The sequence below is a fragment of the Anopheles marshallii genome, chromosome 2, assembly GCF_943734725.1.
Source record: "Anopheles marshallii chromosome 2, idAnoMarsDA_429_01, whole genome shotgun sequence".
Lineage (NCBI taxonomy): Eukaryota > Metazoa > Arthropoda > Insecta > Diptera > Culicidae > Anopheles > Anopheles marshallii.
Window position 1 is genome coordinate 81,418,105 of NC_071326.1, and position 63,056 is coordinate 81,481,160.

Here is a 63,056-nt window from a genome sequence, read left to right on the forward strand (position 1 = left end):
TTATCTTATCTTGCCTAAAAGGATTATTTTTCATTCCATCCTCCATAATAGATGATTTAAGTTGATGATGTACCTAAGGTGATATGTGGATTCTTCCAATTTACGAATTATTACCATACCCTAGCGCGTATCTCAAATTTACTGTCGTTGTAGTTATTAGCTTTTGATCCAAAGCTACAAATTATTTAGTTGCTAAAGAGTCTCCAAGCCGCAGAAAGGGCAAAGACTTGCACGATTCTTATTTAGCATGCAGTTCTCCATAAGATATTTCGCGCGTATTGGTAGGGACTCAGATCTTCACACGACAGGACCGGTCCAAAATCCCAACCGGACCAATCCTCTAATCCAATCTACGCAGGACTGACTATCCAGCTATGGGTAAATGAAGTCAAAGAGGGCCAAAAATGGCAAACCTTGACCTCTTGAGGTTGTTGTGCCGAATAAGAACAGTTAACTACTAACTAATAGTTAAAATAGTACCTATCAAAGTCCTCGTATACGGATGGTGGATATAGACCATCAGCTTAATAAAGATGGATCTGGTAGCATCTGAAGGATCTAAAAGTGTTCCTGCTAAATGCCAACTTCTGTCCTATTCACCATATGTATGAATATTTAATAATCTTAAAAAATAAATTATTAATTATTAAATTATTAAATAATATTTTAAACAAATTTTTAAACATCGCAAGAACAACATCAAGTGGTCCTATATCATTTTAGTCAACTAACACTGTTCTCCATTGTCATTTTGAACTAATCGTTATCTACATTACTCAAAAGAGTTTATCATATATTTAGATCGCCATCACCCTAATTTCATATGGTTGTAATATTGCACATCAAAACCCATCTGTTGCACGCTTGATCGAAAAGGCAAGTAATCATACGATGCTGAAGTTTTTCGTCGCTTCCTTCGCTCTGCAGATTAAAACCATCCTATCAACTACACCGCACACGGTAACTTAATACTTCATGCTGTTTTTTCTCTTGACGAAATAAAAAAAAGATTCCTCTACGCAAAGCCTAATACCGGCAACCATTCGGCGGATGGGCGAGGTCGCTAAAACATCTGTGTGATCATCATTGGCGATCGGTCGCGAGAGCCTTTTTTGCATGCAAGACCGAATCGGGTTTCACGCGCCGGGAGCCCTAAAGCGTGCTCAACATGGTGCCGCCCGTGGTCGGGAACGAAGAAACAGAAACTTAAACTATTACCCAAGGGCTTTTCCAGCCGGAACACGGTTCAGCACACCGCCCGTTGATACGTTCGCTCGTGATAGTTCTGTGGCCCTTCCCTGCTTTCCGCACAAGATGAGCTCATTTTTCTTGCGTTCATGAGTTGGGCAGAAGTTAGTTTCGGAACGAATTCGGAATAGATCTTCGCCAAACCACATTCCACCGTGTGTCCGTTTTCCATGCTGGAATGTGTTTCCCCTTGCATGTGGCCCTTTTTTTATCCCTATCGCGACCAAGACCACGCAAAGCTGTCGACCACCTTCGAGTAGGAAGCCCCGCAGACTCACGCGAACTTCGCAAAGGGTGAAGCAGCAACGCGAAGTTTCAAGTTGTAATTTAGATACAAATCTTGATATCGCGAAAATGTACGGGAAGTACGAACTAAAAGGGAGCCGGAAAAGAGAAATAGTAATCCCAAAGCTCCTGCACCCAAACCCGGGATGCACTCGTCCACGGTCCACGGAACGGGGTCGCATTTCGAGCTGGACGCCCTTGCGAAAAACTCGCGACAAACGTTGAACCACTCTGTTCTGTGGCGCTATTATATTTCCTCATTTCCCTATCCACGTGGGTTCCAAAGCATTGAAATGTCAGCTGGACGCACCCATGCACTCACGCTTTATCTGCATCTTGCGCCGTGGTCCAGCAACTGGTAGCGCACCGCGTACGTGCCGCAGATAGAGATGTTGTGCATCTTCGGAAGGTTTGCCGCCATCGCGCCAATCACCAGCAGTGGATTTGGGCGAAAGGAAGCAACGCTTCCATTTCGGTGCATTCGACACGACTTCAAAGCAAAGAATGCACGCTGGTGTACTGCTCTATTTAACCATATCAACGGGCCATTACCGCTGCGCGCACAAACGGTGAGATGTCATTCCGTGCTCATGAACGTTTTAAATGAATCACCGGAGGGCATGCATGTTTGCTTGGATGGCTCGGCTAGATTTTCCGGATCGCTGTCTAGCAAGATGCCGGTATCGCATATATTTTAATCTAGAAATCTTTCGAGAATTGTATTTGAATTTATGATTACCGTCGGTGTCGGGCGGGTGAAACAATACGATGCATAAGCAATTCCACAGTCATCAACAAACTTTATGGCACCTTGTCAGGACAAGACATAGTCTCGATTGAAAAACAGGATGTAAATATGAAATTAAAAACCCATATAAAAACTTTGTTTCTGATAAAAAATCAACAATGATTTCCCAAATTATTATAGTAAAAATGTGATAGTAATTTCTATTTTTCATTGGAGCAGATAGTTCGATTTATTCGTTCAAAAAATTCCTTTCCGTTCCTTTTTCTTTTCCATTACTTCCTTTTTATGACATTTTCTTATTTTACGCTCTTCAACGTTCATTGTCGCTCATTTTTCGTTTTTTTCTGTTTGTTTTCGTATCTTATTGTGGTTCTTTTCATTCATTTTCTTTCCTGTTCGTTCCTATACAATACCTTACTTTTTTTGTTTTGTTGTTTTGTTTTTTTTTGTTTCATTTCTTTCTTTTTTTATCCTTTCCACTATTATTCGTTTTATTCTCGATGATTGAATAAATAGTTTCAATTTAAGTGCCTTTGACACTATTCAAAACTCTTAACAAAAAAGTTTAAGTAGCTTGTGTAGAAACTTTTATTGTTAAAAAGTTAGCGATTTTTTGTTTATTCTATGATAACGGCATGTGCTGTATTATTAACACTAATTTGTATAATTTGTACAAGACGTAACCTATAATTTGTAATCTTAATTTGCTTTATCCTGGGCAGAATCGATTAAAATACACGTATAGTCACATTGGTATCCGTTTAACGGAAAGTATGTCATCTTCTGCTTAAATTATGAATATTGAAATATAACTTCAACTTTCAATTCAATTTAAAGACTTTTGCTAAGATATCCCTTCGGAAAAATCATAAAGACAAGAATTTTCCACTTCACTTTCAATCCGTATAGCCCATTTTGTCAAGATCTGTATCCTTATGGATGCACACGCAAAGCTTACCGAATACCGAATGGCGCCGCCATCGCACTTTGTTCATTCGCTCGTAATCTCTCGTTCGCTTTTCCCGCCCCATTCGGGCAATATTCTCGCTAGATGCTTCTGCAGTTGCCCTTCGTTAAGCCGCTGGAAACACATACTGTTTCAATAAATCAGCTACCCCAGTGGCGAGTTTCTGCGCGGAAACAGAAAACATCACGCGACACATACGGCCCGGCCACCGAGGGGGGTCGAAGTTTTGCGCGCAGTCGGTTAGCGCGCGTCCTCAAAACATGGTCAGTAGTCGGTACATGACGGTACATACACGGTACCCGACCGAAGGACGGTGAACGTGTACTTTTGCGCATCCGACATGCAAAGCGTGCAAAGTACGTATCGAGCTAATCGGTATGTTGAGCTGATAAACTGGCCAACCTTTAAACTATTTCAGCTGGTGGTCTGGGTGAAGATAAAGGGGCGAACATATGGTACTAGTCACAAAAGGAGGGAGATTACTTTAAAATAAATATGCAGTCCTACATATAAAAAAAACTATTAAAAAAAAGTTACTAAAAATCTAAAATTTATCAGTGTTTAGTGGTAAAGATTGAACAAATAAATAGTAAACTTTCATAATGAGTTTATTTATAATTTTAATTAAAATGAAAACAACCATTCCTGAGCCTCAGAGTGCGCATTAAACGAATGATTTCAAGCTCCAAAAGTTAACTTATGTTTACGCATCCTCCGCCATTAAACGTTTGCGACAGCCATATTATTCGCACTATTCCAACCCGGCGCGGTAAGTAATACCCTGCAGTGATTAAACTTTATTGGCAGTGTAATGATGTCGCGACGCGATCCCCGGCATGCGGCGGGATTCTTCGGCGATTCCTTCCCCGAAAACAAATAGCCACCATTTAAGATGCTATAAAGCAGATGAATCTATGTCGGGTTTAAATTCTACTGCTAGTAAAGACCCAAGCCACCCCGCCCAATGTTCACGGTGTGTCTGTAGGGCAGGGCAGCACCTTGTTACGCTGGAAGTTGATGTTATCGACCGGTTTGACGCTTGATATGCGACGGAACGTTACGAAAGCACGCTCGCAAAACTTTACGACTTTCGTCGCATAGTTCCAGCTGAGTGGAACGATTTTTTTATGCTCCAATAAACAATACTATCGGGCGTGCAAGTGTTCCCGAGTTCCGCAACTATTATTAACCCTTTTTCGTACTTTATTTCGGGGGGCAACTAATTAGAAGATCTGCTCTGGTCGGGCTAAATGTAACGACTCTGTCGCAGTGATTTGCTGACGATTTCCGTAAAACTGCACTTAACGAGCTAACAGCTGAAGCTCGTGGAAAACTGTGCAAGAAGCAAGGGTGTTACTTATTAACTAGCGATCGTGAAGCGATGGAATCGATTTGTAATCCCATCCAGTTGGAGATGGTGCTGACAGACAGTGACTAATCGTGAAGTTACGAGTTTCATCCAGCGAGACGCAAACGTAGCGTGTGATTCGTCGAAGACGGAGGACAGAGTCGGGCGTCGAAATCAATTAAGTCTCTATTAATTCCAGCTACTTACGCTTCAAAGATTAGGTGTGCTTTGTAGTGATTTAATTCTTCATAAAGTTAGCGTGGCGTGATTACTACCTTAAAATGAGTTTTTTTTCCTATTTTAAATGTATTCCTGGGTGTTATACAATGAGGTAAGATATAGTTTTTCAAGCATAAATATACTACAAAAAACTGTACAAATATTAAACAAAAGTCTGAAATCAAAAGAGCATCATAAACGAAAATGAAAGTAAAATTGACTTAAACCAATACATAAAAACATTATTTTACACGTACAAATGAGCCACTATACAGATGTTTAAAGCTAAAAACACTAAGAAAAACTTCGCAGTAATTAGTCTTTTAGTCTTTCAGCACACCATTACTCAACCAAAGTGACTGCAAGCAAATGCATTCCAATTTGTTGCATCTTTATGCTATCCCAACACAAACTAAGGAAGGAAGCCAAAAACGAATGGCAGTAAAAACAAGACCACAATATTTATTACATCTACACACATAAAAACGCTAACACGTCGTCGAGCTAACCCGTTTATCGGGAAATCAAGTGGACCACTGGGGCTACGGTTCGGTCGGTCAGAAATGTTCCGAACGTTCGCAAGATGTCCAGTCCATTTTTTTGTGTAGGGTGTCTCCAACCACGTCCCCGAGCCGCTGGTGTGCGCGGTGATGATTTACGGTGTCTCACTAATCTCCGATCACCTGCACAGAGGTAATTATTACCGATCAGATTTTGTTGTCGTTAATTTTTATCGCTTGCTTTCACTCACTCGAAAAAAGCCCTTTTTTACGCCCTCGCTCGCGTGTACGGTTTTGTAACAATTTAGCTCATCGTCCAATTAAAAATGAGTGTCCTTTCTGTTTTTAAAACAAATCATTCAGGGGACACAAGTGTTGCTTGGAATGTATTAAAGTAAAGTGGCATTCGAGCATACAACCGCGCGACATTATATGCGAGCATTTTAATGCGGATTGATGGGAAGAATTTCTAACACTCACTAACATAAGGTCTAAAAGAATATAACATTTGGGCTACAATCGAACAAACAATCAATTAAAACTCCCATTCTTCAATTTGAAACATAAATGAGGGCTTATCATAATATAAGAAAGATTTATGATTATAATATTTACTTAACCATCCCCAAAGATTTGTAGGTTACAGCAGATGTCTTGTAAATTTCTTCGTTTTGCTAAGGATAATAACAAAGGTAAGGAATAGGTTTATGTTGAATAATCTTCTCTATCTCTGTATTTAAACATGTTTCTAAGGCCTTTAATAAAATTCACTACCGAAGCTGTCATAAGTAAAAGGGGGAAAATTCTCTTAGACACATCCATGATTGAGGATAGACTTGGTTGCCTTTGATCGAGTTCTTTATGGCTGTTTTCTGTAAGCCTGGCTTTCACAAGGGTTAGAGATGATGGATTTGATAAGACAGTTTATTGATATTGTATGGCCCTGTTGGAGAGGCTAAACACAGAGAATGGAAGTTAGTTTTACAAAGAAATGACAGTACGTTCGACCAACTACAAATCCAAATGGTTTGGTGTTTAGTGCTGACGCCACGGGTAATAAATATCTAATTTATCTCTGGGAACCCATTTTTAGAGCTCCTTTACATCTGGCAGTAATTGGGTTTGTTGATTAAACCATCATGAGTGTTTAAATGATTAAATGTTTAAATTACTTGGACTGCTGCAGGAGTTTTGTAAAACGCTCACTTTGAAGCTCCATCGTCTGCCGATCCTTGATCTCACTCTTTTTGGCGGACGCATCAACGCCAACACTCCATCTCAAGTTGGGCCTACCACACCTCCTCTGTTCATGTGGGCGACCCAAAACAACTTTATGCTGGGCAGTCCGGTGTTATTCTCATGACGTGATTACCACACTCAAGACTGGCGAATCTAATCTGCCGTACGAAAGTCAGTTTATCGTATTTCATCTTCCTCTCGAGCTTCGGCTTAGATACTTTCATTAGTTTTGAAAAAAGTCCATGTCTAAGAGGCGTATGTGAGTACTGGAACTATATAAGTTCTATATAGTCAGCAAACTGAGGCAGCCAATAAACTGCCACGTATCTCAACATCAATGTTGTTGTCGGTACTGACCTTTGATTTAAGATATGTGAAATTTTGGACGACTTCGACAGCGAGGAACTGTTAGAAGGTCCTCTGACGGTGCCTCTTTTAGTAAAATTCTAACATTAAACATATAGTGTTATTGCACTAAACTTAAAAAAACACCTAAATTTTGTTATAAATCAAATTCAATATCAGATGTTGTTTTGTTTTAATCTTTCGTTCATTATTAAATAAAAGAAACGAATCAATTTCAAAACCACAGCTCCAACTTGAATCCGAGTGCAGCCATTTGTATGCTAAATGTCATTAATAAAAGTAATAAAATGCCTTATTTCAACAGCGACAAAACCTTTCAGCGTTTTAGTCCCCCGTCGTCAAATACTAATTTTACGAACTGTGTTGTGCAACATCAAAAGGATTTGCCAACACACACGCACACATCGAGCAGTGCAGGGAAATGGGATTCGCAAACAAATTCCTGCAATACTCCATTTCATCGCATTAATCGGATTAGACGAGATAAGCCATCGAAGCGTTGATGGAATTCGAAAAGCGCCGGGCCAGCTGATGAACCTGTGTGTTGCGTGTTTGCATTCGGAGGAAAATGTCAGTGTAAGTGAAATCGATTGAAGTGCCAGCTAATGGGGGAGCAGAAACGAATTGGACTCAGAACCGTTGCCACGGGTTCGGATATTGTGGTTTGGATAATTAAATTCGGTGGTTCCATTCGCCGGAGTCAACAGGTGTGCACGACGCACCACGATGGATTGCATTCGGCGCAACGTACCCGTTCAATATCTTCCCATACCCTTAAGGTACGGCAGAAAGATACGAACCCTTGACGCAATGGCACTGTAATTTTGCTCTCCCACCACGTACAATATGCGTTCGGCAAATGGTGTAATACGATTTTCGCGACCAAAATCGCGTAGAGACAGGGAACGTCTACACTAAGTCGTTACCAGCCGGCGTCTAATTTAAAGTGCAATAAACTGCTGCGTAAACAGGCCTCCTCCTCCCCCAGCGAAACGCATTTCGTCCCGATGTATTTTAATTAAAAATCGAAACAAAACGAACCGAACGGACCCACGGGCAATGCTTTAATTATTATGATCCGATGGTCTAGGGTCCCCATTTTGCGGCAGCATCCTGCGTACGCATCGCTCTCTGGTGCGTTTGTGTGTTTTTTGCTGTTGCTACCAACCATTGTACCATTGTGTGGAAAGCAGTTCGCTCGCTGGAGTCTCGGAGTTTTCTCCCAGAATGCCGGGAAACTTCATCCACCATCGACATGCGCAACCCGAGTACAGTGCATCCGAACGTGTACGTACAGACACACGGCACGGGAAGGGTAGAATACGCTGCAGTGGATGCAATCCGTGGATACAATTACAATATGCCTGCCGGGTAATGATCATTAAAATCGAAATAGAATGCAATTAAATACACCGTGGCTCGTGATAATGGCACATTTGCACACGAGCGTGTAGAAAATGGCGTTAAGAGCCGTTGCTTTAGGGTGGTGGTGGTGGTATGCATTTTTTGTTTTGTGAATGTTGCTTTGCGGATGCATGTTGGGCGTTGAACGAAATTGTTTAAAACATTTATTGGGAAGAGATATCAGTCTTTGCCATTATATGTTTTATATTTTCCATTTGTTTCAATGAGGCAAAAATAGAATGTTTTGTAATTTTTTTTACGATTCTATCCTAATATCAATTTTAATATTTTACCAAGCGAAATAGATTAATTTGTAGAATAACTTAAGTAAGTGGCAAAATGAGACGATTCCATTCGTAGTTATTGTGAAATATATTTATGACCCATGGACGACTATGAAGGAATCGATAGACGGCCATTGGAATTGAGAAGACTTAGAAAAAACATTCTACCATTCTTTAGTTTGATATTGTTACGATTTTTTCGGCTTTGATTATTATGTTCCCAAATAGTTGAAAGTAATTCTGGGTGTTCGAAATTTATTATTGTTTGATTTGCGAAGTCGAAACAATCCAGTGAGACAGCGCGTTGTTAATTTACCCATACGAGCAGTTTGCTTCGTCAGGCTTTATTATTAGCTCGTGTGTCATCAAATAAAAAAGAGTGTTTTTATGCATTTAAAATGCTTTCAAAACGTTCAACAACATTTACACTACCCGTGGTGTATGCGCGGTGAAAGATTTTGCCTTAATTTACCGTTTAATTGAGCGGTAAATAAAGGGAAAATCAGCATCCCTTAAAGACCCAATGTAAACATGTCAAAATAGCTCGATAGGTTAAATTAAGGATTGCAAAAATTACCCCTTAATTTACCTTTAAATTACCCGGGAAATTAGGGGAGATTTAAGGGTAGTTTAACGAAATTTGTCTCACTGGGATGCCCGAGCGTAGAAATGAGCCACAATATTCCCCTCGGATGGTGGCGCCCTCTTCCGTTAAACGATATAAGTTTGGTTCCTGTTACAGATTGCCCTTTACTTTACGCTGCTTAGTGATCATGGACAGGTATAATCATACAAGTATCGAACAAGACCAATGATATTCGTATATCATATCGCCATCTTAAATTGGGGTTCCTACGTCACTTCTGTCCTTGTGGATGACCTAAGATAAATTTACAGATTGAGTCGTTTGGTGTCATCTTAAAGACATAACCAGTAAATATTTAACAGCTTCTGATTTAGTAGACAACAAGTTGACAACTGCATCAGAAACGTTTTGTAATGTTCTAGTGGAATTAAAATCCCTACCTTCAGAACGGATGATTTAGCTAGGAAAAAATCTGAGTCGCTACTGCAAACAAAGTTTTAGAATTATGATAATAGTTTCCTAGGCCGATAAACGCCTTATAACAATAATCACTTAATAACTACGAGATACTTAACAACTGCAACTAATATTAATCAACGCTATTTAAATGTGTTCTATGTACACAAGGAATAAGCTCCGATATGATTCATCATCAGCATTTTATCCAACGCCCTAGCATTCATACATCTATCCACACAGTAAAGACAAAAAATAAATTAGTTAAATATAAGTAAATCAGTCGGTAAAAATAGCTCTCGTTGAAATTCTGTCTCAATTACTGTGAACAGGCTAATCCAACGGTCTGCAAAACACGTAACAACTATCCTATTCCATCGTGGGTAATGTCCAGAAACCACAATGTCCCCCGGTCATCCGTTTGATGCCATTGTCTGGTATCGCGTTTGCACCATTTTGCCGGAAACAACATCCACAAATCCACAATGGACCATAAATGTTGATTAAAATTGAATGCTACTCGCCGCCCTGCACATTCCTTGCGCTTGGAGCTATTTTTGCGTCAGGAATGCATTTGCCGTAGCTTTACACGTGAAATTTACGTTCAGCGCTGGTTTTAAGCGGTTTATTGAAGTTGATTTTGTTCACCGCATCGTGTTTGAAATTAGTTCATAATTTGCGTTTCTGTTGTAGTACAATTCGTAAAACGGGCAAATTCTCGGCATTCTACCGAACTCATAACGCATCATGTGGTGGACAGAAAGGAATACCAAACATGCACGGGTAAAATTGCTGAACATAACCAGGCCTAGTGGGACGAGCAAATTGAGCCAATCTCCCCGGAACCGATGCCGAGTCAGCATTCCCCGCATCGAATCTCCGGAAACTCGGGCCGCCAGCTAAAGCTATCACGCATAGCGCTTCCAGAAACCCATCGTGGCTGTGTGCTGCCAAAGGAAATCAGTTTCATCGGTGCTGACGGTGTTTGGCCCTCTCGCTGTGTCCCTTTGATATGGCGCTTCCATGACGCGCGTCCTGACACCTCCGGGAATTCGGGTTGCGCACAACAGCGCCGAAGTAATTGCCGCCGAGAATTTCTCGCCATCATCGTCGGAAATTGGATGCAAACGTGGCTCGAATAGGCAATGCCATTCCATCCTTACGGCCCCTTGCACACGGGAACACTAATTGAAGAAGATGATTGCTGCCGATCCTCCCGGAGTCGGACTCGGTCTGACATACAAAATCACACACACACCCACACTGGAATCATCGGAGTGATGGGGGTGCTCAATGGCTACTTTGATTGAGTTCCAAGGAGGAGGTGGAAAGGACTTGCTGCTGTTATATGCAAATATTAAATGCAGAAAGCTTGTTTCACAGTTCTGCCACTTTCTCGTGCCGCAATCGAACGACAAACTATTTCACTGCACTAAGGGTGCACATGGCGTACGCTTTCGTTAGAAACAGTCTCCAACATTAAACGCAGCAACTGATATCACAATGCACTTTCACGCTGGTGCAACGTTCATAAACTTTTGTCCAACAACTTGCGCACGTTGTTGGTTTGTTTGCTATCCTTGCCGTCACCTTTGAAATGCGAATAGTGTTACGGGGTATTCTTTATTCTAGAACTTGAAAGCATCTCTAAGGATTTGTTGTTTCAGCGCTTAATTTTACCAAAAATGAAACTTATGCAAGAGAAAGTAAGTTTCGTTTAAAAGCAGTGGTCGTCAACTGAAGCCTACTATGACTATGAAGAGCTATGACCTATGGATCAAGATCGAAACCTGGCCTCGGTAAAGATAGCTAATCAGACCTAGCTCGTACATAAAGAGCTGTTATTCTTTTCGGGTTTATTAGTGAATAAAGTAAAAATAAAAATAGTTTAGCATTTATGGCTCGCATTCACTAATTCAACGAGTGTTTATTGGGAGGTAAAGTAGTTCAGTAGCTCTTAAATAGCTTAGTAAAAAAAACTCGAATAGTGAAATAAAAATCGAAAATAATCCATAATTAATTTTGTGATCTATTGCAGTCAGAAATGGCCCAACTTGTGATACAAAACATCAAGATACCATCGACAAAATCAAACCTCCACTGTCGGCTGTAATGCTATACTTAATTAGTGTTAAAAGTTTCTCAATGATAACCAGCCAGGAGGAATGCAAGAAAGGATTCAATGGGTGAATTAATGGGATGTAATCCTCTCTGGAGGATCTCTTGATATTATTGTTATTAATATTGTTTTATGCTTGGGTTACTATGGGTTGGGGGTCTGAATATGGTACTTAAGCCTATGCTAAGAACTAACCCTAGAGCAAAGGAGCAGTAGTTCACTTTTAAACCCTTGCTGAAGTCGAAGCGTTCAGAGAATTCATTAAAATTACGTATCATCATTAGCAATGGTTTATTATGACTGAACAATCTTCTTCGTGGAGGGGGAGCTAAAATTTGTCTATTTCTTATTGTTCTTTCTGGAGCATAAATATTTAGTCTGGCCAACAAGTTAGGGGCGTCAATTTCTCGAGTTAAAATTTTGCCTATAAACACACATTGCACTACTTTACGGCTATGGTCTAGTGACTGTATCAAGTCATGGCCTACAGCTACCTGGTCTTGGCCTGCTGCAGGAGTCCTTTAAACCGCTCACAGTCACAGAACGCCTTCGTCTGCCAATCCAACATCATCACTCCATCTTAATTTGACCCTGTCACACTCCTCTGTCCATGTGGGCATCCTAAAAGGACTTTACGGAATGGGTCGTCCGGTGTCATTCTCATGACGTGACCAGCCCACCGGAGCCTGACGAGCCACCATTTTCTATACCATTTGAAAGAAAAGATTCTTTTTCATTTTATCTCAAATACTTTTAACATCCATTGTTGATCATATTGAGCTGAGCAAAAAAAGATATCTAGTAAAAGAAATTTCGAAAGAACTAGAACTATAGAGGAGGCTCCGCTAATTTCAAACATCTTTTATAATTATATTCAAAGAGGCCAAAGTTATTGAATATTGAAATTTTCATAGTATTATTTTACATAGTGTTAGGGGCGAATTTTCGTTCCGTTTTATAATTTATAATAACATAGTTTAGCTGTTTGACGTTAACAGGGTAATAAACGTTGTTACAGTAAAGGTCTGCCATGTTGAGGAGAATATAGTTAAAGTTGATAAAGTAGTATATGAAATTATGTTATGCAAAATGACGTAAAGTAAATGTCTTGTTGCTCATTCCTTTCCCAACAGAATGCGTAGATCTTTCAACTCAATTGCGTACCAAAAAAACTTCAACCAACAGCTTTAAGGTTTGAACAGCTGAATAAAAGATTTATGTGCGTAGTGATACAAACTGTAGCTACCGAACAAAATAAAAAACAAAGAATACGTAATTTTGACAACGTTCATCATTCCAGACGGCTCATTTGTTACTTTCCACACCAAAAATCCTCACATAGTTCACCAAATCGCATCTTGTTTGTTCGCCGCGCGAATCATGCAAGTAACCATTTGCACGTGAAACAATCCACATCTTTCGACCATTTAATTATATTTTCTCTGTTTACAGTAATCACCATTTAAAGTACCGACCGCGCCCGCATTAATGGTGTAAATGAAAAGAGTTTATGTCTGCTGCCGGATCGCGACCGCTTCCGGACAGCCAAAATCCGGTGTCGGCTGGTGTTGGCTGGGGGAAAATTTATTATACCACCCATCATCGCCCAATTTTTACGCTCGTCCGCCAACGTTGGCTAAAATGCTAAACCGTTTGCTAAGTGTAATTGTATGCTGATCAAACACACACACACACACACACCCATAGACCCATGGGTAGACCACAAAAGGGGAAATATACTTTCGCGAAAAGTTGCCATCGGAGCAGGCGACGAGCTCGGTTCACCCGTTTTGGTGGGCAATTAATGTTTTGTTTTTCCGGGTAAGTTTGCTATTTTTTTTTGGCAAACGATGTGGTTGTGGGAAGGAAAGCGGGACATTTTTCTCAGCTAATTAGTGGATTAAAGGTTTTCAGTGCGCTCGGGGGATTTAAATCCCGTGACCCCAAAGCTGGCAGGGTGGTTTTGAGGTGAAACGTGCCAAAAACTGTGGCACGGTACACGAATTTCCGCCCGCAATTGTACGCCTTTCACCGTGCGCACAAAACTATTTGGACGATTGTGGTGATTGTTTCATTGCTTTGTTGTGCTTTTTTACTGCTGCTTAACATTGCAACTACAACACTAGAGAAGAACAATCGGGCATAAGATGGTCGTACGGCTGGCCATGCCTGCGTCACGCGCCGGCTTCAGACTTCAACTCACAGCTCATTTGTCATAACGAATACCGCCAGCATAGCTGCGTCATGGAATCGTTTCCTCGTCACGTCGGCATCTTGTCGCAATCCGGTGGCAGTGCCATGCTGCAGTGGGCGAAGAAGTAAACCGCAAAAAATAATAATAAAAAAGCTTACCAAAAACAAAACAAAAAACGAGTGAAATTCTGATCTACCTCCCCTGCTGGTGTTTGGCTTTGAAGTGAACGCATTCGGTCGACACTTTCCCGTGCAGAACATAACGAACTAAGGCCAAGCGGTTCGTGAATAGTGGGGGGTGAAAGTTAAACAACGCCATCGCCCGGATGCTATGAAGAAGGTGATGATGTTTACTCCCGACCTGTCACGGACTCTAAATGTTTAGTCTCATAATTTTGATGTGTGATCCACGTCCACGTACTTCTGTCGGTGTCGTGTCAATCAACAATCGTAGAACAGCGGGAAAAGGACAAGGTTTTACATAAACTTAAAATAAATAAAAGGAATTGGCGAATTGGTTGCAACAATGTATATGTTAAGAATTCGACGAAATTTTGCAATTTTTGCAATCCATGTCATGATATTTTATTTGTACTTTTCATGTCGTAAAATAATTCACCTTTCTTTTGTCAAAGATCAGCACCGACACGTACGTTACTGTTGAGATTCTTGTCAATTTCTCTACTCAAAAATCGAAGACGATCGATGCTGGGATTATATAGAGCCTATGTAGTCCTCTTACTTACACATGGGTTTGAGGCATGGACTTCATCCATGTACATGTAAACATGCTCAGAAGAGTTTAAGCTATGCGTGCAAGGACAATGCGTGGATGCCTCCGGACGTTAACTTTTTAACTCGTCCATATGACAGAATTGAATAAATGGAAAAAGGAACCGAAAAAATTGGTTAATCTATATTGTTATTAGTAAAATTTAAACATTAAAATAACACATTAATAAATCCATAAGTATAAAAATAAAATCCTAGTAAACCGAATCTGTATACCTTACCTTTTAAAAATGTTATCAACAAGTTGGAGTAATTTTTAAAAATTTACTTCAAAAAGTCCCTCAAAATCAAAGTCGCCGTTGCTTCTTGAAGTTTCATGTTGCAAATTTTGTTCATATTTTGAGCGGGTGACTGGCCAAATCCGTGCAGAAGTATTGAGAGATTAAAAATAAATAAATATTATCAATCATTTAACATTCTTAAATTTAACTACACAAAATATTATGTTCGTATGATGCACCTGTTACACATAGCGCAGAGTAAAGCAACTCAATCATACTATTACTTGTAAAAAATCATAAGCACACACCGAGCGAAAATTGCTTCCAGCATTCCGAGCGCAAAACGTTATGATGTACGTTATGAAAAAACAAAACGTTATGAAAAAAGCAAAACGTATGATGTATAGGCTTTGCCTGATCTCCACTTCAGGCGCGCGAACCAATCGTGACAGTGTGGGAGAGTTGCTTTTTTGCCGCGTCTCCTTACACTAATACGCTGATTTAATGCACACGGCCCTAATCCCGATCCCTTTAGCGCATGAATTTAGTAGGCTTAGCTAAATAAATTTAATGTGGACACTTTGTGATATGAGTTAGGGCACTCGCTTACGCAACGACGCTAGAGGTTGGGACACTTTCTTGGGCAAGAAAAAAAGGAGTGTTTGATAGACGTTCAATGAAAGTTTGGAATTGTGGTGGAAGGCATTACTTGGTTAATTTGCCCGAAACGAAACTTCTTCTAGTGAATCAGGAGGTTTACAAAAATGTATTTAAACGTAAAACTATCTCATTAAATTTATCCTTTTGTTATTAGAAACTTATTTAAATAAGTTAAATTAAATACAGTTTGCACATTTATTGAAACATAAAACATTCTAAGTTTATAAAAAACAATTTAAGTTAAACTTGAATTTATTCACATTTATGAAAAAGAGTTTTTAAACTAGAGAAACAAAAACAAAGAAAACATTTGAAAAAAATAATGCTTAAAACAATTATGAACAAAAGAAGAAACAATGCAAAGCAAACGAAACGAAACAATAGCCTTCGTTTTAAAATTAAACGCATTGAAACCTGGCATCAAAAATAAAGTAAACGAGAAGAACATTTCGGTTCACTAAATGTTGGAATCGGGTCGAACAATGCCACATTTATTTTTATGTATCGTTCCTATTGGTACTATGCATGAAAGCATCGTTAGCATAAAATCTTAATATACCGTTTGACTGAAACTGAAACAAAACTTAAATGCAGAACAGGACAGGAAGAAAATACCGTTTGTGTGAACATTAAAGTTGTTTATAGTTGAAATTTTTGTGAAATCTTCATGTTTTATCGTTCTAAACGATCAACTCCAAACTGGACACAAACACCCTCAGCCAGTAGACAGCAACTCCAATCGAATCATTCGTAAATTGAAAAACTTTTACCTATCGGTTGGAACTGCTTGGCAGGTTTATGCGGCACAAAAACAAGGACAACATAAAACAGACATCAAACAGACCCCGCAGGGAACGATTCGAATAAACAAATAAAAGTTTTAATGGAAAATTCATCGGGAAAAAGTTGATCGAAAAATATATCCTCCCGATCGGCAACACTTTTCATCATAACCGTTCGATGTTGTGCAAGTGGGCAAACAAAAAAAAACCTCAGCCCCGGTCGGCAATCAAACGGAAATAAATCTTTCAACAGTCATTTCCGACACACATTTCCGTGAGGGGCCACCATTAATAGCTCGTTTGTGTGTTGGAAATAGCGATAGAAAATGACATTTCGAGATGATACATTTTAATGACAAGTGTAAAGAGAATAAAAACTACCTAAACAGTTAATAGACATTTTCTTAATTGTAAATACAAATATGAAACAAAAAGATTATTACATAAAAAAAAACTTAACTACTCGTGAAAATGCAATAAATGTATAGAAGATAAACATTAGAAACCAAATCATGCCCATTATTATTCAAAGCACCCAAAGGTATGCAACAGAAATACAGAAACGAAATAGACAAAGCAAGGAATAAACACAAATACAAAAGTAGAACCACTCAATTGTTCACCTTCACGACACGGCTACTCGGTAACTCGTAAACCCAACTCGAAAGGTAATGAACTGAACTCTGATGCTATTGACACTGGCACAGAGGCAGCAAAAAAGACACGCTGCCGGGGGGTTTCGAACCACACGTGGCATCAAGTGCCGGGGCAGTTCGAGCGGTGAAACGATTCGCTTCTTTGTTTCTAAATTATGTTTGCACAAACGTGAACGATGTGCAAGTTGCCCGTGGAAGGTGGCCAACATCTTCCACGTCGACGTGGAGCGAGTGGGAACCTAATCATGGCCGAAAGGAAGCATCGTTTATCATTCTTTGGGAAGTATCTTCGTTTCTTTTCTTTTTTTTTGCTGCTTCATCTTCTCGATGAAGGTCCTGCCCGTAACTCTGCGTCACACAGTTCGTGCGAAGTCCAGCTCGAACTTGTTCCCTTTCGGTGCTATCAGCATCTTTTGTCTTTGGTTTTGGTACGCGCGTCGAACTAAATGATTCGTTTTCCCTTCGTTAAGGAGGATTTTCTATTGCCGGGAGGACCTACGAAACCGGACTCGAGGACCGGTACGTACGTAATCTTGAAGTTCTTTGTTGGACCGAAATGGACCTGAGCGGTTTGTGATAGTTGGATTGGTCCGATTGAGAGAGATCCGAGCGGAAAATTCCGTCGAAAGGGTCGAAGAAACTGCGAGTCACCGTAGCCAACGAGCTTAACGAGATATTATCCGGTACGGACGAAAAGGATATTCTATCGCAGTAAAAGGTTTCGTAGAAATTGGGTATAAGAATGACCGAAAATGAGTTATATTGTCATGTACAACATCTGATAAGAACATTTCATGTAGTATTAACATGAGATATCTGTACGATATCACCAAAGATGCAGTTAGTTATTCGTAGTGTAGATTAGCTTATTATTTAATTAAGGCAAAATATATTTAATTGAGCAAGTCTTATTGAATCCTCCCAACTTCATAAACTTCACCTTCAGTTATTAAATTGCTTATGATTGTCTATCGACACCTCATCTTAGCATTGACTTGTTGTTGACTACCAAAACACCATCTTGTAGCTACACTTAACGATGTGGGCTAAGGGTATTAACATTAGCAAGTACTCCATTACATATCAGAAATGGGACCACCGTTCAAGCATTCGCTAATCCACAAAACTTCTGCATGCAATTAATTGTGCTTCCCTTTATTGGGATTCCCAGCACTAGCGAATGGGATTGATAGTGTTGCGGAAAGCATTATGAAATTGCTGCCAAAGCTCCTATAGCATACACCCGTAACATATAAACCGCACGACATGAATCTTCCCGGACGCTCCAAACTCTTCCATATTCATGAAACCTCGGGTGAGCGGATCACTCACGGTTTCCTTCGGGCCATCCGACGCATCCAGGAAATGGAAGCAAAACAAGCCTACGGGCCTGGACTGGCGGACGGCATTGATTTATATCGCAGAACCGTCGCCAACTCGGTCGGCTAATCGGCTAACGGCCAGAATTCAGGGACCATTTATTTGTCTTTGGAATTAGTTCTAATTTGTTCGCACATTGGTCTGTCCCGGGTGCGATGATATTATGAATTACGCAAGATCTTATTATACTTCGGTTAAGTAACGCTTCTTTTGGAGGGATACTTAGATTATCTCCAATATAGTCTCATTGATCCTTATTTAAATAAGTTAAGCTGTAAGATAATTATTTTAATAAAAAAAGGGAAAGATTAGAAATACTTAAAGTTTTCATATTTTTACTTGAATGTCACTTAGTTGGATGTCTAAAATGAATGGTTTTAATCATAACTATTTGATAGCCTTTCAATAGCTTTAAATAACGATCGTCCCAGTGTCATGCTACTTAAATTTCAAGCAGCACTCCAAGTTCAAAGTGAGTATGCTAATACAAAGAACAGGGCACGACCAAACTACGCAACTAGTTACACCAAGATAGTCTTCGCTAAATTATGCATTCACGTTTAAAAAGCTCTCAAGGAACGAGTCTTTTGCTCGCTCTTTAAATGAACATTGTTTTTTCGTTCTTCTTTCTGGAATCATCGGTAATGGATATTTGTAAACTCTTTTACACATCCCGAAGTTAAGTACAACAAACTGGAAAATGAGTTTTTTTGTTGGCAATAGTAGTAAATGGTTTGCTTTAAATAGTAATCGAAATGTAGAAGAGAGACAGACTCCTTTGCTAGGAGTTTCTTTAAATACAGAAGGTACTTGCCTTTTGTGCATTTTTTGTGTTGTGTCAAATTTTGTTACACTTAGTGGAAGAATTGTTACCTAAACTTTAATACAAGCTTCACACTATGCTTCATATTTTTCTGTACTTCTTGAATTCTATCAGAATCTATTTTTTAAATTTGAAAATATATTTACTAAGTTTAGAATTTTTTGAAACCCTAACAACTTCTAGTCTTATTTAATCAATTTTAAGGTTATTTGAAGTTTTATAGATGTATGTGGATTGTACTTTAGATTAAGATTCCATTAAATTTAACCAACACGACCTGGCCATTCTTCATGAATAAAAGTAGAGTGAATGAAAAAAATCAGGGTAAATTTACATAATAAATATAGTTTCCACATTGATAGAATTCTTTCATGGAAGTATCTGTAAGAACTCGTGATATATGAGCTCCAAGCCCATGAGGTGGCTTAATGTTGGTTGTAGTTATAGTGATAATGTTTCAACCTCCAGGAATTCTTCTAGCTTCATGACAAATCACCAAATATTAGACAAACAAATTAGAATTCCGATTAAGAAAACATATTTTCTCAACAGACAAACAATTAATCTTCCTGTTTATTGCTTGCCGTATGTGCTGGTCAATGGTGGTTCATGTATGGGGGATAAGTTATGGTATCGTGAAGCATTTAAAGTTATGGTTCTTCTATCTTGACACGAAAAGGATTGTATCGTCCACCTACATCAAGTTTGTTTCCGATTTAAGCACAGCCAGTCATTGATTGTTATCAACAATGTTGTTATGAAAAGTAGTCGAGAACTTGTCTTTAAAGATATTAGAAATTAATTGTTATTTGTTGTTGTGAATTAAATGCTACAGATACTTCTAATTCCAATGAAACGAAGAACTCTAGTAATTACTTATAACATTTTGTATTGAGCAATAAATATAATGATGGATGTGGCTGAACTACGAACCGAACTTATGAGATGTTTTATCGTTAAATGTAATTATCCGTCATGTTATCTTGATAAATTACAATCAAATAGTCACCAATTAGTTAGTTTTGCAATTGGAATTTGTAAAATATTACCTCTTTTGCAAACAATGACAGCATGTGTTCGGAAAGATGACACCGAATGGGATAATCATCCCGATGCGAACCACAGCATGACCTCAATTGGAATTAAAAAACTACACACACTCAACAGAAAACGCAAAAAAATCCAACACATATGGTGCGCCACACACATGTGTTCGCTTTGTTTAACACCATGCTGCTACCATATTGGCATATTTACGGTGAAGCTTTTGTCACGGAACATGTTTTAAACCATTTTGCGGTTGTTTAGAGCGGTCGGAAAGCCATTAAATAGCCATATTTATCGCACATTTTGCTGTGCGGACAAGCAAACTGACAAATAGGGCAGGAATGGGCAGAAAGAATGTTGCGAGTGGATAACAACAATCAGTTTAATGGCGTGCTAAATGGAGCTTTAAAGTAGCATTAATTGGATGCAGTACACATCCAGCGTTGATTTTCACGATTGATCTCGTTACTGTTTAATTTGTTTAATTAAACATTGCAACATGGATGTCGAAAAAAAAACTCTGGATGGTGTTAAAAGTGGTGTTAATCATAAATTTTACATACCTGATTTTAATTTCGGACATTGCTTCGATTGAGATAACCAAGCTTTGAGTTGATTGATTTTTTCATAGAAAAAATATATCTTATATTCATCACTACCATCTGCATCTACGATTTCATGTTCGCCACATGTCTACTTATGGCGAAAAATTTACGCGGGTTGTGATAAACAGTTAAACCTGGCCAAAATCTAGGCCAAAACCGGTGTGTACCACCGCGGCATCGCACTGGTCTCGTCTGTGGTCTAAAACCGTTGACCAGTTGGCATTTCAAATGCGCGTCTATCAAAGCTCTACGTAGCTTTTGGATGAATAGCGTGCGAATGATCAGTTGGAAACACTTTTTTCCCAGCCTCATCGCTGGTGGTTTCGTCCCTGAACAACAGCGAATGCCACAATCCGGAGAAGTTCTACATTGCACGATAATCCTGTGGGAGAAGGAGTAAAAATAAAAGAAAATGATGCTGTTTAGTTCGATGTAAATTTCTTCACAGTGCTGCAAATGCAAAGACACTCAAGGACACTTAAAATTTAAATGATTGTTCCTCTTTGTAAATGATTTATCTGGTTGAGAATCAATTGAAGATATATTTTTATAAAATCTGAATTAAATAACTTCTTTTCTATGCATTCTTAAAACACTGTCAGAAACAATTAATTATAAAACATAACAAATTAATATAATAAAAAAGGGAATTAATGAAGTGAAAGTAAGAGAATATAAATTTTAAATATAAAACACTAAAATTAAGAAATCTAACATTTTAAAACAGTATAAAAGTATGAAAAATGTAGAACAATGTGTAGAGTAAAACAATTCACAGTAAAATTTTAGCAAGTTACGGGCGGTTGATATTAGGGAAAAGAAAAATAACAGTCATGGATATATACAATAGATGTTGATTTCAATTGTCTAGAAACTTTCCATCCTCTTTAGTGAAGTCTGATTTAGATATATGAATGGATATATGATATATGAATTAATATCTTTAAACCTGTTTCAGCAAGAATAATATATTTTTTTAGAATATCTCAACCTTAGAAAATTTTTGAAACTCAGAAGATTCATTTATCTTGAAAAAATCATCAATTTGTGCATTTTTTATACAACTTTGTATCGAATTCATTTGACTAAAGTACTTCTGATTTTTTTTTTCATGTTGCTTGTAAAGTTAAATTATATAATAAAATAGTCGCGAATAGTATTAGTGATGCTTCTTCAACTTTGCAGTGATTTTCCATATTTCCACATAAATTCTTGCAATTTATAAGACCTCTCACAAAAACGTACAATACTTCAACTGCTAATTGTCCGAATTTCCAACAGAGCTACTGTATATCTTACATTTTCACTCAAATTGCACTCACCTGTAAGGATCTGTTATCGTTGGCCGCCGGGACGCAGAAGACACACTGCGGAAGCGAAGAAAACCCCGTCCGTCGAATAATAAAACTTACAAAACACCTTTTTCGCTCTTCGCGAAAGCCCGGACCAAAACGGTGCCTGTAACATTTTACACTGCGTCCCAGCAAACAGCAACTACTCTACGGTGCTTTTGGCCACCAAGATGGAGTGCCGGACGCACACAGCAAGGACACTACCGCATCCGACAACGTTCGGCGTTGGTCTTTACCACCGGTGCCGATGTCGGTAGGTGCCCGAGGTGTGGTTCGTGGTTTCGTGAGTGTGTTGCATTTTGTTTTTCGTCTGTTAGTTTTGTATTGATGGTGCTGGTGGTATTTTTACCGCCTACCAACCAAAGCGCATATCCGGCCCTCACTTGTACCCGCTGGTTCGCCGCGAGCAGTAGCTGGAGGTTTGCGAGCTGTTCATCGTGCCGACCAGCTCGGATGGATAGACATGGTTGAGATGATGATTGATGTCCAGCGGCTGGGGTATCGGAGGCGGATGTTCTGGCGGTGGTGGCAGATAGTCAACCCAGTTGGGTGGAACTGTGGGAAGATTTAGAGCAACGGCGACAAAATGCACAAAGAATTACAAAAAAACCAGAAGACAACAGGTCAGGTGATGCAGATGACATTTCAGGAAAATATTAATCGTACCATTGTTCGTGTTGATTGGTCGAGGATAACCGTAGAACGATCGGAAGCTGGACGATGTAGACGAGAACGTATCGTGACCCTGGTAGCCTAGATCCCCATTGTCGCTCCGTGGAATGCCATTGATGATCATCGTGGTAGCATACGGTGTAGGACTTTCCGGCGACTAGAATCGAAGTAGAACAAGCGTTGCCGTTGGTAAATATTTCTGACTTTGGTTTCCGCTATGGGTAGGTAACAAACAAAGCGTGGTCGCAAATATTTTCATTTTTTGCATCACTCTGGTCTAGCTGTATGCAATCGCTATATGGTTCTTTAATGGTTCTAATAATGGATATTAACCTAAACAATTCAATGAACCTGATACATTAAAACTGAATATATCTGCTTGTGTAAAAATCGCTAGAAACCCAATATGTCTAAACCCAACAGTTTGTCTTGAAGACCTGGAAGTTATCATAAAGATATCAAGTATTTGTTCAAGCTGTACGATTGGTTCTATCGAGAGTAAGAAAAGTCTCATTTGTGTGTCTTGTTTGCATTTTACGATTATAATTTCTTAAAAGAAATTTTAAGAAGATTTCTTAAAATCTCCAGTATCAGTATCAGATCATTCATCACATCAGCTATCTTCAGCTAAAAGATCTATGATTCTGTATCTGAGGATTTCATAGCAAAAGATCATTATCAGATATACCAGAAGATCTAGATATTTTAATATCTTCAGGATCAGTATCAGTATCATCCATCAGATCGGCTATCTTCTGCTATAATACCTCTGATTCTGATTCAGAGCATCGTACAGCAGAAGATCATTATCAGAATAATCAGAAGATCTTTATATCTTAAAATCTTTAGAATCAGTATGAGATCAGCCATCAGACCGGCTATCTTCTGCTACAAGATCCTGGAACCAGAGTATCTTACAACAGGAGATCTGTTAGTATCTCTGATTCTGGGGAGTATCTCTGGGGATCTGTTTCTGAGGAGTTAGGGAGTATCTCTGATTCTGCATCATCTTATAGCAGAAGGTCATCATCAGATGATCTAGAAGATCTTGACGTTTTAAAAATCTTCCAAAATCAAAATCAGTACCAGATCTTGAAGAATATCAACATTGCTTCGTAACTTCATAATTTTCATGTTTTGTGTTCAGCAACTAATATCGTCATTCTTTTTTCATTAGAAAACGAGTATAAAACCATATAGATAGTTAATTCGAACTAGTTACATTTATATCCCAAAAAGGATTTTTTGTCACATTTCCGGGTTATTCCGAGATTTTCCAACTAAGTGTTTTTCCAACTTCTTTCGCGAAATTTTGACCAGACCCGACCTCATAGTGCACCCGAAGCTTACCTTGCGATTGTAAAATGACGTCAGCCCACGTGGGTCAACCTCCGCGTAATCCGTGCCCCCGTCCGGCAATGGATACGTATGGTGCGTTTGACTACCCTCGAGCAGCTTGATCGAGCTGAGCCCGGAATCTTTATCCGTATCACACGTCCGCCAGCCACGATCGATCCAAATGCCACCATCCTTGCGCGACATGCTCAGGTTCGCGATGTCGCCCCGCCGGGCACCCAGCGTCGGCACGGTGACAACCGGTTTGCCCAGACTCTGGCGGCGGCGGAACAGCACCACCCCGCCCGTGATCGTTGCGATCAGTACGCCCAGCAGCGAAAATACCACCAGCAGCATAAACCACGTTTCGTGCAGGAAACTGTTCGCGTGCGGCTGATGCTGCGGATGGCGCCGGTCGTCGTAGTCGCCGAAGAGATGGTGGTTGTTGTGCACACCCTGCGGTACGATCACGAACGACGGATCCATCACGAGGTACAGCGGTTTGGCGAACGGGCCCATACCGAGCCGATTGAACATCGCCACGCGAATCGTGTAGCTCGAGCCGGTGGTCAGGTTGTTCAGCATGACCGAGGTGGTCGTCGAGTTGAGCGTCATCTGGGCCAGCAGCTTCGAGGCGTTGTTGCCCGACTTCACCTGAATTTTGTAGCCCACCACCGCACCGTGCTGGTGTTCGCGCAACGGTGGACTCCACCGCACCCAGCCGGCGGTCAGGTTCAGCATACCGGCCTGTATGTTCGTCGGTGGTCCCGTCGGCATGTCCTCCAGCGTGCGTACGATCCGCGCATTGCTCGGTTGGCCCTCGAGATTCTTGAAGTACGGCGTCAGGAAGAACTCGTACCGGGTGTACTTGTTCAGGTTCGTAATGATGTGGCTCTCCGTTTCGCTGTTCGGTATCGGTAGCATGCTGTACCGCTGCACATCACTATCCAGATCGCGATAGCGCACGTAAAACCCTTCGATGTACTCCTCCGAACCGCCGATCTGCAGCTGCCACTCGAGCCGCACAGATGTTGACGTTAGCGCTATGATATCGATCAGCTCCAGGATCTGCAAATACCCGATGCAAACGCAACCAACCAACCCATGTGACAATCAAAATAATCTCCCCAGAACGATCACCAGCGATCGGCGACAGCGATGGAACCTACCTTGCCGCTCAGCACCATGCGGGCCGTGTCCATCTCCTCCGGTATGGTGACACGATCGTCCGACGATAGCGTGCGGATCAGCGTCGATACGGGCGACGGCCCCGAGAAGCCCATACCGTTTTCGGCACGCACCGAGAAGATGTATCCGGTTTCCGGCGACAGCCCGGTCACCGTGGCCGTATTGCCCGCGATCTGCCGCAACGCAATCTTCCAGCCGGCGTCCACCTCCCGATCGTCCGTGCTGTGATACTCGATCGTGTAGCTAGCGATCGCGTTCGTGCGCAGCTTGTCCTGCCCACGGGCCCATATGAGCGTAACGTTCGTGTTGGTAATGTTGGCCGCCTTCGGCTGCCCCGGAGCGGAGGGCAGCAGTTCGGGATTGTATATCTGCTGCGATTGTGGCGGCAGATTGCTATCGACCTGTGGAACGGAACGAATCGGAAAAGACACCAACGGATTAGGGCATTCTCGTATGTAATGGTTTATGGGAAGGAGTTTAACTGATCACTACAGGTAAGCGTGACATTTTACACGCTCTATTATGAGTGATTGCATAGTCAGCGCAAAAGATAAATGCTCTCCATTCGAAGGTTTGAGATGCTTTGGTTGTGTAAAGAGTTGGAGCGCCTAAAGGTATGCATTGTTGTGGTTTGTGATAGCCAGGTGGCAACTGTTACATGACTGTTGCGTCAAGGTAAGCAATGCACTTATAACCAAGATGGGTGATAAATGGTAGCATAAATATAAAACTTACACTCAGGTATGCCGACCAGGAATATTCATGATTATCCAGCTTCACAAAACATCGATACCAACCACTGTCATCCGTTTGAAGATCTGAAAGCAGAAGACAAAGAAAACAAATTTGTATAAGGTTTTTAAAATGCTTTAAACACTCTTGTATAGTTTAATATTAAGTATGTGATTCCACTGTTTTTTGACAGATGACGCTAGTGCAGCTAATTGGAGATCAATGTCAATTCAAGTAAGGAATTTTAATCTACAGAGCATGACTTGCAGTTTCGATGTCTGCACGTCAGTCGAGAAGTTGAAGAAATATTGCGGCTTGGATAAACTTAAGAACATGACAGTTGGCGAAAAAGAACGTCTGAAACATCCTAGAAAGATGAAGATTTGGTGACAGAACTTGAAGAAAGTCAATGTTACACCCAACATTGCCTGGAAAACATTATCTAGGTGCTTCACAATAGACCATTTCCATTCAATTAGGATGCTCTGGACATGAATCGGAGACAGGAACATCGGAAGTACCTCACTAACTGAAGTCAAAAGTCATATTGGTTATGAAGTAAGTAGTTTCATCTTTAATATGGACTGTGGATGAAAAGTGTACTTATTATGACCGGTAGTATCCAAAAAAACTCGTAATCTCCCAGGACATAAAATAATAATGAAAGCCCAAACAGAATATCCATAGTTCCAAATTATTGCTGTGTACGCAACTGTGGTGGGATCATTTCAGGGTTGTGTATTATGAGCTTCAGAAATCCGCTGAGTTCCCCAAGGAAGCTTTGACATGCTTAAATAATGATCAAGCATGTATCATTTCGTGTTGATTTTCGGTCAGAAGTCACTGAACTAGTCAGAATTATTTTGAATTTCATCGAAATGCGACATTTATCCTCTTCTGGCGTAGTTCCTTATGAATTCTTCTTTCAAAGTCCATAAATGACAACTTATATTCCATAAAATGCTTACAGTAAACTAACATTCCATGAAAGGCTAAGGATGGCTTTACGACATTTATGTGCAGAATATTGATCCATATGAATTTATATTTGGTTCTTTACAAATATACAATAGCCAACAAACAAACAACATGTCACCAGCACACGTTCTTATCAACGCATAAATGCCTGTTATAATGAAACACCTTTAACAAAAGTATAACAGTAGAACTTTAAACAGTAACCAGCACAACAACCAAAGCACCATTCCCTCCCTAAACAAGTTTAAAGTCTAAAAAAAAAACCCGCTTTAAATGAACCACTACTAATACGTGTGCCAAGCGAACAATTGCAAAGTACAACGCTTTCTCTCGGGTTTCGGAAAGTTTTCTTTGTTCGATGCCATCATCTCGGGCAGGCCGCTTTTAAAACATCCCCCCCTTTCAAGTCCCAGTAGCATTGGTTCTAGAGTATTAAACCTCCGACTAAAGTACACAAAGCTCAGCCCATTTTGCCGCCCCTTTGGGAGAGACGGGACCCCAAAGGCGAACGATGCCGGTAAGTGTAGTTTTTGTTTTCACACCACCACCTGGCCGTGTGGCTTTCGAATGGATAAAGAGTGTATCTTTACGATCCGTAAAGCATATCCTTGAAAGAGGCAAAACTTTGTGATGCTAGCAGCAAAAAAAAAATAAATACATAAACACATAGAAAACATTGAAATATCCAGGTACGAGCAGAATGTTACGATGGTAGACCGAAAGACCGAATCAGCAAAACATAGAACGGCACCTAATATGGAACGAGGTGAAAAGCGACCATCGCCTGGTGCTTTCATTAGTGAAAGCATGTTCGAAAACATAACGCCACATACAATATGTGCCATACGTGTTCCCTGTTGTGTGTGTGTGTCCTGAGAAGGATGTTTACATCAGCTACAATGATTTCCATTTTGTTTCGCTATATGGACTTACTCTGGGTTATGCAACGTTGATGTAGTGATGTTGAAGTTTGAGAAAGAGAAGCGAGAAGCATTTGCAAAGTAGAATAGACATCCACATCGTGGAACTTTTCTAGCTTTGTGTCTTTGAGCTGCTGTACCAAGTAATGCGATGATGGTTTGAAAATTTGGTACTTTTCACCCAAAACATGGTTCAATGTTGAGCAGAAAAATAACAAAAAAAAAAAACACCAAATTCACTCCTTCAAAACCGATTATCTACTTAAGCTCAAGAGCAACGGGGTAAGAAGATACTTTAATGGTAAGTAATAATGTCACTGGATGAACCCTCCATTAGGCGAGTCATCACATCCAGTTCTGTCCCGAATTAAATCCCTGGCATCCTTCTTCTATGAGTGCCTCGTTAAGCTTCCAATTTCAACAACGCACAGCTCGAAAGGGTTTTCCCAAAAACATTACCATCCGTTATCACATCCCTGTCATTACTGAATTCCCCCGGTATCCCCCCATGCCATTGTGCCCTCATGCCGCACAGATCATGTTCGTCTTCAACGGAACGGCAACGGGGAAGATGTGGGCAATTAGTGGTCCACTACCGAAAGTATGGAAACTGCTTGCGAAACCCTCAATAAACCTCACTTTAGCACGAACCTTCCTCCAGTGCACACGTACCGACTGAGGCGATATCTAATTATTGACCTCTTTACCGCGTTGTACCGAACAGAGAAAAAAAAAGACGAAACCGTGAAAGGCCGAAACATTATTGATGGGCTTTCAAGAAGGAAAAATTGATCTCGATTGGTAGGAGTGAGACAAGAAACAAAAAAAATACGTGTAAGAAATTTAACCAACGTGGTTGTGCTGAAAAAGGAGCGCGTACTTAAAATGGCAACACTTCAAGCGCGTACGCGATGGCTTAATTGTCCTCACCACTGAGTGTGCTCGAGAAGTGTCCAGCAGCGAGGCCTGCCATCAAACACTTGACACTCTATGCCGGCTTTTGGTGCTACCGGTTTCGGTACCCAAATCGATACCAAACGGAAGGGGCCTGCTTGGTCCCCATCGGAGCGATGCACACATCCGCCATGACAGCGGACTGGTTGTGACGGTTAGAGTGCCACTTTATTTAAAGTCGAACGGAGGTAACGAAATGCTGCAAGCGCTGGGTCCTTGGAAGCGCCCCAAAAATAGTAGCTCATAAATAAAGTGTAGTTGAAGATGGAGAGAGTGGAATTTTGAGAGCACCTGAAGAGGCATACCATCATCCATCGTAAGGCAATATATCTTTAACTAAAAACATACATTGCAATAGTGTGAAACTGGACAACTGAGACCATATTGTTTAAACTCATTTTTAGAAACTTGATTTAATTTAAAATCTCCTTCAAACATTCCATCAGGAAATGTTAAGAAAAAACAGAATATCTACGCCTAGAAACTTATTCTTAACCCAATATGTATTACTAAAGGATAGATTTGAACAATTTATTATACCACTAAATTAATAAAGAGATTCAAGACTTTATAAATATATTTTAAAATTAGGTTCATATCCCCTTGAAAAAGAGTACGAAAATCGAATTTAAAAGTTCAAAGCTAAAGTAACTGAAGAAATAGGTAAGTAAATAAAACGCAGGTTAACTCTAAGAGACTCTCAAAGTATGAATGAGCAGAAGCTCAAAAATATGGAGAAACTATGAAAGAGATGTAATCGAACAGTATACTAAACCAGAAAAAACACCATCAATTACACATAATTTCATCGCGTGACGTCTAAGACTCTAATGACTGAGTCTAACTTCAAAAATAAAGTCAAAACAACCAAAGAAATGTTGTTCATCAGTTCTGAGGTGCTTTTGGGTGTTCTTTATTCTGAAATTATCCTCCATTATAGTTCATCTTCAAATATTGCAAATACTCGACATTGATAATATTTAGCTAGAACTTATCCTTTTTTATGAAATTTCAACATCTAAAAATCATGTACTGTCAACGCTGGATATTCTTTATTTTAATTTACCACAACTTGATGGTAAGTCTTGAATACAAGTGAAAAGTTTGTGTGGGACTTGGAAACCATCGTCGTTACACATAAACCTTGACGTCCCAATTAAATAAATGTTTTTTTTTTTATGTATAAAGATTATTGTAGACAATTGGAGTAAATTAAATAAAAATACAAAATAAACTTATTTTTTACAAGAATTTGCCTTGAACTTTCTATTCTAGAATTAAATGTAATTAAATGAAAAGAACAGTTATTCCAACCCTGGAAAATACATTTTACTTTCAATACACTTCAACGATGCTTAAACATATCACCAGTATGCCTTTGTTGCGGAACCCTCACACACAAAAAAAACCCCTCATAATACGTTCAAGATGGTAAGATTCTTTTCAAACGTTTCGTTGTTGAAAAGGGAACCATAAATGGCAAAGAAAAGTGGCATTTCCCATTTCCTACCTGTAGCGTACGGGGAAAACCCTGCACACCCCAACGCCGTCACCATGTGGACGGAAATGATATTCTTGAACAAACGCAGCGAACGTGTGCGATTTCACGCACGTCTACGCGCGCGCCTTATCATCGAGGAACATTTGCATTTTCAACGAGAACACCATCGGAAGTCATTGACGATGGAACGGCCTTCATTCTAATAAAAGTTATTCAATCCACCGAAAGTGAGGCGTACGATGCTTTTAAGACAGGCGTTTCTTAAGCTGTTCAGTCGGTGGGGGAGGAGATGTTCTGTGGCCATCTTCCGTACCGTATTCCCCCGGCAAAGCTCAGCAGGAAACTCTCCCGCTTATGATAGTTTGGATTTTCCCTTTTCGGTGGTACCAACCAGGTAAACAGCCACACCACAGCAGCGCATCCATACCCCGATCGGGTCTTGTACGATCCGCCGACAAAGTGGAACGTGTCGTGAATACGGGAAAAAGTTGTACGGAGACCGGAAATTTATACGTAAAATTTACGGCTTTCCAACTTCCTTCCAATATTCGGTGCTGGGAAAAGTGAATAAAGATTTGGTTTCAAGTTTGGAAAAATTTAAACGATGTCAAATGGCAAAATCCACGAACACGACGAGAAGTTTTTCTGAGATTTAAATAGCAATTGCTTAGGGATGCTTTAACTCTGGGCGTTATGAAATCTGCTCATAGTGATTCAGAATATTTGAAAAGAAAATTTAAAAATCAAACTCCATCCGCCTACCTGCTGTCCGTAACTTCGACCATAACTCATCCAGTCGATAAAAGTTTATCAATTTGCGAAAGCACCGACCACTCATGGTAGAAAATTAAAAATAGACTGAACAACATACAAGGAAGCAAAACAAACGAACGCAACGCTGCACCCTTGAGGCACCGACGGTTACATGCAACGGGCACGAAACAACCCTCGACACATGTGAGGCTCGAAAGGATCAAATTGGAAAACTTTTTTGATGAACCGTTCGCTGTGTTCGCTCCTGTTGCCAAGGTTGAGTATCGTGACGAGTGATGAGCACCAGTGAAGCACCCTTTTTTGCGGGGGGCCCATCATCAGATCACTCGGCGTTTGGCCGTGTTTGGCGAGAGCAGCACTCGTCTATCGAGGCATCGAGGATGGGAAAGGCCCATCCAGCTCGAGGGCCGTGGTTTAAAGTGGGCTAGCGTAAAACACAAACAGCAAAATAAACATCACATATGAGACATATTCTTGGGTGACGTGTAGAAATAGCACCAAAAATGAACTCTTCCCAATGTTCAAAGTGATGACTTTTCAGGTACTTTAGTGCGTATAACTTAAAGATGAAATAGAAAAAAAACCCTGAACCTATAACGAACATCATCAAGTAATAAATTTTATACATGTAACTAATCACAAACAATATCAGACAACTAGGCATAAGATAGCTAAATGATGAACAACTAACCACTAATTGAATCATTGGCAGTACAAAAGCTCAATCAACATTCCAGCATCATTAGCTTATCGCTCTATTGGATCTTCGAATTTTTTTTTGTCCATTTCCAAGTCCTATTGTACACGTATTGTACACGCTTCACACTTCCCAATCCCATGGCCATGCGTTGCAAAACATGGAGATTCCGCTTGGACCGTCTCTTCTTGAACTCCTCGCTATACGAAGCATTGAAGGCGAAGGCAAAGCGCTAACACTGGAGTGATTTTTGTCTTCTGTCTCCACAACACAACCTTCGCTTTCGGTTAGCCTTAAGGCGGTTTTCACGGCGAACCACGAACCAAGGAAAGGAGGGAGAAAAAATGATCATTTACATAATGACATTTAATTGAAAAGCCCTTCTTTTGCTAGCCGGGCAACAGGCTAGTTCTTCTGACCCGTTCCGTACCGAAGCTGGGTTCAAAGGATCATTCGCTTCACTCAACCTTGTTTTCCGAGCAAGGTGTGATGGTAAAGGAAAGGTGGTCAGAGATGCATCATGGCCATTGGAAAAGGTGCAGCGTGACAGTACCGTTAGCGCTTACACAGCTGGACTGTCAAAATTGAGGCGCTAACGTCACCTTTCGTATGGCATTATAGTGCTGTGAAGAAAAGAGTGAGAGATGTACATCAAATCTCACTTTTTTTGTTAAGAAGACTCGAAGATGAAAGCACATGAAAGATTGTGGAATATGTCTAAGAAATTGACTTGAGTTGTATTGCAGCGTTATTGCTGATTACAAAGCATATCGGGACCCAAGGGGACGGTGTGGTACTAACGGAAACATCTGCTTTTTAGATAGGAAGTGCTGCATGATTTAAGTACAGCACTATTTACAGGTATGGCGAAGAGGTCTTGCCTTAAAGCTCACTCGACATGAAAGATGGCAATAAAAGATACGAACCCCCCCATGGAGAGTTACTCCACTCCTCTGATAAGCTTACTGAGTGCTGCCTTTCAACGGGGCTTTGGAAAAGAGGATGGTGAAGACTTCTTGATCCAGGAGGTTTTATTTATTTTTGCTGAGGACAACTTGTTTTTCTTTACTTGCAGAAAAATCGGTTTTATGCAGAAGAGATCCAGTACGAACCCCTCGCTCACTAACATCAGCTGGATGTTGATTGATGATGCATAAGCTGCATGTGTACGAACGGCACACGCGGGCACAAAAATTCGCATACGCTCACTTACGATGGGAGTAATGCTCTCGCACTACTATACCTTAAGTTTCTGCAGAACTGTTCCAGCATGAGGTTTTTATTAAGTTGAGAATATTACCAAAACAGAGAGAAAAAAAAACTAACGAACGAGCTTAAGCACTAAACTGTGTAAAGATTCAATCAATCATGGTCAACCCCCTGCCCGGTAGGGATGAAACAGAGACGTGAAAAGTATATCCTTTCCGCGGGGCGGTATGTACCGGTGTTGAACGCTCTGTCAGCTTATCGAACCCCCGTCTTGACGCGGAGAAGTGGATGGCTTTACATGGTTGAGTAATGAAACCGGATATCCTCACTTCACGGTCGGAGTCTTACATACCACGCGCCACTTTCCATTTCCAACGTCCCGTCAAACGTGCCTTAAGCGTAACTCAAGATCTCTATTATTCTAGCTTATTTGAGCGCAGCAAAACAACGAAAGTACTCGTCAATAATTAAACTGCCACCCGGCGAGCCTTGCATTCTCTAGCATTATGCCGGGTTTGCCACCATCCCAGTTTGTGGTACGCATCTTTGCTCGCCCCCGGCACAGCTGCACAAACTCTTTAAATAATCAATGCGACGCAAGTGATCGTCGCTGCCAGACGAAGGAGCAGAGGGCCGTCTTTTTCCCCCTTTTTTCCCAAACACCAGATTGCACTTTTCACACAAGGCATTGTGTGTGTGTGATTGCTCAACGTCAAAGTCAGGCTTATTAGGCAACCAATCGTCCCCGCTATGGACGCGGCGATGTGCGATGCACACATTCTTGCAAAGGCGTGTACCCTCATCTCATTACACGGATGGCAAGCACAACGGAAGGTAGAATGGAAATCGCATAATGCTCTCCAGTTTGATTGTTAATGCATCAATTAAATCATTCAATAGTAGGTACGCTGCAGTTGGTATAAATTGGGTATTAGAGGACTATTAAGGCTCTCGTCGGGGCAAAACGGGGCTGATATTATATCTTTTCGTTTCCATGGGTTATAAGTACTGCACAATGGCTAAATTCACTCTCTTTTCGTCGTGCTTACAGTTCTTTTCATTGCCATGGGGAAGGCTTTATCAAGTGATTAGAGTTCACAGATGGGACTACAGCTCGGAGCAGACATTGTAGTCAGCTCGTCAAAGTTAGAGTGAGATTTTATACCATACATGACAATCCTATTTGGGCATCACATTCAGTGCACTTACCATCAATCCTTAGAGATCCACCGGAAAGAATTTTGAAGCGTTTTCCGGCCCCGGTGAGCAGATTGATACCGTCGCGTTGCCAACGGGGTACCGACGAGGGCGGATCGTGCAATGAACCGCCCAGGGATGAACTTCGACATGGAAGAGTTGCCTTCGTACCGCTCGGGAGACTTTGGTTCGAGGGTACCTGCTGTAGCAGTGGCTGTGGAATACTGTCAATCGGAGAAGTCACCTGCAGGAGATAAATAGTTGGTTATATAAAATACCAAACAAACCACTAATTTGCTGTAAAACTGACTAACTAACCTGCAAATACACCCGACTCGTTACCGATCCCGCCACGCTGAGCGCAGAGCAGACGAAGTATCCGTCATCCTCACGCTGGACACCACGGATCTGTAGCGAACCCTGTCCGGAGACGTGCATATTGCCGTAGCTGTTGTTCGGGAACATGAGCGTCTGGGAGCCTTCGCGTGTCCAAAACACGGACGGCAACGGGCTACCGCCGGCGGAACATTTGAACGTCACCACACCGTTCACGGTGACTTTTTGGTCTTGCGGTCGCACGATGAACACTGGTGGTGCTGTAAAGCAAATGGTAAAGGATTGGATTAGACTGGAGTGTTTAGACTTGAGGAGTTGCATTACAATGCATCAGTGGCACAATTATCAATTATTGAGCGCAGGTGAGGGTCTCCATCCAGAAACGCCGATGTAAAAACGCCGAATTGTTGTACTAGAATCTTCTCGTGTCTCAATAACTCCAATCAGAAACATCACTAGGGTGTAGACTTCATCAAGAAAGCTACTGAAAACACCCGAAAAACTCAACATTAAGAATACATGTAGTTCCCAAGATACACTATTGATCAGGAGTACTCGGCGACTCGGTAGTATATTGGTAGCGGCGCCGGTCTTCACACGACAAAACCGGATCAAAATCCAACCCTCCCTACGCAGGACTTGAGGAGCAGGGTTGAATAAAGTCAAAGAAAGCCTTAAATGTCAGGCCTAGACCTCTTGAGGTTGTTGTGCCGGTAAAGATGAAGAAGAGTCTTCGATATACTACGGTATTCTTTCAAGATTTAAGACATCCACCGATGAGCTTGACAGTCATGTACCTCACCTCCCACTTATCAGTTGCCAACCATGGGCCTCCAACTACCATTCCGCATTATGCCTCCAAGGGAGACTCTGGGAACTCATGAATCATTTGTGATTAGATTTTTGATTTGAATGATTTCACACTAAAGATTCACTTGAATGACTCTACTAAAAGCCAAATCCTTAAAACAGATATGACTTGCGTGGCGATACATGGTCTCTGCAGTAGGATTTCATAGATTCAGTACCAATAAACAGCGGCATAAGCTATTCAACATTGGTTGGTACTTCCCTAAAAATCAGACACAATCCCACACAGGAGTTCGTACTAGCGATCTAAAATTCGCGATAAATAAATTCAAATGAATTTACGGGTGAGCGAAAAAGAAACCTTTTCGAATGGCCATAAAAACAGAAACACAGCACACGCATTCACACACTTCGGGTGGTGGACCAAACCTCAAGCAAAATGTGTGTCCCGACGGGTTTACGATTGTTTGCTGCTAATCTAGTGACACACTGAGCCACGGGGTTGGACATACGCCCACGGAAGACAACAGGGGGTGGGGGGGGGGGGGGGGGGCAAGAAAACATAAAGAATCCCCGTCGCAATAAAACATTTCACGAATCGCGAATGCATTAAGCAAGCACGAAATGAAGCAAAACAGAAGCTGAAAATGATGTGATGTTGGGCAGGCTGGTAAACAAAACAAAAACACACAAACACACGGTCTCTTATGAAATGACGCCACGCTGTAACCTCCTTGCATTGGGTGGTTGTTAAAATCTGATTTCCAATTCGAACGGTCATAAAATCTACCATTCCGGTCGGTTCGCAACATTGCGGTTGCTATAAGGCGGCTTAAGCCTAAGCGATGTGTTATGATACGATCCACATGCTGAGATTTGGCTGAAATCGTTTGCCGACCCGATTTCGCCGGGTGCGAGAAACTTTAATGCCACGCTTTATCTCCTCACCCGCCGCCAGTTACAGCTCTGATTTGCCTTAAATGTCATTCAAATTGCATTAATTACACCGTACCGCCGTGCGATACTTACTGTTTACGGTTAGGCTCGCCCGGGCACTTATCACACCGACAGAATTCCGTGCCTCGCAGATGTACTGCCCGTGGTCGTCCGCGGTTACGTTGCGTATAATCAGGCTCCGGTCCTCCTCGGATATTTCGGCCCGCCCGACCGGTATGTCGCCGTTCTGCTTCGTCCACAGTATCTGCGGTGCCGGATCGCCACCGACCGAACACTGGAACTGTACCCGGTGACCCTCGAGCACGGTCGCATCATCCGGTTCGGCCACAAAGTACGGTTTCACTGTGGGATTGGGAGAGAAGAGGGTAGTAAATCATACATCGGTAGATCTGAAGGCGACAGAGCTGATTAAAAATGACATAAATTATCCATCCCAAAGTGTCCGGTGCCCGCTAAAATTAGATCCAATCAGCAGTACAGCGAGTAAATGGTTTGACCATTTTTCACTTTTTTACCATCCACTAGTTTTTCCTCATTACTAATGCGATATTTATCACCTAGCGCGGTAGGTGAAGATGTATAAAACAAGCTTTCCAAATGCTTCAAAGAAAAAACGCGTGCGTGAAACAACGGCACCCGGTAATGGCGCGATGTTAAAAGAATAATTTAATTTGTTATGCAAATGGTTAGAAGCAATTCGTGTTCAAACGTTTCTATCTTCCACCCCTGCAATATTCCAAAGCCTGCTAACGATGATGAACCGACTGTTGTGGTGCAAGGTACATAATACTGCGGACATTAATCATGGCGTTGGGGGAAAAAAACCGAGCTCACCGCGGTGGCTGCTGGGAGCTAAGGGAAGCAAACAACGCCAACCAAAAAAAAAAAAAAAAAACAAATGCATATTGATCTTCATTTCAATGGCCGAAAGCGACCGCACTTTTAAAAAACGTGTTGCCTCCGTAAATCATCACCACCAACAACCGACCGCTTACGGTCCGGTACCGGAAAAAAAGGGCCGCCTTCGGGCCTGTTGGACCACGCAGCAAACTTACCCTGGACGGTTAATTTGGCGAGTCCACTTTCCCGCGAGCCAACCATGTTCTGTGCGATGCACTGGTAACGCCCTTCATCGGTCGGCCGTACGTCGCTGATCAGAAGGTTTCCACTGTCAACGATCCGTATCCGGGCGAGCTCCTTCGATGGTCGATAATCGTCCAGCTCCAGAAAGCCGTCATTCTGCAAAAGGAAGTGCAAGAGCGAGAGGAAAAACATCAAATCCCAAAAAGGTTCAGAAGCGTACCATGATAAATTGTGATTTCGTTTGATGATAATGGTCCAGCGTGAGTGCGAAACAAAGGGGCAAAGCATACCTTTTTCCAGCTAACGTTCGGTTCCGGATTGCCGCGGGGTGGACTGCATTCCAGTAGTGCCGTTTCACCGGCAGCAACGCGCGTATTTTTCGGCTCGACGCGAAAATCATCTCTTAAAGCTGGGAAACAACAGTTAAAAAAAAAACAACAGATCGATAAGATGATCCACATCGTGGCGCGGAGGATAATGCGCGTGTAACCGTCCCTAAATCTTCCAAATGTATTAAGTTGCGCTCAAGCGGAAAACATTTAAGCGTATAAACAGTTCACTTACTTGCCACCTGCAGCGTCGCATTGCGGCTGTACACTTTGCCGGCCGGATTGCTGGCCACGCACCAGTAAACACCGTCATCCTGCTCCTTTTTGCTGTGCACCGTCCGCAGGAAGAACAGTGAGCCGGCCGGCAGCAGGACGTGGTTCGCGTCCAGCTTTACCTCCTCGCCGTCCTTGTACCACTGTATCACCGGCTGGGGTTTTCCTTCCGCCTTGCAGTTGAGCGTGACGGGATCATTTTTGGGGACGATTGTGTCACTCGGATTTTCTATTATTCGCGGCGAGCGATATTGTGCTGCAAATTGGGAGAAGCAAATGGTTCGAGAATCAGCTTTATGAATGCAGATAAATACATGACGAGTTTTGACAATAGATGTCGCTGCTAGTTTACTGCGGGGAAAGTAGGAAGGAGTTCTAATTCATTCACTCCTATCGCTAGTGTTCTTTGTTGGGCTACGATACACTGCCTTCGGACATTTGTTGGTTATAAGATAATATCACGGTTATAATGGAGCTATGTGATGGCATTGTTGAGAAGCAATGAGATCGAATTCTCAAGACGTACTCTGGATACAGCACTTTATCTTCTTAACTTTCTTTGAGTTTTTTTTACCCATAACTGGAAAGGAAGTGTCCTGCGCATGGAGGAACGATCTGGATGGGATTTTAGACCGGTCCTGACGTGTGAAGACCGCTAAGGCATTTTTTATCGATTATGACTAGCTTAGGAGTGTTAAAGTTGGAATGTTATTTGTGAGGATGTAGATCGAAGAGACCGAACCATTCCTAAGATTCAGGAAGATGGCTTACGGACAAAGTTCTGTAAAGATCCCTCAGAAACGAAAGTGAAACTCGTAGAATTACTTGGAGTACCACAACCAACCATTCGTCAGCACGACCAGGAATGGCTTGAATGGTAAAAATAATAGGGCTGTATGAACTGAGGAACGCCAAATAACGTCCAATGTCGTTTTGTATGACTTTATACATTCAAATATATCGTGAGATCTGAAAGATGCGTAATCGTTGTTAACTGTGCTGCTCAGCACAATACCCTTGTGGAGAAATGCTTTCAAGCGTGTGGGTTTTTCCACTTGCCGTTTTGGTTGTTTGTTGGAATGGAAATCAAATTAAAACAACTCAAAATTCATCTAGCCTTCATTTCTTGAAATTCTATGCCATGTCTTATCATCGGCAAAGAAACCACAAATTTTTTAATAGAACCTTGTAATTTTTTGGTGGGACCGACTGGATGTGTTGTATTATGAGCTGCTAAAATCAAAAGCATAGTTAGCCACTAAAATCTTTTTTGGCAATTTTTTTCTTGGTGCGATAAAAAACCGGGATAAATATGGGAAAGTAATGACGAAAAAAGCATGTCCAGTTGTTGGGCATAGTCTATGGAAAACTTTAAACTGTTTTGAAATACATAAAATCTTATTCTATAGAGTTCCTTCGAGTATCTCTTCATTGCCCCAAATCAAGATCCGCAAAAGGGAATAAAACCAACTAAACTAATCCAATGTGTGGGATATCCAGTTCACAACTCACATCAGCATTGGATCAGACATGCAATACTCGGAACCGAAAGAAAAAACACCCGCCTATAGATCCATATTGGGCAACGCACAGCTCACTTCACATAAGAGATCACTTAGTTATTACGAAACAGGAACAAATTAGTCACCAAACCAGCGGATGAAGGAGATTATCGATGGCCAAAAAGAAGGAAAAAGAAAAAAAAACGCACAGCCCCGAAAAAAACAAAAATGGGCGTTAGAGATGCTGCCTGGCGTGTGAACAAACTGTGGCGTGTGATACAAAAACATCGCACGAAAGTAATTTTTCATGTTGCCCACGCCTTGCCGTTCGCTCGATGACGATAACGGTTGCTTCCGAAGCGCAAAAGGAAGTCTTATATCCCATCGTACCCGCACCGAGACATATGGGCTTGGCCGTTTCGGTACCATCGTCTGTCTGCCATCCTGAGTGTGCTTCGGGACGATGGACGAGATTGTTGTCGATATAAGGAATTAATGGTGTGTGGCAGTTGTTTGGAGAAGACAAAATGTTCTAAAAAACTATTACATACCATTGCATTTTACGTTTTTTTTTATTTTAATTCAAATAAAATCTCAACTCCTATAGAATTTTTAATGGTGTGGGATGAATCAATCACTTATGCTAACACCATTACCTCATCGTTACTGGTCGTTCCAAACTCGTTCACAACAAAGTAATGCAACATGAATTGACACGGCATCGATGCCCTTTTGGGTGCATTTCTACCGAAAAGGTAGTCCACAGTTTTCAACATCAGTGTCACTTTGTAACTGCTTCGGCCAGACCATCGATCTCGATTGATACGGGCCAGCCGATCGTTATGATGGAGATCTCCACCACTATCCGCACTAAATATGCACGAACTAACCTCGATGTACTCTGCTCTGAAGCTGAAGCATTTACAATCCTGTCCACCTACACGGGTAGGCAATTGCAATATTGGCAGCGGCGGCGCCCCGTCAACTTGGCGTCTGTCATTTCGCGCGGACGGGTGCACAGCAACGAACGACACGCGACGATCGTGAACACGCCAAACGCCATTCTCACCTCGGATATGCCAAAAATGGTAGTTTGCGAAGGTCGGTGCAGCAATCGCAGCAACCGGGTTGCTGGCTGGGCAAATATTATACCACATTCGTCGGAGATTACTGCTATTAACCGCGGCTCGGCAGTAAGCGATACCCTCCAGTCACCTCCTCCGACACGCAGATGCAGCGAGATGAAAAATGGATCTCCTCTCCCTGGGCGTACATAGTGGGCATGCAAATGCACAGACGGCAGCAGCAGCAGAAAAAACCACCCCCAGAAGCAACCGATTCACGCAAAATCACTGCACCGTTTGAATGGGACTTAACAAACGATCGAGAAAATAACGGCTCCACATTATTTGTTGCGAGTTTACTGTGGCTTCGACATGAAAAATACATCCATTATCATTACAACTCGTGATCCCGGCAAGTACATCCTGCTTCGGAACGACTCATGACTCATAATTGATCTCAAGTGCATTAATGACAAAAATGCACGCCACCATATTTCAATCACATCTATCAAGGAGTTGAAGGCTGGTGCAGGCTTACAGACATCAGCCATTTTTGTAAGACGCAACGGGCAAATTGCCGTCTGCATTTCGCACCACACTTATCGCGCCCACGACTAGTTACGGCATTACAAGCGCAAAATCTTAATTTATGATTGACAGTTGCGTACAGCGCGTGGTCTCCGTCTAACCGTCTGTGGTGGGTCGTGTGATGTGTAAGGCCGTCATAGAAGTGGGCTAATAGAACTAAGTCTCCATATAGCGATGACAGCGTCCCAAGTTACAGTCGCGCCGTTATTCATACCTTAAATCTTGCGCTTTGTTCTAAGAAGCGTTGGTAATGGAATATCTATCGCTGGAAATCAAAACCCGCCGACGTCTAAGGCGGGTGGCGTTTGTCTAGTTTCTATTGTAGTGCCCGGAAGTTAGAACGGGTTTGTAGGTACCAACGCTAGTGATTCATCCGCGATCGTGGTAGAACAAGGCGTGAATGAGCAGGAAGTGGGGCTAGACTGGAACGCTAATGCTTGTCTGTTTGACATTCATTGCTGTAACAATATTTTGAATAAATTAAAACTTGTTCAGAATTCTATTGCGTATTTTAATTTTTTCTTTATAAAATCAATCAAAAACTGGATAGTTAGAACACAAAATATAGGACAAGTTCTTCAGAGATTGTAGAGTGTCAAAAGTTAGAATATGAAGAAACATTCTCAAGGGATATTATGAAATTGTACTACAAGGTAATTGAAGTCTGTCTTGGAGGATATCAGGAAGTTTAATAGCTTCCTTTAGACCAATTCTATCTCAGAAGGGACTAACTTTTTCAAATCCTCGTTTAATATCTTGACTCTCTAGTGGATTCTGAATTCCAGGCCAGTTACAGTGGTTAGCATGGATCTGAAACGGTATCAAATATTCTAGACACAAAGTGAAACCTACATTAATAGCTCAATTTTGATGTCTCATCTCTTGTTAGTAGAAGTTTTATAGAAGGTTTTTTGGTTTAACATCTCGATCAATTGATGATCAATTTCATCAGCTTATTCCAAGCAATTTCACCAGATGCATCACGTTACTGAAAAGGGTATCTAATTTGGGAGTTTCTTGGACTGTGTATTCAGATTCCAGGAGATCTCATGTCCTCATTATATCTTAGCATTCCTGAATAATAGCAATATGCAATAAGGATACATTACCAAACATTATCTTTATCTGAATGTAAAATCTGTAAGACTCTAATGTTCCTAAAATTTGACATATTCTTATAAAAAATTCTCAAAAGTTCCAAGTTCTATTACATTTGACTTAAATTATTACATTTTACTTAAAGAATGTTAAAGAATTACTACTCGTCTAAAGCATACGCGAAGCAACCCATTTTTAAATTATACTTTATGAAAAAAAATCACTGATCTCATCTACAGAAGAAATACACTACAGCAGAATTTAGTGAAAGCTTCACTAGGCGTCTCCCTGGCTTTTGCGCAAATGGTACCATATGTTTATCCGGGGAGGCATGATTTTTACTCGGAACCTGCCGATAACCATCTCCCCAGTGGCTGGCACATTTTTCCACCGAATTCCCTCTACCGTGAAGCGCGTAAATGAAGAGATAATTTTTTACTTTTTTAAATATTCTACCCACGACAGTTTACGGTTAAAATATGGCAACAGCCAGTCGAGACGAATGGACGGACCCATCCATAATAGCATGCTCGATTGCTGCCTCGATTATCCGGGCGATACAGTTCCACTAACGGGGATGGTCCTAATGGGTGCTCGGCTTTTCACCAGCACCAGCACCGGCTGATCACAATCTATGCTAATCGAAGCTGCTTCCCGTACGGAAGCTCCATTTTGTCACTTCTTTGGACCTCGAGTTCGCGGAACACGCGCCCGAAGATGCCAGCGGGAATTCATGAGTGCCAACGGAGATTAGTCACTGAATTAGCCCCAAATTGGGAGAACTCTGCGCTCTCTGGTTTTGATATTATTTATTATGACTTCAAACCAAAGCAAAGTTTATGAATAAACAAAATTATTTGTTTGATAAGAAAAATGCGTCCCACGTGAATAAACAACTCATGTGGAATTATGCTAAGTCAAACCTTTTTAAAATAAACTCGTTGAGAATTCATTCCCTTAGTCACACGTGTTTCAAGATCAAAAGCGAGATGAAGATATCCAAACACATTATGCGTCGGAAGTTAGGACATTGTGCACGTGCATTTCACGTTTTTTTTGTGCATCTGTTCTGGTGACGGAACACGATTTTGTCGAGATTTTCACATTCGAAACACCATTGCAAGACTTTAACCATGTGTCAACACAGAACACATCGGCAGACACCGGCCTCGAACAATGCAACGTCTTTGTTTTGCCGTGGCATTTGATACAAATTTGCTTGCCATTCTGATTGCCCTCCGGGTGGAGCGCACCACCGGAGCGGAGTCAAACCGTCCGGGAAATAGTTGAAACAGTTGCAGTTAAATGCAACCGAGCAGTGCTGCGCCGTCGGTTTGGTCGTTAGGGACCAATGGCAGCTGGAGCTTCGTTGGTGGCCAAGGCAATTTTGCTGCTTCAAATGGATGTTGCCTGCTGGCGCTGCACTGTCTCCCATCCTGTTTATTTATCGTTTTTCTTTGAAATCTCTTGCGCAAAGAGATGGCACTAGCCTGGCGGGTAAAGGCACGCACTCACAATAAAGTTGCTCCCGTTTGATTCAAGGCGAGGGTGTTTTGTTTCTTCAGTTGAACGTTTCTTTACGGTCTGCTGTGAAAGTTAAAGGCAAATTAAAAAACGTTTTTTTTTTTTGTTTTGCAAATCTAATGTTTGTTGTCTAATTTACCAATCTTGAGGATCGTTCATAATAATCTGTAGTGACGAGTCATTTGATTCATAAGCTAAAAACCATAACCAAAAGAATCATGAGACTCAATTTAATCTCAACCAAATTTATCTCAACCTCTCAATCTTGCAAGACCTTTCGATTGTAGAAAAAGATTCAGTGCTATAATTCTTATATAATATTAAAGATATAATATTAAAGATTAAAGATGATTCAATACAACCGCAGGCTAGAAGAACTGTAAGTTCTTAAGCTAGAAGGTTAATTTAAGCGCTGGCCCCTTGTTCAACATATTTCAATAATATGCTTTAAAAATGTGTCATTTTTTAATAACTTTGGCGATTTTTAGATCTCAAGATATTCATGAAATTAAAAAGCTTCAAAGTCAATCTTTCAACACTGTTTAAAAAATAAAAAATTGTTTTTTATACCTGTAAAACGAAAGATTGTAATAAGAATATTGAAAGTAACACCTTTAGGTTAGGACTGATCTCATAACAATTGCGAAAAAATAAATAAAAACAATAAAAAAGGGGCACCAGCTTCATCAGTGACATCCCCCTTTTAATATCGCATCGAAATTCCTGAAAAGCAAATTATTCCCTTTATTAAATTGTTCCCCGCACAGGGTAAAACAAGCGTAAACAGAAGAAATGTATCACTACCCCATCAACATTAACAGACCCATCATCATCATAGTAAGCCGGGTTTCCATATCATTCGATATCGGTTTCACTCCGTTGTCATACATCATACATCATCATGCGTCATTGTGGCTGGTACGTGGGGGCCATTTTTTATATTAATTTTTCTCCATTCGCTTCAAATTAACCGATGTAAGGGCCCAATGGCAGCGAATGTACCGGTTTTTCCCTTCGAGCCATCCGGCGTGCATCGGGCGGCGCAAGTGGGCGGCTTCGGGAGTGTGGGTGGGATGGTTGAGCGAACCGGATAACGCAACCCGTAGAGTGCCCATCCATCGCGCACCGAGCAGTAATTGGTTCAACAAATTATTAAATTGATTTATTTAACTCGCGCCATCGGTACCGCGCGCTTGTTTTTGTACCACACACCGATACAGATGTTTCGGTACGGCTTTTCTGGCTTGTATGCCGACCGGAGGGCCCGAGATCTCGTCAACATACTGTCCAAACAGGGGAGGAAGGGTGGTGGAGGGGGGTCTGTTTTTTAACCACGGAATGATTGGTGACATGCAACACTTGCTGTTTTTTTCTGGTGTGTGGGAGCTAGAGCGGTGGTTTGGAGACATGCCGGGACAGCTGGACAACTGTGCATTTCACCAGCCCCGGAGCACAGCTGCAGTGGCGGCTACGGACAGTTGGATGCGAGTTGTGGATGACAAAAAGCTCACAACCTTCAATTTGGAGAAAGACAACAGCATCGTAACGCGCGGGGTTATAATTGAATTTTACAATTTCATGGCACATGCACACGCCAGCGGAGGCACTCCTATCAGTTACACCGCACAAATGGCCATCGGACAGCCAAACCGTGATGCGTTGGAGAACCGTGGCTGAGCGGGTTTATTAACACATATACGAAACAGCACCCGAACACCATAGCACCGATTGGACGTGGAGTTTGCCGATGAAAATGCTCACTTTCTAAAGTGCCCGTGGGCGACATCACTCGTTGTGCAATTGATTGTGTGTGTTATTGTGAAATTATATTGGATTATATCGGAAAAGCCTACCAAAAAAAAACCCTTAGCAGGAGCAACAACGATGTTTTAAAGTTGTTTAAAGAGTTTCCAAAATGAATTTACTATGCTCGAGGAGCTCTAAAAAGTTATTGAACTATTTACCGATTTTTAAATTAACAATAAGTCTCAACAATCTCAAAAAATACTCTGCTACATGAACTTTTGAATTCAATATGATTTGCTTCGCTGTAAAATATACTTTCCTTAAATAATGTTATAACGCACACTTCATCAAAACTGTGTTCATCGTTTGATGAATTCATTTGTGCCACCCGTCAACACACTTGAGCAACATTTTCATTTTGTAACATGCGCATCCCGCGTGACCTTTCCCGTTTGATCCCGCCTGGTGCCCTTGATTAAATCATAATTTCCTTTTTAACAACTTGCCATAAGATAGGGCGATAAAAGGGATCCCCCCTCCCCAGCCCCCACCCCCTTTTTCGCACCGTCACGGTAGCATACGAAATTGAGCGTGCGTACGTCCCACTTAGTGACGGAAACTTATATCGACGCACCGTCGGCATGAGGCCGAATCTTTGATCTAGCTTAAACCCGCATGCATGCACCGGGGTGGAGAATTTTAATTTTCTACTTGTAAAATTGTTTACAACAACACTTCACCACGGTTCGGCTTCGTCGCAAAACGAGGATGAGCCACACAGGGCGAGCGCTAGAAGAGTTCATCATCTACAGCGTCAGCGCAAGGCAAAATTGAAATCAGGCCGTCGGTATTTTTAATCTCACAGTGCCACAGCGTTATCAGAGGGTTTTGTGGCATAAGATGCGGTGGTACGGTAATGTGTGCGTGTCCTTCGTCCGAAGCTTCGGCACGGTTAGGCTTTGAAAGTTACGTCGTCAGCTACACGGAAGCTGTTAATAGCAAACACATCGCTCCAAAAGAATCAAACGATGGAAAAAAGGTAAACAGTGGGATCTTTCTTGATGAAAAGATTTAGGTCATTTTCCGTGAAGGGGGGGCAACGGACCGCAAAGAAAAATGCCAAGATGATTCGCAAACCTTTTCTTGGCAGCTAACCTATTTTTATCGGGCCCATCATCTTCTGTGACCGGTCCTTGAAACCAGATGCTGACAGGTTCACTATAAGGAAGCAGTGGCTATGTGTGTGTGTGTGTGTATTGTTAATACCATTGTGTCAAAGGTCTGCTTATGATTACCTTGATTAATGTTTGACCAGTGATCCACACATTTCCCCCCTCATGCTTTACATGACTCATACAATATTTGACCAAAGCCATGTTTTCTTCCACACAAACTTCCGCTCAACCGCACCAACTACGGATAGCAGTGAGAGTGAGGGGGGCCCACATATTCATCGACCCGTTCGACGCCACTAACGCCTCGCAATCAACATCGTCATCAACACAAGCATGATGGGGAAGGGAAAAAAAAGGCGGCACCAGCACCAGGCGAACCTAACCAATATTTACCAATTATTTGTGCATTTACCAAAATCACATCATTAATATTCCAGTAACTGAATGCTGATTAATACTTCAAGGGATCTCCTACCCTATGAACGCGCAATCAGCAGTAATTGTTTCCCCTACATTCCGGGGGCTAATGCCTTTGACAGTTTACTCCCGCGAGCAGGAATAAAACATAGCTTCCCAATTTTTCGCCCATTTATATCAATATCGAAAGGAAGGCTGAGCGATCCGATACTCTCCCACCAGCTAACACAACTCTGCAATATCGCTCGCACACGCATAAACAAATATTCCAGCAGAACGCCAACACCGTACGGGGGAACGTTTAAGAAGTGAAAATTGTTGAAGAAGCACACACAAATAAGAAGGGAAGGAAAAAACCATACGCACATCCTTAAAAGCTTTCCACAACATGTGGAAGGTACGTGCTGTGCATATCTTGACCAATTTATGTGCTTACCCAAACGGGGCGAAGGGACGATCCCCCCGAAAAAGAAACATTAATTTTGGCCATATTCCTTTTTTTTTGTCGGGGGTTGGTAGGAAAATGTACCGGGCAGTGTGTGTGCGTGTGTAATGTATTCTGGTCGTTTTTTCCCCACCCCATACGAATATGACCCCCAAGTGGAAAGTGGGGTTGCTTTCGATATAAATTTCGCTTTATTACGAACCCTTGCCCACTGGGTGTAAATCTTTTTTTTGTCATTTTTTTTTTGCTGGGCAATGTCATGGACGAGCATACAGCTTTAATTTTCATGCTTTTACTTCCACTGGTAAACCCGTTTGTGGTACTTGTGAGCTATATGGAAAATGGTAATAAAATGGTGAGTTAGTGCTTGTGAGGTATAAGTGACAGCGACGATAAAGTTATGGCAGTGTACTAAAATTATTAAAAATAACAGAAAATTGAAACATTTTCTTGCAGTGTACCGATACTTTGGGTAGAATCGTTAAAATTTGTTATGATGCAAGAATAAAGAATAGACTTCATTAGATACATCATTAGATTTAGGTATAAACAAAATACTATACTATGCTATAAATTATGATATCTTAATAAAAAAATAGGTTACGTTTATCGTTAGCAATCACTAAGCCACAGAAACCTTGAGACATTTTGTTCGAATTTTGCAGTAGAATTGTTGAGTGAGCCCTTGATATTGTGACACAGCTTACGTTCTGATGCACCAATGGCTGTGGTTCAAATCTCAGCTGCGCCCTAATGAACATCCCATACTGACTGAGCTTTTAACATACCAATAACAAGGCTTTAGTAACTCATCCTACGGAGGAGGGTCGTCATGTCGCGTAGTAAGTAATTATATCGAGAAGTATTAAAAAGCTTTTAATTTTCATAACAAAACTTCAATTTGCAATCATCACTGAAAAGAAATGACTTTCCACTGCTTGCACTCCATAGTCCAAACCCCAGCTCATCCTCTCAAGGAAAGATAAGCGCTGTGTCTAGTGAAGAGCAAACTTGTTCACTGCAAAAAAAACCGTTTGATTTATTTGATAGCCTTATCATGTTCGGAATATTGATTTTTGGCAATTTGCACTCTTGCAATAATATCTGGCGAGTGGCTTTACGCTGGCGCCGACAAAGCTGGGGCAACCACAAACTACAACACAAGCTCTTCCCCGGATAGTTGTTTGCGGAAAGCCTCTCCAGCTACCACCAATTCCCCAATCATATTATCCAGCTTCGCGTATAAAATATTCATATTGCATCGTTGTAATATTTGAATAACAGTGATGCCGAAAACAAACACACACGCACACACGAAACAACGAACTGTGCGCGTGATTTGAATAACGACCGCCGTACGCGGAAGAGTCAAACCGTGGAAACTAAAATAAACACGCTGACACGCCGGATTTGGTGCAGTCGGAACGGAAATTGGATGCTGGTAAAATAGACAATGAACAAGTAACGCGAACCGTGCTATCATGAGCAGCACAAATAGATTAAATAATATGTTAGAGCTGACGGCTACACTGATGATAAATTTTATGAAATTGAAACAAAGTCGTTACAATCGACTATTGTAGGATTACAGTCGTTGCTACTAAGTTTTGCATTTTTGACAGTGCGCTTCAGTTTTTGTCGGTGAGTCATCGAAGTTTGTGTGATGAAATCTTTTTTTTTACGTTTAATATATCACTTTTTGGATCGGAAACTTCTTTTTCTAGGTAAAATTGAATCAATGAAAGCAAAAAAAAAAAACAATTAAAACCTTTGGCCAAAAAAAAGCCTAACGCGTAAATTCGTTCTCGTTTGATTTTCCATTAGTTCGCGTATTCTCCATTAACTCTTTGCAAACTAAAGACACACAATTGAATTCAATGATTATATATTTGTTGGAAGTGGAAAAAAGAAATTCATCAATATTTTTAAATAAAATTATAAACTTTCCTCGTTTAAGTTGAGTTAGTTTCCTGTTGAATAAATGTATTTCATATCTTATATTAGGCAGTAAAATAAGTAGTTGAAGCAAAAATCCATTTATTTATGTCCTTTTTGACGATACAAATAGTAAATTTTTAACCGAAAACCAACATCAGACGGCAAACAATTATTCTCACGAAAATTTCGGCACGCATTGCACAAACAGATTTGCCAGATGCTGCGCGTTTTGTCCCGGGCATGTTCAGCTGAACTGGCGGCATCTAAAACGGAAAACAATCAGCGCCATTTATCCGTCATTTGGATTTGTTGAACCAGCAACTAAAAAAAAAAGCTTACCAACAATCGAACTCATTCGATGGGTTGTTTGTGGGAGAAGGTTGTCTTTTTTCCCACTCTTCTATTCCCAACGCTCTATGTAGAGTAATGTACGCACCCCGTCCAAAAATGGCAAAAGGTTTCTGATTATTATTCCGTAGCGCCAGCCGAATGATTTCATAATTGGCAGCCTCATTTAGCATTTCGTGCTAAAAACGGTCGCCCACAAAACCGCAAACCACCAAATAAAAACCTGCCGCATGCATGTAGGCGCACTGCAATATGTTGCTGGGAAAATTGTCAAAACTAGAGAATCTAGTGTGCCATGGAAGGGAGCGTCACGTACGAAATCGTTCACACAGAACATGTGCCACGGCAAAGCGAAATGCTTTCAATGCCCATTTGATGATCGTTTGATTCGTTTGTGCTTGATGTTTTTGTTTTGTGTTTAATCGTTTGAATACTTTTCAGTGGTATTAAATAATAATAAAAAAAACACTTCAAAACTACGGTAAAACATTGTTATCTTACGAATGCACAATCTAGTTGAGTAACTCCACCATAAAACAACATAAAACCGCCACATGTGTGCATTAAGCGTCGCAATAACTCAACCGAGTAACAAGAAGACATCAAAACAGAACTGTCACAATAAAATGCAGTACTAAATATTTATAGCGACAGGTGAAAAAAGAAACACGACAAGTGCAAAGTTGCATGAGCGGTCGAGTTTACGTACGCAACATGGCAAAACCCCATCAACTACAATATCACGCCCCGATAGACACGGTGTGGCGGTTTGCATTATTTGACCACCATCATGGACGGGGTGGCCCCGGTTCACTCATTTCGCAGTCATTTTCCGGTTCGATAATTATGAAGTTGTTCATTGGGAACATTTTACTGGTCACATCGCATGGATGTTAAACACAAGCTTGGGTGGATTGATACCAAATTTGAGTAATTAAAATATGCTTGTTTACTTATTAAAAGAAGAGTTTGTAATTTTTTTTACTCAAAATTTATAATTGTGCAAATAAGAGTGTCCCTTTTTTTAAAGAACTCAACAGAGCTTTAAGATAAATCCTACCTATTCCTCGACTACACCCCAGCGCAATAAACTCTTCCCGAATTTAATCTCATCGCTCCTCATCTCTTATCTGGGCGGCAAAATTACGTGCATAAATCTTGCAACTCTCGCTAAATTACCAAGGGAACAGCACCGTTTACACTCTAAATTACGACTCACCGAAGAAGCAAAACAAAAACGCACAAACACCCCACCGTTCAAAACCGAGAACGAAACGAACGTCTAAAACTTTCGATGCTGCCTCATTATTTTCACCACAACAAGAAAATTATTTGGGGCTGGGCTGGCTTCTTAATTGGAACTTCCGTTCGGAGAAGGTGGGATGTGGCGCGAGTCTAAAAAGTTGCTAGTTTTCAAGCAGGACTTTTGCTACGCGAAAGGAAATTTAAGTTTTCGGCGGCGTGGATCAACCCGAGATGCTTCAAATTGTGTGCTAAATTAAATGGGAGAGAAGACTGCGCGTGATGTAGACTGGGTTGAGGTAGAATTTACATTAGGGTAATATTTCCTCTTAGAGGACTGACTGGACTGGGGTTCATCTTTTTAATTATGCTTCAAGAAATAAAATATGGCACGAGTAGATCGTAGTAAATTGCTAAATACAGTAGATCGTAGATCGTAGATCGTACAGTAGATTGTAGTTAAATAATAGCTACATAAACATATCTTTCTGGGAGTTAAATTTACGAACAAAGCTTCTCAACTCCAAAGTGCAGTTGTTTTTCTCATATCAGGTTAATATTAAGCTTTAACGCTTTAAAAAATATAGCGCCGAAAGCTGATTTCAAGAATGAATGATAGATCTCTTGTAGACATGTATGTAAGAATAAGTCCATAAGTCCAGAAGATAAAATTATTAGAATACACTCAAAAGGTTAGCAATTTCGATTAGCAAGTTAAAAGATTGAGGATCGGATTCTGTTTGAGCTGAAGTCGGAAGATATCAAGCTTTATGAATCCGAAATTTTAATAAGCTAGACATACAAAAATGTCGTTCTAGTATCGTTTTGATATTGAACGATAGAATTAAAGCCATTAAAGCCAAACATTGAAGGTTTACACAAATCGACTCCAAAGTGAATCACTTGGGCATCAGATACTAATTCTGAAAGTGTACCTTATCTTCTTTATCGGCCCAACAATCTTAAGAGGTCTAGAGGCATGCCATTTCAAGCCTTCTTTGACATTATATACCCGTAGCCGGATAATCAGTCCGGCCTACAGGGGTTTGTTCCGGATGACATTTTGAACAGGTCCGGCCGTAAAAAATACACCAACGGGTCTTGTCTAACATAGGTCAAATTGCGGAATATAAAGAAAAGATAAATTCAAAATTGAAACAAATAAGGAAATAAAAACATATAGGAATAGGTACTGACCTCAAATTCTACTCCTTCCAACAGTACTACTGATTAATAGACAAAAACCTTATCATTCTTCGAAAGGAAATCTAAACAAAGAAAAATGATTTTCCTTCCAGAATTCACCAAGAATTAAGAAATTGTTAAAAATAATAATCAATTTCATTATAATAATACCAACAAATTATGAACTTCTTTGTAGACCCAATGACTTCAAGCAATCGTCACCCTGCGCTCGGTGGATTAACTGCGCTTACCACAGATTGACAAGAACGTAACGTTTACACGCGTTATCTCAATCAAACGATGAGCACCCGGGGTCAAAGAAATTTATCCACTGAACAAGATCAACGTCCACACCACAATCTTGCTGTCCGAAACCTGACGTTTACATCGTGGCCGGCACACCCCGGCCCCCTTGATACAATGCATCAGATTGAGCGAGATTGTCGGACAACAGCCAAACCGATGGATTATGCGGTAGAGTTGAATGCAACGACAAAACGAACCAGCTTAATCTGAGATCGTAAGACCCGCGTGCGCGCGTGTAAAGGGAGAGGAGATCTAGGAGATCTTCGTCAGGGTTGAAAAATGACTCTGTTACCTTGCACCGACACGGGAAAACCTTGCATTGTTTACCGAGACGAGCAATCCAACGGCACACGCACGTCTACTGGTACCACGCTTTGCTTGACCGACAAGGTGTCCGACAGGAAGAGCAGCAACTATCGTCTAAGAAAGACGCTAAGAGCGGTCTTGGGGTGGAGAAAAAAAAAACGGAACAAAACTACAACTTACCGTTCGTTAGCGGTAACATGACCGTCACCACTATCGTGATCCACACCGTCCACGTCCAGTGCATCCTTCCGCTGTGCTGCTGCATTGCCTGTGTTTCTTTGTGGAGATTGTCTGAACCACTTGGAGTTTGCTGCCAGGCAGAAAGTGGTGCCTTTGCTCAGAAAAACCTTTAACTGCTGTAGCAACTCGGTTTTTTTTTGTGGAAGATTTTAACCAAATCTTGTTGCCGATGTACTTCTGGGTCAGTAACGATTTGTTTTATGATATGTTTTGCACATACGATTCCCCGCAACGCTTCAGGCGTAACACATTTGCATTTTGCAGTATCGCTCGGAAAACGGTTCGTGTAACAGGTGACCTTCGCTTTCGTAGTTTGTTTCGTTTTGTCGCTAACCTTCGCGTGCCGGAAAGGTTTGCCGCTTACCAGCCTGCCAGGAACCTTCGGGTACTATCACAGTGGGGCAAGTATTCAGTCGGGGGTGGGTCGGAAAAACGCCGAAATGCTTGACGAATCCTACACGTGGCCTGGCCGTGGTGTTTTCTTCGCGAAGGGAACTTTTGTGAATGGTGCGCCTAATTGCTTTTCGAGTTATGAGCACCGAACGTTCATCCTTTGCCGATTGTCGTTATTCCAGCTGTGTGCCGTGTTTGATGACTCTCTTGCCAGGACGTATCCGTTGCGTTTATTTGCGTGTCGAATCGATTATCCTTTCTTGTTTTCGAAAGAAATGTTTAGAATATCGACAGCTGCCGGACCGTGCGGTGCGTATAGGACTTCAAGGTGATCCGCGTTATTGTCTTTCGCTTGTCTTGTCAGTACCTTTTCTCTTCCTTCAACATGCCGTCCGTTTTCGCCCACAAATGCTAGGTATGCGATTTCGGTGAAGGAATAAATGCGGTGTTAGGCCTTGTGTGCTGGCAGGAACTTGAATGATGTGAACGCGTCTTAACACTATACGGTGTTTGACGTGTACAGTTGATACGTGGCGTTCTATATTGTGACACACGTTCTATACTATTTACTGTAGCCTCAGTACACTGGTGACACTAAAAAAAAGAGAAATAGAAAAAGAAATTAATTAGTGCTTCATCGCAGTCATGTGGAAAATATCATTGTAATGTTTATTTAACGCCACTTTAAAATCTTTCCTTTGGGTTTCGGCTTTTAATTATTCATGCTGAAACAATGCAAGTCCCATCAAAGACTGTCCCTGTTTCACATTGAGCGTGAAATTTAATTGCCTTTTAATTTTAACTTGCATTTCCCTCCATCACGTCTGCGTCAACTCTGCAGCCATTAATATGCTACTTCCTGTGTCGGTTTTATGTTTCCATGGCAACCATTCGGTGCTATCTGGAAGCTCTTTCTCGTGATCTTTTTTTATGCTTAAAATCTAATCAGAATAAATTCACCGGAGAGAAACAGTCCGATCGCCTCAGAACGCTGTGCAGCTTAGAAGATAGCAGAACTCCACAGCGGTGCATTGATTAAAATATTAAAACTCTTTTCGCTTTTATGTGACCGCATCCAACACATTTAGATAGTCACTTTCGGGTCCACTTTGATGTTATGCGATGCCGACCCGCAAGACTTCCTCGCTGGAGTGATTAGGCGTAACTGGTGGATGCAGTTGTTTTGTTGGGAGATTTCTGTTTAGAAGAATTTGCTCCTAAAACAGTGGAAAGTTTGAGAGCCCAGTTGCCAAACAATCACTCACCATTATACTTTCAAATCGATCGATTTTAAAAACATTCCTTACCAACCGCGTACGCAGCGGACAGTAAACAATAAGCGAAGGCCAAATTTCACCAAAACAAGCACGCACCCGGAGGTCCCCCGTTCGCGCGAGCACTTATTTTCAAAACATCATTCCACAATTTCCGGCCCGTCCGGATCTTGAGGAGGATCAGCATTCGAATTAGTCTCGCTAGTACATTCGTGCAGTGTGCAACCATCGAGATGAGGTGCCATTCTGTGCTGGAAGTTACTAAATCTGTATCTCAGCAATCTTAAGAAATTCAACAAGTCATTCGCTGGCGGTATGGCTCGATTTGACCCGCACTGTAATTTGAAGACCACAGCCAGTCTTAGCAGCAGAAGGGAAAAATACGAAGCGGATGAGTAACACATGTTGCTTGAAATTTGATTCCTCCCCAAAAAAAAAAAATGTGTCGGCACAGTCGAAAGGGACCGAAACAGCTATGAATCAATGTAAGCTTCCTGTCGTTCCATTGCTGTACGCTTCCTGTAGCAAACGATCGATTGTTCGCATGTTAATAAGACATGTTCGTCCGAACAGCGCGCTCTTAACGGTTGCTGCCCTTGCGTAATCTGAGTCCCTCTGTCGAAGGTGTGACAAGAGCATAATGCTAGCAAATGAGCAAATTAATATGCCATCAGTTTAAAACTCGAACCAACCGGGAAACATTCCAAATAGTTCTGCTGCGAAAAGGTGTTGCTCTGTAAGGAGATACTTGAGGGTTGATGTCTTACGTTGGTCATTGTTTAAAAGGTTGTTTGCGAAACTGATAGAATATTATGTTTCCTTTCCACTATATTGATGCGTAATATTGGAGAGGAAAAAATAAATTGCAAATTCGAATCGACAAAGAAACGAATCCGGATTCAATGTTTGTAACCGGTGTTGTTCGCCTTGAAAATTCCAACCCCGTCAAGCAATAATCTGAGATATTCATTCGTGTCGAGTAAGTTCGTCACTCAATACAAATAGACATTATAACAAAGAGATCATTACAGACCTTTCCTACAAAAAGGCCTAAATTGAAATAATTTTGCCAAGCGACCCCAAAGGAAAGGTCCTCTTCAGACACCTTTTTTCTCTCTTCATATAATTTTTTTATTTAATTTGAAGAAGAGATTTTGAAAAAGTCATAATAAACTTAACCATGAGTGTCATTTTATGCGGAAAAAGACAAAAATTAACCATGATGTACACAAATAGTTGACGTAAAAAAGGCCGATTACGCCGGAGATAAAGGCTCTTGTTCGGAGAAGGAACTGACTCTAATCTAATGTAAATTATACTTTAAATTTAGATTCCAATAGATTTACGAAATATGTCCAGGCTGTTATTCTTGAATAAAAAAAGGAAATCGCAACGAATGCTCCAATTAGGGAACAAGTCGAAGAATCTCAATGGATGATCATATTCTCGAGAGATCCAAATGACAGATCGGATGGTAAAATAAAAAGATATTCTTTTAAACCTCAAATCATGAATCATAAGTCGTTAATAGATTTAAAATGATTCAAATTAAAAGTCAAATTCAAGCAAATACGCCAGCGTTGCTCTCTAAAGAGTCATAACAAGATAAGACAATCAGACAATCAGTTGGCGATGTAGGATGCATATAATAAAACAAAAATGAAGTAAGGGATGAATTCTAACTACAACTTTTAATAAATTAATACAGCCCATCCACATAAAAAGACGTAAAATGACAAGAGTCACTCACTCTGCCCCAACAATCACTCTTCGATTAGACTCCTAATACAAGAAACCGTATTTGATAAGCATTGCCCTAATTTATAAATGCAAATCAAGGGCGCTAACACCCTTTTACACACACATAACAAAAAAAACTGCCGCTTCGCTTAAGCCCCATTCGGCAAACAGCCACACTCCAATGGCTTCACCCCGGGGCAAAGCACCTATCTATCCATGGTGGCATGGGGCTTCGAACGCTGTCCCAGTTTAACCTTTTTTCACGCCAACGGGCACCATTGGACTGTACTGCCCCGGGAGGCGTTTCGAATAATTAAAAAATAGTTATTGATCGGACGCTCGTGTTCGGGCGGGAGGGAATTTATTAACATCGCTCATTCATCTCGTTGGCTCTCTCCAAAAACCGTGGACTTAAGCAGCCACCTTTCGTTCGATTCGTCATTCGTAACACAACCTTGAAGGCACAAATCATTGCTGATTCATCGAGCTAATTATTTGATCAGCTTACCAATAAACACATTAGCGGATGGTTGTTTCGTGCTAGAATTGGACCATAAAAGTGGATAGGAAAATTTGGATAAACTATCAGCGCTTTTTTAGTTAATTTAGTTTTAAAAAAAGACATATAAAAACTCTAAAAATTATTTCGCTACCCTAAGAGCGATCATATGAGGCGCTTGATTCCTGTTTGATATGAAAGTATTAAACGCACAGCTAAATACAACCACCCTGACATATCTGGCTCTAACCGGCAGGGGGTCCACTCCACACACGCTTCAACACCTCGACAACACGGACCGCGTATCGAACAAAACACCCCAGCCCTGAATGTGTCCGGAAGATTGGATAAGATCTTCGGCAAGTATCGCCAACGACGGCGACAGCGCGCTGCAACAGCATCCGCCAAACAGACAAAATTAAACGAAATACCGACTTGCTGAGCTCCGTCGGTGCCCTAGAGAGGCGTGCGAGGGACCGAAGCATGCTTTATTTCTTATTTGCCCCTCAAAGCATGCTCTCGGGGGCTAGCAATTAACATGTTCCGGGGCACCACCATGAGGGCACCGTGTACCCCTGTTGCGTTACGGCGGTGGATAGGAGGTTTTGTTAAATGTTTCCACTTTTGACTGGCAGGACATCAATTTCTCGTTAAGGTAAACGGCTTCATTGAACCCGGAGAGGGTGAAATAAATAACCAAAAAAAAAACAACACACACACATCATCAAATTTTGACGAGTGAAGTGAACTTTCGCCAAATGCGCCCCCGTTGGCCGTTGCGTGTAACGCAACGCTGTAATCTTCGTGTTTGGTAAATTAATAATTCAATCTTGAATTGTTTCTTTTTCAGGGTTTGTTTTTAAAGAACACAACATTAAATCGGAGAAACGTTAGCAAAAACCGTTTTAAAAAAGATAAAATTACACCAAAATCACGTTTTCATCACACTCAATTCGGTGCGTGGTGTATTAGAGAAACCCACCCGTAAGGCTTAGAATCCTTCAGAAGAGGAACAAAAAAACGTGAGCTATCACTGTTGCATTAACGTGCAAATCTTCGGATGGCATCAATCATTCAGCACTGTCTTGCCTGTATCCGAGAGCACTTGCCATGCGTTGTTCAAATGGCTCATCATTTCGATCGAAACCATGTCGGGGGTCAGCTGGAAGCGATCGTTGAAAAAGCAATCAATCAGTCAACAATAAGCCGCTGGGCGCTTGGCCAAGTTTTTGGTGCGGTGAGTGCGTGTGGAAATCCGCCGGAAATATGGGTCAATTGCAGGGATCCATCAGTGGAACTCATGATCCATCTAAACTGATTTGAGTGGCATCACTCTCGATGCCGGCAGGCAGTACATTACAGTACGGGGTTGTGTATTTTTGCCTGGTCATATTTTGAATGCTGTAAATGTATCATATTTCAAAGAATTTTGAAGTTCAACAAAACAATAACTTCTACCTGGTAAAGAGGTTCACATCACATACACTTTGTGACGCATGTCTCCTCTTAAAATGTTCCAATCAAAAAGCTATTTCGTCAAGCTGAAAATAACACCAACCGCCCAGGGTGTGTGGCGGTTCCCTTAGGACATGGCAATATGGCACCTTCCTTCACTCGATGGAAACATGGTGCGATATCACAACACGAGCTCAACGGCAGCAACGGCAGCAGCAAGTGTGACACTTTGATGTCCGCTGACAGTTCACCGAATCTGATAGGCCTGTGACGGTGGCAGAAGCGACCCACCGCGACACCGACACACGTGGCCCCCCTAGGCGCAACAAAAACCCGAACGTTATCAGTTGCGTGCCGAGATATACGGTAGCAGGGGAAGAAGAGGTACAAGAGTTAAAAAAAAAATATCTATCAACTCCGTACAAAACACATCAAACTCCCGTCTTAAAACCGTCGCTGCTTTCGGAAGCGACAATCAATCATAATCGTCGCTCGTGTAATAAGAAGCCGAACGTAATGCTAGGCAGTGGGTTTCCTTTTTTTTTCAATCTACCAACATGGCCCTTCTTCTGTTGATTTATTGACGAACAAAAGGGCCACGCATAGATTATCGGAACATTTTTTTAAAAAAATCATTTCCTCTTCAAAGAGGAAAACGCATCCTTCTTTTGTTCCACGCAGTTCCCTTTCGAGAGGGGTTCTAAAACATTGCTGACAGTGTCGAATGAATGCAGCGCGAGGTCGTGCCATCTTTCGATCGGTTTGAGTTGATTGTAGCGTACGAGTGCGATGGTGAGCATATTAAATTATCGATTCGTACCATCACCGGGACGTTTATTTGTGATGAATTTACACAGATGATACCGTGCAATTGTATCCCTCGCATCTCAGACACTGAATAATGAAGACCGCGAAAGGCACTGGTGGAAATGACTATAGAGCTAGAGCTAGTTTCAACCTTGGTTATTCGTTATTATTAGTTATTAGTTATTAGTTATCAGTTATTCGCATGATCTCATTCGAAGTAATTCTGTGATTTTTTCTAGTTCAAATGTTTCATTAAAATTAGATTACTAAAGGATTAGAGAAATAAAGAGCTAGAGTTAAGAGTTGTGTTTACAATAAAATAAGGTTGATTAAATCATTAATTGCTTTTTTCTGTTGGCCTCAATGATAGAAGATATCAAAAGCAGTCAAATGTAAAGAATAAATAATACTAAATAGTAAAAATATGTACAATTGAAGACATTAGTTGGTTCCAACAAGATCTTGTCCTACATATTGTAAACAAAAGATAACAAATGATGTCTTATTTTTATAATTTTATAATTTTTATAATTTTTATAAATGGAAAAATGGTCAAATTTGGTACTTCAACCATGAATGATATTTATAGATTATTCCAGAAAAACACGACTTTCTAAAATAGGATATTTTTATACTTAATTCTCTGAAATTTACCTATCAAATTTAGCATTTCCAATATAGCAATGCTATTTGTTTGTAGGAATGACAATATCGAGATTCCCAAAAAAAAATTATACATGTACTTAATATGTTTGTTAAAATTTTCTTATAAGTATTTTAGAACACAGCTCTCTCAGATTTCAACAACTACTTCAAAAATGCCAAATATTTAGTTAGGATATTTATATAATACCCCTACTTTAAAGAACTGAAACTGCTCTTACAATGACTGCAACCACTGTTACGGTGCCTTTTTTTTAATTTACGTCTCCAGCCACAATATGATGCTGACGCTGCCATCATCAGTTCTATCGTTTCGCCACAGCTTTGTGCCTGTGCAAACATTACTCGAAATGCGAAATGCATCCCCGGACTGCAGTCGGAAAGTAGAGCGCATGCGGAAGCGGTATATAAATTGCATAAGAATAATGATGACACTGCATCCTGGAGTTATGTTTTCATGCTGCTCAGAGAACACCCGAATGAGAAGAATTGTATTGTTGTCGAATGAATGCGAAACGAACATGGCAATTCTTACAATATTTCTTTAGAGAGGTACTTTCCTCGCTAAAATCGCTAAAAAATGACAAGATTTGCGGTGTAGTCGTTGAAAAATATTTATCTTTTTTTCCCAAAAATTCCTTTCTGCTTATAAAATTATTTTAGAACTCAAAAACCGCTACAATCCAATCAATATTGTCAAAAAAAACCCGAACCCGCTCATCGCCCAACCTACATTATTGGGTGCTGACTTTGCCACGGAATCATTGAACCGCGTCAGACAACACGAAAAGAGAAACCGGTAACGTAAAAACAGCTGATAGCAGCTGTCGTCGGTGTCACAGTTTATTTTCCTACTCGGTTGGAACACCTTCACCGTTCAAAAGACAGACAGCAACCAGGGGAGCCGTAAGAAAGACTTCAGATAAGCAGACTCGGAGAGAAAGCGGAAACATGTCCAAACGAGCGAAAGACTCGGACGAAAGGCATCAACATTAAGCTTTGCTGTAGTTTAGTATTTAATAATTTAACAAAAAATGATATCGTTATCTAATTGCGATTAAAGTAGATATTGTTTGAGTTACAACAGGAGTAATGAAATGCTTTTAAAATTATTATTATTCATTTGAAATATAAATAGTAAATTTAAGTTTACGTTAAAGAAAATATTTTAAAATCACTTTCTTTTTATTTCGGTACAAAGGGACAAAACATGATTCTTCACTTACTTTTAATGGTTTAAAAAAAAACACACACACACACAAATTCAAAATTGACCATGAACACATTCTGTACGAAACAACGGATTCTGGATGCACGTACCGGGTGACATTAATTGAGTTTTCATGCGATAGCCATCACGGCTAGACGACAAAGAGGAATTTTATTCCTTCGCGCGGCGGAAATGTCTGTATTGGTCGATCGACCGTAACCCTGGCTGGGAGCCCCCTGACCAAGGTAGGTAAAAATAGCCCCTGGCGTGGCTGGTCACGTCCGAAGATAGGTGTCCTGCGATCATGACCGAATGAACAATGTTCGATTAGTGAGCGACGAGACATGCCAGTACACTTCTTTCACGTGCTTTTATTTCCCCCGCCTGTTGGAGAATGGTAAGGCACGAACCGAAACGGAGAGGTCAGTCACAAATTTGTCACCTAAAGTTAAGCAAATAACTTCCCTTTTGCATGTGCTTTTGCACAAAATCAAACGGAATAAATGTATAATTAGACCAGAAGAAAGAACATATTCCCATATCGTATAGACCTCACATGAGCCTTACGGATCATCGGCAGCGGGAAATACTAAGAACCTTTGGTGTAACCAGCAAATGAAACACAATAAATAACGCAACAAAAACCCCATTACACGTTGGAGGTTTATGACTGTGCCGAAGCACATATATTTGATTTGCGGGGATTGCGTTAGAGTTAGCTGGGTCCCCATGTCCCCGGCAGCAAGTCGCACAATAAACATAATTTAATGGATGCTCGGGAAAGAGCAGCACCCGATAAACAAAATGTAACTTTTCAGCAACGATGCTTTCCGTGCCTTTTAAACCTCCGACAACACCCACCATCAATCACGACGACATTGGCTTTGTTGTGGGCAAAATTTTGAACGCCAAAACTGAAACAGATTGGAAGCATTTATCGTTTTGGCTGTCTTTCATTATGAGTTATAACGGTTGCGATAGCGATTGGGGGGATTAAACGTATAGGAAAACAAACTGAACGAATACATTTCGATGAAGTTTTAATGCTTTTCTGCACGAAGAATCGCTTTCAACGTTTAAAATGAGAAGAAATGTTTGCGAAGAAAGAATTTTGCCCAATCGAAGCATGCCACGATTTTAATGGCAGTACCGTGCGTTGACATTCCCCTAGTACAGCTCTATTTAGTATCTCGTCCGAGGCATATTTTAACTTACCGTGTAGTGCGTGTCGGCTTCTATTCGCCACCCAAGACTAGACAAAATAACGCGATTGCGGGCCTTTTTTTTTTTTGCTCGCCCTGACTAGAAAGACTTCCTTGGTTTTGATTCCCCAAGAAAGGGAGGACGAATGAACACGGTTGAAACGGAGCGGGTGGGTAATGAGCAAATTTATTCGACAGCTCACGATGTCCGTGTAGCGCCTTCTGGCGACAAACAAAACAACGACGAAGAATAAAGCTGATGGGTGCTGCTGCGGATGATGATGATGATGTTGACCTCTCTTCCCTATCTGAAGGAAGTCACCGTCAGCACCGCCACCGTTTAATGCTTAATTTGTGCTTCGACAATTAAATCTCGCTCGCACACACTCACACACACATGGGCACGGACGGATCACTTGCCTTTTCCCTGATATCCCCACACCGAGAAGAGCGTTGCGCACGAC

General features: G+C 41.2%; 1 protein-coding gene across 1 annotated transcript; it reads right to left on the minus strand.

Moving 5' to 3' along the window:
- Positions 1–22,659: 22,659 nt before the first annotated feature.
- On the minus strand, positions 22,660–53,374 carry LOC128718684 (roundabout homolog 2-like). Its single transcript, XM_053812303.1, has 12 exons — positions 53,290–53,374; positions 38,188–38,481; positions 37,914–38,032; positions 37,596–37,779; positions 36,613–36,882; positions 34,756–35,033; positions 34,450–34,681; positions 26,211–26,293; positions 25,457–25,876; positions 24,303–25,355; positions 22,947–23,109; positions 22,660–22,835 (listed from the first exon to the last, which is right to left on the minus strand). The coding sequence occupies exons 1-12, from the start codon at positions 53,372–53,374 to the stop codon at positions 22,660–22,662; spliced, it is 3,357 nt and encodes a 1,118-aa protein (XP_053668278.1).
- Between the last annotated feature and the right edge of the window lie 9,682 nt (positions 53,375–63,056).

What these genes read in the sequence shown, in the direction of transcription:
- LOC128718684 (XM_053812303.1), bottom strand. Translation starts at nt 53,374, where the DNA reads ATGCAGCAGCACAGCGGAAGGATGCACTGGACGTGGACGGTGTGGATC. An exon ending in TGCGACGCTGCAGGTGGCAA is followed by an intron (nt 38,033 to 38,187) that starts GTAAGTGAACTG and finishes GTTGTTTCCCAG; the next exon opens with CTTTAAGAGATGATTTTCGC. An exon ending in CGTCATTTTACAATCGCAAG is followed by an intron (nt 23,110 to 24,302) that starts GTAAGCTTCGGG and finishes CTTCGATTCTAG; the next exon opens with TCGCCGGAAAGTCCTACACC.